Consider the following 71,184-nt stretch of genomic DNA (forward strand, 5'->3'; position numbering starts at 1 on the left):
GAAATTGAGATCGAAGGTCGAAGTAACTCAATTTGTTCTTTATGGAGCTACTCGAAAATCAAGGACAAATATTCCAGCAAACGTTTCTAAAGATGACCATAGATTATACTTAACATTCAAAGAAGAAGTATATATTGTATATACTCTATATTCAAAAGTAAGCCTTGTGCTATGTGGAAGTAGCTAGAGTTAATGTTGTTGTCCTTTGTTTTTTTTTTCCTCGCAGGACCTAGGTGAACCTAGTAAGATGGGAGAAACTTCTTCTTCAGCTAAAGACATGGAAGTAGAGATAGAATTGACCGCGAATGTTACAAGGGAAGATGAAAATGACATAAAAATGATATTGAATGTTCCCTGGGAAGAGTATAGAAAAAAATCAGATGAAATGCAGGTTGAACAAACCTCTATATAAAAAATGAAGGTTTCTGCATGTTTGAACCAAAATCCTTAGTTTGTTAGTTATTTACCTAAGTATTACTTTATCATGTAATCGTGTGATAGTTTTACATGTGTCGTTTTTATTTTCTTTTAGAAAAGAACTTATATTACAAGTAAAAACCATATATTATGAGTATAATTTGTTCTTGTAAAATACATTACAAGGAGTTACATGTACGCTAGATTGTGTGATTTTCTAAATGTACTAGTGAGTTTTTTCACAGGGTGTTTTAGACTACCATTTTCATTAATAAAATATCGTTAGTTTTAGTTAATTTCGAAAAAAGAAAAAGAAATGCACACATTAAGCATTAATAAATGATCAAAGTACTTCAATTGTAAATTTATTTAAGATTAGACATGCACAATATTATTATTGTTATTGTGGGTAACATTTAAAACACATCATCTTAGTATTGTCAGTCTATTATGAATAAAGTCTAAGCAAGTGGTGGAAGATATGAGAAGAGAGGAGTAAGAGGTAGAGAGAAACAAGACTCATAGAGAATGTTGTGGAATGAAAGTAGTCTGCTAGATGTAGCCTCTACTCATATATATACTATTAGGGCTTGAGGGGTAGTACAAAGTACAAGTGTAGTACAAAGATAATGGGTCTGGCCCATATGGTAATCCATTCATAACACTCCCCTGCATGACCATATCTTAATAATGTGTCTCGTTAAAACCTTCATCGGAAAAACTCTGTGGGAAAAAACCTAGTGAAGGAAAAAGAGTACAACATTTTAAAGTCTATCACCAAACATTGCCTCGTTAAAAACCTTACCTGGAAAAACCCAATGGGAAAAAAAACATGGCTAAGGAAAAAAGAGTGCAATGCAGTTTAGTTGAGGACTTTGAGCCTCTTTCGATATGGACTAAAGTGGATTTATTGGAGCTCAGAAAAAACACGGGATAAGTTCCATTAGGTGCAACGAGCCTAAGAACTAAGAAGAGAGCCAATCAGCTATCCCTTGTATTCTTGTTGTTCATATTGATCTTTGATAAAAGTTGCTACTTACTAAGGGATTTCAGGAGTTGGGATGTTAGCTATGCATTTGCATAATTTCATTTGCGGGTGTGAGAGTGTGGGATGGATTTGAGGGAACCCTATTCATGTGAAAGCATATCCCGCAGCAAAACTATGATTGTTCTTAGTTATGTCCAGGGTGTTTGCAAGAGGGTTAGCATAACAAATATGTTGCTTTCAACATGCAATGGAAGCGTGCATGCCTTCAACTTTGAGTAAATGGTTAAATTAGTGCCTTGAAAGTGTTGGGTGTCGGTGAGTTCATCCCTAAAAGAAGGAAATACCCTTCCTAGAAGAAGGAAATACTCTTTGTGGTTCTTGATTGTGCAAAGTGTCGGTCAAGTTAATACATGGATTTAACTCCACTTACTTTTTATCCGGACCATAGAAACTAACAAGACTGATAATGTACGGTCAGGAACCATAGGAGGTATTTCCTAGTTCCAGAGATAAAATTGTCAGAGCGCAACACTTTGAGGAACCAACTTCCTTTAGCTTTATAAACGAGGTAGAGATGAGTGGAGAGTGGAGACTACCGATTCCTGATTAGCAGAACCTTTATAAATATTTTTCTGCCAAACTGCGAGTTTTCAACTCACAAACAACAATCTATTGTTCTCGTAATGGTTATGTATGCTACCCATACACGTTTTGAGATGAATGGTATCATCATGTCTGTTGCACCATATTTTTAACCCCACGAACAGTGCAAATGCAACAGCGAAATTCTATTTTTTTTTTGAAATTCTTACTGCAAATATCATGAACTAAATGAGTGGGAGCCACCAGACTAGTACAATCTAATGGAGCCACCGGATTAAGATTACGCTTTCCTACATAGCTTAGTTAAGCGTTCATGGTAATAAACATTTATCATTTTCTTTGTGTAGTACTATTGAAACTAAAAGCAACAAACAACAAAGCAAAAACTAAATTAGACTCCTTCTATCTGAATTAAGCAGCGGTAGCAAATCTTGACCAGGTATGGGCCATTGAAGGAAATCACATTGGTTGTGTAAACTCAAAGCAATTAATCAATCAGTGCAAGAGTTTTACCTCACGACAAACATGCTTGAAGGAGACATTCCAGGGGCGAATAGCAACAGAGATAACCTCATCAAAGTTGTTATACAATGGAAAAGATATGGTAGGGGCCTTAAGCAAGCAAACAACACTCAAGTCATATATCATTCGACAATATCCTAATTCCAAAGCTATCAATAAACCATGCTTCAAAGTCAAAAGCTAAGTATGAGGAGGACAACTTCCATGAAAGGCAGCTGAAAAACTTGCCACCACTGGAAGAGGAGTTGCAAATGATTCCCATCAATACGCATCAAGTAGCTACTTTGGCGAAAGCAACTATTCATATTCAACTTTAGAAAAGAGCATAGAGGACTAGACCAAGCGAACAAGCTGATTCCAAGGAGGAACTTGGCTGCTATCTAGAAGAGTATTGCAATCCTTCACTGAGGAAGAAATATGGTGCAAAACAAGGGTTCATTCATGGGTTCGTTTAACGTACTCCACCCAATTAGGTGGTGTACGTGTCCTCCCCCAAAAAAACGTCGTTGGATTTAATTCAAAAAATTCAACGATCGAGATGCAGATTGTCACTGTATAAATACAACTGTTTGGTAAAGGTTTATTAAAAATTGCAAATATATTCGAATTAATTACTACATTGCATTTATTGCCATTAACGTACAGGCCTGCGAAAACGGGTGACCAGATGAAACCCTTGTTTTGTCAGTTTACGGAAGGTCTTAAATTGGCAAGATTAGAATGAAGCATAACATCTGAAATCCTGCATCTTAACAATTATATGAATGGCTTCCTGAGCACCCATTGATAACATCGCGTATTTGTACCAACAGAAAAGAACACGAAATGGGGAAAGAAGTAATTATTTGTTATTAAAAACCAGTTATTACCCTCAAATCCCACATCATACATGTACCCATTATCGCAGATCATACATCGCCCAAAAACCCCCAATTAATCAGTTACCCAAGAAAGAACCCCATAAAATTAGCCTAAGACCCAGAAGGTTTTCTCAACCCTATAAAATTAAGGGCTGAACATTACAACGAAACCACGACGATTAACTATTTTTCAGTCTACAAAACCCGTAAGACGAAATCGTGTCTTTCTAAATGCGTGCGTTAACCTGTGCTTCACTACCCTGAAATCAGATGCCAGAGATTGGATCTTCTAAACTGGATGGAGCAACGTACCAACACAAACAATCTAATCTAGATCCACCTCACAAGCATAGCCCACGACCATGGCCAACAATTATTGCATCCTGCATCACCACTCTTTCTCAATCTTCGATATAAGAGCATCTCCAATGCTAGTTCTTATTTCTTAGTTCTTAGCACTATTCATGTGGGCCCGTATTGCCACATCTGTTTAAGCAACTCTCAAGCAATTTTGCTCTAACCATGAGTTCTTAGTTCTTATTTCTTAGTTCTTACCACTATTCATTTGGTCCCACCAACCACATTATTTATACTTTTTATTTTCATAAAATAATAAAACAAAACTCATAAAGTACTAAAGTAATTTGGATGAGAGAGAAATAATTAATATTTTAAGTTAAGAACTCAAAAAGTAAAACTTCTTATATAAGAACTGAGTTCTTATTTTTAAGAACTAAGAGCTCCATGTCAGCACCTCCAATGGTAAAGTTCTTAGTTCTTAGTTCTTAATTCAAAAATAAGAACTAAGAACCTTGCATTGGAGATGCTCTAATATGTTCTAGAAAATGACCCAAATGCCAAAACCCATTTTCAACCCACTTCACTATGGACTACCATTTTACAATTATTAATATCTACTTACCCTCTGATAAAATACCCACGAGCCCTCCCCTTGCAAATATGAAAAACCACAATAAAACCGGGAAAATCCGTTGCACCAGGTATTTTTGGTGGAGGACGCGTACACCACCTAATTGGGTGGAGTACGTTAAACGAACCCTTCATTCATAAGTTTATTTTACAAGTGTAACCGAAAAAAAGGTTCATTTGAACCTAATTTAAATGGATGATGGAGCCTTCTTGTTTTGTTGTGAATATTTTTTCTCTATAAAACCAAATCAGATAATACTAAAATGTATAACGTGAATTTTTGGCACTGCTGAAATTATGACTTTTTACAAGATAAACGACAACTATTTAATAATTATCAATATCAATAGTAGATACTAGATAGTGACAGTTTGGTTAACTATCTTAAATACCTATCATCCTTTCTTGGAGTGTTGGCATCAAGTGTTGGAGTAAAGTCCCACATCGGAGAAGTCAAGGTGAGAGGGAGAATTTATAAGAGATGTGACCCATAAACCTAATGCCTTAAGGTTTTGGGTTAAGATGTGGTGTCCAAGATCTCCTTGGTGTCTCCCCATGCCTTGACTCATGGGTACTCGCCGTGACTCTCCCTACAAGTGGTATCAGAGCCGATGGTTCGTGGGACCATGGTAACGGCTGGACAACTTCTGCAGAGGGGCCGATGGTTAGTAACCATGGTAACGGTCGGGTAACTTATGCGGAGGGGCCGATGGTTAGTAACCACAGTGACGGCTGATATCTTCCGCTGCGAAGGGAGGTCAACAAGGATTGCAGAAGTCGTTGTGAGAGGAGAAACCGACGGATCTGAAAGACACGGAACAAGGTGGAGATCTGTCTACTTTCAAGAGGCGATGGCCACGCCAGGGAAGGAGAAGTGGATGGATGCCAAGGTCGAGGAGTGAAGCAACAGAGCGTTGAGCAAGGTGGAGTTCAATCCCAGAAATCAGAATCAGGAAACTAAAGCAGCAGATCTTCATAGGGGGGCGTTGAGCAAGGTGGAGTTCAATCCCAGAAATCAGAATCAGGAAACTAAAGCAGCAGATCTTCATAGGGGGAGTCCGGAATTCGCCAAGGTGGAGATTATTGAGATTTGTCTCATTACATTTTGGGCTAAAATCTTTAGTTTATTAGGATTTGATTTAATATGGATTGTAAAAGATTTTAAGGGATTGTTATAGGATTGATTAGGATTTTATTGTAAAATAGAGATCAATAGAATCCACTATAAATAGGATAACAATGTAACCCTAAAAGTTGTGTTTGGTACCACATGTTTCATGCCACAAGTAATATAAAGGAGCTATAGCTACTCTATAGCCGCAGAGGTAGGCAATTTGGCCGAACTGCGTGACCAAAGATGTTGTGTTCTTTATCTGTGATTTCTTGCTCTACTACTTCGTGCAATCGAGGTGCTTGAATCCCCTACACTTTTATCATTTTCAAGATATCCGAGTTCAAGGGACAGGGGCATACAGTTTCATTTACCTCGGTAACTATACTCGTAGAAAATTTCCATATGCATATGCTGACTCCTAGAAGTTATGGTAGAAGGATTAACGGTTACCATTTGTCAAAAGTAACCAATTATTCCAAAAGCTTACATTGTTGAATAAAAGTCACATGAATATTGTTATATTACTATTTCTAGCACATGAATGTTGTTGTATTACTATTTCTAGTACGTCTCTCACACAAGAGCCCGTTTTGAACTTAAAGCATGGAGAATATAATGCACAAATTCACCTACCATGGACTTTAATTCATTGGTGAGTTTGCATTCACCCTTGCTGCATGAATTAGCTATGCCTTTTTGCTTTAGCTGTCAAACAACCACACAACCTACAAACGTGCATCCTCAAGCAAAAACCCATAACAGGCCAACCACTACTTTAGGTTGAAAGTTAAAGAGTGTTCTTCCGACTCAAATATTAGATAATTCTTTATTGAAGAAAACCTGATCGCATATATATCATAGTCACAAACTTCCCCTATGCTTAAAATGAAATTTATAGACTTGATGAAGCCACGAATACCCTTATGAGCTATTACTACATAGATGAAATAAGATAATCGAGAATTCCTAAATAACAATAAATAATTCCAACAAAAAAAACCATAAATAAATAATACAACTATAAATTGCTTGATCCATATGAATTATGTTCTCGGTTTCTGGAGTAGAAGCAAATCAAGATGCATCTGTTTCCTGGTATCAGCATTGTACAATGAAACTATTGTTACATTGTTACATTCTGCCACTTGACAAGAAAACAACTTGAATGAATAGAGTTGGATGGACTATGATTTACATAATGTCCAGTGAATGCCCAAAATCAAATTAATAATTGATAGAGAACAATCCAACATTGTGGGAAAGAATCTTATACTAGTGTGGGAACAATCTATTTGTATTTAACTAGTTTCTATGTGGCACTTAAAATATTGCCAATTATCCATTCCAATCATGTAAGTTAACAAATATATGATATTATGGTCAACAACACTAGACATAGTTGATCTCACCAAACTTTTGTTTCAAATATTTGTAAACATCATAATTTTGCAATTATCCATCCCAATCATCGCAATTGAAGACAATTTTGCAACCTAATATATGATATCTTCTTTTTTTGAAATATGCTTTCATTAATCAAATGGGAGGCAAAGAAGCCAAAGCATCGGAAAGAACAAATCAAGCCAACCACCATGCCATAACTGATAATAATGTCTCAGATCAGCTATGACAGTCGTAAAAGAAACAACATTCCCAAAACTCCACACTAAGATATTAAACGTGTTGCCAAAAGGATCTTTCAATGTTACGGTATGACTTATCCTATTTCCAAACTCATCCATAAAAAATTGAGGAACCTGGACATCTCCCTGTGAAAGATGAAATAATTCGTTTTCATAAATGAAAATAAAATAACAATCACCATATTCATTGATATTAATTTCAAACTTTATCAATTTAAAGTGATCAGGAATGGAATGTTGACAACTTACACGATTGGGATGTAGGAAGACAAATATTTGTCTGTTACAATTGCTCCATTGTCCACATTGACTGCAATGCATGTTTAAAATTTCATCATCAAATTGAGAAAGCAAATATCTTATCAATATCAATTAGGGATCCTAGATATCATGATATAAAAAATGCCTTATTAAATCATGTTTAACAATATTTGATACATAAAACAGCTACATACAAACAATTTATATGAGAGTATGATGTAGAAGATAAAAATATTTTAGTTTAACCAAAACCGTTTTAATGGAATTATTAAGGAACATGATACAGCTTTCTCATGGATATGTAAAGATAGACCATCCCATCTCATAGGATAGAGCAAAACAAAACATACACAAAGAAATCTCCCAAGGCCTACTGCATTATGCCAACAGAACAGTATCTATATAAGAGCTACAAAGGCACAAGATACCCCCCCCCCCCCCCCATAATTACACAGACAGAGCTACATAGCGCAAAAATGCAGGAACCCCTAAAAGGTGACACACACGACAAAAACTAAGAGCCTGGAGCACCAAACAGTGGCAGCAAATAAGCTATTTCGAATGGAAACAGCACATAAACCGATTTGCATATTTGTTCACTAAACTTCCATTATTCAAGATTAAAACAAATGAAAGTTGATAAGGCTCATTTTTTTAATTTAAAAATTTGAAGAATAAATCATATCTCAAATAAATGAAATATTGTACAGGAGGATCCTCCATAATAGTGAAAGATTCTGTACGACATAAGCCAAATTTGCTAGCTTGTAGCAACACAATTCACTTCCCTCACAACAAAGCCACACAACACATGAGTGAACAAATAATCACAAATAATCCTCAAAATTACAGTAAGTTTTAACAATTCCTCGAACTGAATAGTTTACACTCCCAGGTGCTATTCCTATTATGCATATGATGGCTTCTATGCTACACATGCAAACCCTGAAAATTACAACTTCCGTTGACAATGCCCACAAGTGACCCCAGGACACATCAGTGCAACTAAGTAAATATCTAAAAGCAACATCCATAGCTTATTATTTACAAGCCAAAGAAAAGCATATTATTTTCCAGATGTACCTGTTAAAAGCATATCTGATATCTCTACGCCAAGCATAAACTGCAATGAGATGCTACAATTGCCTCCAACTTTTATTTAAGAAGCAAAATACTAATAAGGATTTGTGCAAGTTCAGTGCTCGAAGAACATGCTCTCTGCTTGTCTCTTCACATATTCAAAGAGCGCAGATGATAGACAACGCTCTCTAGAGCTGGGGAAAACCGCCTATTCAATTATACAATGAGCATGTTAGGTCTGGAATATGGTAAGTATATAAGTCTTCATGATATTGAACAGGATAAGCTCTAATAGTGACAATTATGCACTCCAAAAGATTGCTTCAAAGCAAATCAGATAAGTACCACTTTAACAAAGCTGCAGTACATACAACATGGATCATCAACAAAGGAAAACTTAAACAAGATTATACTCAAAGGAAGAGAGAGATTATGGTGCATTTCCAAACTAATAAGACTACACCACTAGCATTAAACATGTTAATGTCTAGAAATTATTCTTTTTTCTCAATCTAAAAATTACAGTTACTTAACAAGAAAAACTGCAGTTATACAATCAACTGAGTTTATGTGTAAAGAAAACAAATGAGATCTCAGATAGCTTCTGGCAGAAGCAACACATATCAAGATCAATGAGTTCAATAAGCAACGTCTCTAGAAAAAACTTCTCTTTATGTTAATGTGTAGAAAAATACAGGCAAAGGACCTTGGACACTAGAAGTACTTTCTTGGGATGGAAAGAGCAACGAGCAAGAAAGGCATTTTCATTTCACAAGAAGGAAATATACCCATGATCTTCTGAAAGTGAGAGGAAAAGTTTGGTGCAAGGCTGCTGGAAGAACTACAGTATGAAAAAAATCTAATTAACATTAGAAAAGGAAGAAGAGGAGAAGAAGGACAGTTATATCGAGACTGGAAAAATGGACTATTGGTATCATGACAATGTTAAAATGAACCCAGTAACATATGGCCTTTTATCATAGCTAAAGTAATAGTGAGTCCGTTGTGTAGTACATCTTCCTTTTTGTGTGTGTGCCTAGAACAATAAATAAATATAAGATAGTCATCATAGAAATTGAAAATAACATAATGTGTAACTAGAAAGCATCTTACCGAGTTTTACTTTTCCAATAGACCTCTCGCCATCATTTCACGCAGAAGCTTCTCTGCTTTATAATTGTCACCCTTTTCAAAGAGAGCACAGATGATTGTTTCAAAAGTTATAGCATCAGGAATACAACCTTTGTCTTCCATTTCTGACAGTAAGGCCAATGCTTCATCAAACAAACCCTCTTTACATAGCCCATTGATCATAATATTATATGTTCGGACAGTTACATGATAGCCTTTAATTACAAGATCCTGGAAAACCTCTTGTGCATTCTTAAGTCTTCCTTCTTTGCATAGTCCATCCATAAGTATATTGTATGTGACAACATCTGGCTGAATACCCTGATCTCTCATTTTCTTGGTTAAAGCAATTGCCTTGTCAACATGATGACTTTTGCATAAGACATCCAGTAAAGAATTGTAGGTGAACTTATCGGCTGGTTGACCTTTATTGTGCATCTCATCAACAAGCTCCCAAGCATGAGAGATTCTCCCTGATTTGCATAAACCGTCAATAAGAGAACTGTAAGTTATTGTATCAGGAATAATCTTTATGCATTCCATTTCTGCAAAGAGATTCAAAGCTTCATCCACCATTTTATTCTTACATAATCCGTGAATGATGATACTGTAGCTGTGAACATTAGGAGTCACTCCCCTTTGAGCCATGGAGTTCAATATGGCTATGGCCTTGTTTATTTCATTAACTAAGCAATATCCATCCATTAAAGAGTTATAAGTAAAAAGATCAGGCTTCACACCTTGTTTCATCATCACAGCTAACACATTTTTAGCTTCTTTCACATTTCCTTCTTTACCCAGAGCATCGACCAATGTATTAAAAGTAATAACATCTGGGCCGATGTTTTTCCTCGTCATTTCATCTAACAACTCAGTTGCTTCTTTCAACTGACCCACAATGCAAAAGCCATATAATAAAGAATTGTAAGTGACAACATCAGGAGAAACTTTCTTGACAACCATTTCCGAAAATAAATTGAACGCATCACTCACAAGTTTATCTTTGCACAAACTATCAATTATGGTGTTGTACATTACCACGTTAGGCTTAACCAAATGCCCTTCAACTTGTCTCAACAACTGCAGTGAAGCTCTTGTTTGTCCCATCCTACATAATCCCTTGATCAAGGTCCCGTAACTAACTTGATTCAACCGAAACCCCCGTGCTACCACATCGTCATGAAATTGCAGTGCTCTCCGAACCTCACCCTTAAGACAGAGACCTTTGATAAGTGTAGTCAAGGTGACGGCGTCCGGCCGATAACCCTTCTTGAGAATTTTACCGAGTACAGAAAAGGCGGAAGGTATTTGACCTAGGTGGCAGTAACAATTGATCAAGATGTTCATAGCAACAATGTTAGACATAATTCCCCTAGATTCCATTTTGTGAGAAAGGGAAATTGCAGTGCGGTGATGCTTCATCTTGACGAGGGAAGCTAAAATCTTACCGAATTCGATGATGGATGGGGTAGGACTAGTTCCGAGCAAGCGATTGAAGATGGAGATAGCATCATCAGCATTGTGAATGGAAGGAGACAGAGAGTGAGAATGAAAAGAGGGTTTTGAAACAACAGGGAAGTTGTTTAACCTTAAAAATGACGACATTGAAACACGAGGAGAGGATAGCATCATTCGAAGATAGAATTGGTGTTGTTTAAGGTTGCTACGGGGTTTGGTCTAAAGCACAATGAGGGTATCACACTGCAAACGGGAAGAACTGACCGCAACAGACTTTGCTTGCGTGTGACCAATGAAGAAGAGTAGAGTTGAGAAGGGTGAGGGTTTCTTGTTCGGGAAGAGCTAGTAATGATTCAAATATTTTATTAATTTATTAGGGTGAGGTTAAAAAATACAAACCACACCAACACTAGAACTAGAACTAGAACTTGAACTTGGAACGGACCCCACCTCAAAGCTAACAAGACCACATCTACTAACTTAAAATGCAAGGTTCAGTTGCACTGTTCATGTGCACATTTTTTTTTTTTTGTTTCTAAATGTTGCTATTTGGGCCTATTACTTTAAAGGGCTCCGTTCTTTCCAGGTCAGTCTATTGGTAAACTAGGTTTAGCAGCAAGGATTCCACACAACCTACCCCATAATTTCCGGTTACAGGCATCCTTCTTCTTCTTCTACCTATTCGTCGTCCTTCTGCAGCTACAGAGCCTCTATCTATGCACTTTGTTAGCCTTTGTTATCTTCTTCGACAGCTGTCATACGTTATGTTCTTATCTTTTGAGATGTTTTTTCTGCCATTGCTATGTCCTATTAAGCTATGGAGGATGACTATTATCTATTTCCCCTTCTCAATTTTCATTAACTATGGTACTTTTGACAACTATTGCTTTCACGGGCAGCTATGGCTATCTGATGCCCTAAGTCTATTATAGCTGAAATCATTTCAATTCGAAAATTTGGTTGTGGAACTGTGAGCTCCTTGCTATAAATTGGACCCTTATGGTCTGAGATGTCCATAAGTTGTTTCACTATGTTTTTCTTACTTCATTCTCCCGCTCCTATTTTGGTTTTAGGTGATCAATTTTCCCCAATTTTGATCGGAGACATGGGTGTTCATGTTAATCCAATCAAGAGTCTATGCCCTGGGAAAAATTTCTTCAAAATTAGGACTAGAGTTATCCGGATGTGGGAAGTATCCCCTGTGAATGATCCCTTGAGTCCCTTTGCCCTGCACATTGTTCTTATTGATGATGAGGTTTATTTATGACCTTCATCATCTGTAGTATGTCGTGGTATTTGAAAGAAATTTACTGTAAACATGTATTCTATTGACCAATATCAATGTATTGAATGTTTTTTCTTTTGGATTTCAGGGTAAAAAAATTGAAGCAATTGCGCGCAAGCCATTCATGTCTAAATTCAGGAACGAGCTATGCGAAGGCAAAGTTTACAGGATATGGTACTTCTCTGTTTTGTCCAACAGTGGCAATTTCATGGCTTCTGATCATGAGTACAAGCTTATTTTCAATGAAAGAACTAAGGTGGTGCTCGAAGAAGCCCCTGGCATACCATTGAATGTGTATTCCTTCAAGAATACAGATGAAATATTAGCTACTGGTGGTGATTATGATTTTCTGATTGGTATGAAAATATATTTCACATCAATGATATTTTTTAGACTTTAAATCATATGGTCAGTTGTGCATTATTTTGTTAAGAAAGTTGAAAACTGTTATTTAAGTGATTCTTTTTTTTCTTAGATGTGATTGGATTAGTCACCAATGTATCAAGGGAGAAGCAATATGCCAAGGCTGGGAAGGTTACTAGAATGATAGAGCTGGAGCTTACAGATGATAAGTATTTTCTTTCCTATACTGTTTTTTATTTTTATTTTTATCTATTTTCTGATCAAAGTAACAAAATTTTGTTGTTTACAAAGGCATTGAATTATATTATGTTTCTGTAGAGGGGCAAGATTAACTGTGCTTTATTTGGAAACTATGTTGATGTTGTAAAACATTATGTTGCTACCGATGGTCTGCGTATGCCTGTTGTGGTTCTTCAATTTGCGAAGATTAAGACATTCAAGGGTTTGTTAATCATGTTAATTTTTTCCTATCATGTCTCAACTATGAGTGAAGTTTTTATTGACCAATTCACATTAAGTAACTTAGGGCAATCTGTTAGTGGTAGTATATTTGTTATCATGCAGTATTTTGTTTGACATCACCCTTCATTCAAATTTTTTAGGTGATGTTGTAATTCAGAATGTTATGAATGCAACTATTCTACTCTGGAATCCAGATACAGCTGAGGCTGTTTGCTTCCGCGATGGGTGAGATTTAAGAACTTATTGACTACCATTTTAAATGCAGTCATGATTTATTTTTTGTTCATTACATAGATTTAGATTTACTCAATAGTATATTGCATAATTAAATGTTGATTCTCATGTTTGGTTTCTTTTGTCCATTCTCATTTAAGTTTGGCTCTTCATGGAATTGATGGTGATATGCCTCTAGCTGAAATTGATGATGATGATGATGAGGTACGAGTGATCACTCTAGAGGAAGAGTTTTTAAGGCTGTATCCTAGGAAAAACATCAGTGAACTTAATGACACTACTGAGGTATTCTTTAATCCATTTCATCCATACTCCTTTCTTCATAGATACTTGCAATTATTCACCATGTGACATTATATCTGTTGGTTAGGATGGAATTTTCATTGTGATGGCAAAAATCTGTGGTCTGGTTGAAGGGGACAAATGGTGGTATTCTGCATGTAGTTGTCACAAGGCAGTAACAGTTGAAGATGGATTGTTTCACTGTGCTGGCTGTTCCAAGTTTGTTCTAAGTGTGACTCCTAGGTAGTTGTTACCATAATTTGTACTACATTGCATTATTTGGTTATATTTGTTCTAATTATATTTTATGTTTATGTAGATTTAGAATCAAGTTAGAAGTTGGTGATGGTAGTGGTTCCGGTGTATTTGTTGTTTTTGACACTGATTGCCAAGAACTGCTGAACAAAACCTGCAAGGAACTCACCATGGCTTCCAAACTGAATGTAGTTAATCTAATTATGTGGTTAACCTTCTCTTACATCATTTAAAGTACAATGTATTTTAGTTTTTGTGGCTGTTGCTAAAATCATTCATTGCAGGGCAAGTCTTCAAATGATTATCCAAATGAGATCAAGTCTATCATTGGCAGACAGATGTTATTTAAAGTTCAAAAGTCAGGTGACCATGGCTCTACATTTGATGATTCATACAAAGTTAAGAAGATATGTACTGATATTGATGTGGTTGAGACTTTTAAAGATAATTCCAAAGTTCAAACTCCCACTAAGGTAAAAATTTCTGCCAAGGTCCATTCCTTTCATGTTATAGTCTACTCATATCTGTAGATTATAATTTAATTCCTCCTTTTTTTAGATGATCAGCAGCCCCAAATTCCCTAAAGTGTCTGGTGGTGACCCAAGCAACAGTGGAGATTATTCTGCAAACCAATCTGAAATTGGCCCCAATGTTGAGTCACTTGATGAAATTTCTCCAGGCGATGGATCCGGTATCTGTTCTTCTGTCCAGAGTGTTGGCAGTGATGGTAGTTTTAACAAACCTGCTAAGAGAATGAGGCTCAGATCTATCAAGTTGGAGAAAGATTATGAGCTTTAGTTTGGAGGAGCAGGACATTATGCTTAAAGGATTACAACAATGTGCTTAATTGGAGTCTTTTTGTAATATTTGCATTAGAGGATTATTGCCTTATTTGTACCCTTAATATCCTTTTAGTATGGATTTGTGTTAGTTAAGAACTTATATTGTGTTTTGGAAGGTTAATGGTTACATTCTCCTATGTTATTCTATCTGATGAATTATATTTAATATATTTTGGCTAAAGATCTCTGGTGCAAACAGTGTATATTTCATCAGCTTTTATCCATTTCGTTTTCTGCAACATTTCAATTACAGTTTAATGGGAAAACTTATTCCAATAGTAAGCTTCATCAATGTTTACATTCAATGCTTCGGTCAACAACCCAAGTTAATTAACTTTCATCTCATCTAACATTTGTCATAGCATTTAGTGTACCACCTTCAACATCATATAAAGCTATCAGTGTTCCCCTCCACTCTGTTCTAAACCCATTCTTCATCCAACAATATTCCTCCTCCTACCTTCCATTCCCTAAAGTCTTCTTATTACTTCCAGATTCCAGATGCATAGTGTTGTTTCAAATCTAGCCTGCATTGATTTAATATATTCACCAGTTGTCATCCAACTAATTGACTAAAATCGTCATCTTGGTTACCTCTGCAACTTCATAGGTTAGTTTGTTATCACCTCATAATAATTGTTAATATTTTATTTCATTTGCATTTTTGTATATCTGTATATAATTATCCTTTATCATAATTTAAAATTTCTTCATTGTATAGTTGGTCAATTTAAGTTGTTTGAGATTTGTTGCTGGAAGTGTAACCATGAAACTATTCTTTAATTTTTTAGAAAATAACCTACGGATGGATGGTTTTTTTTTTAAAAAGAGTTTTTATTCTTTATTTATTTTTTTAATCCAGATTTTGATTTGTTTTAGGTGGGTTACATATAAAATATGTATTATATGTATTCAAAGTTAATTACGGACGGATTTTTTAAAAAATAAAAATATTTTAATCTTTATTTGTTTTTTTTAATGCAGATTTTGATTAAAAAAAACAGATTTTAATCTTTATTTTTTTTAATCCAGATTTTGATTTTTTTTAGGTGGGTAGTAGGTTACATATTAAATATGTATTATATGTATTCAAAGTTAAAATTTGTATATTTTTTATTGGGATGATATGTGAGTGACACGTGTATATATATAGATTTAATTGACTTTCAAAATTTAGTTTTCTAATAATTTAACAACATATAATGTAGTATGCTATCTTAATACAATCCTTCATCGGAAGGAGTTATAATATTAATAATAATAATATACTGCCAGTGTGATTGGAAGTGTTATTAGACCACTAACTTGGTTAGATACATGTTCACCACAAAGTTCATATATTTTGATAACTATATTCCTCTTTTTAAGAAAAAAAAAACTATATTCCTGATTATTTAATTATTTTTGAAAATATGCTATTGCTATATTCTATTGATTCCTTTTTTTAAAATGATTTTCTAGATTGATTATCAATGTGAATTATTTGTTGAAAAAAATACCATATAAAAAAAAACGGCTTATATATATTGTGGCTAATAAAGAAATCTATGAAATATTAATATTTTATTTAGGGTCCAGCATGATGGTAATCAAATCCCTTTTTGATAGATTTATATTGTCTTTAAATCAGATAAAAATATTATATTATTGGTGATAACAAGCAATCCAAAGGCTAAGTCCAAATTATAAATGTTCAGAATTGTTTAAACATATATTGTGCTAAAATTTGTTATGTTATATTGTTTTATATCTTTTGGGAAGATTTTTGTACGTAATAATAGGAGCTATCCCGAAAATACATTCAACTTGGAAGTTTTTTTTGTTGTTGTTAAAAGGCATTCAACTTGGAAGTATTTGCTATTGAAATCAATAATAAGGGAAGTAAAAAGAAACAGTATTTCTTGTGGACTTTTGCATTTTTCTTTCTGAATACCCAATCAGTCATTCCTTTAATTTGCTATTAACTTTTTCCTAAAAGTCCTTTACATATATGGGCTCCTCTGCAATGTACTTTGTTGAATAAATTATTCTATCTTTTTCCTCAATTCGTGCTTGATTCTTATCATGACACCTTACCTCCCCTACTTGCTGACAGCTATTGAACAACTTTTATCTTCCATTGCCCCCTTTCGACGCCTGTTTTTGAGGATGAGATAGTACCTTCGTCCACATTCTTTTTACTTAAAAGTAGAATCAGTTGTTGTATTTTCATGTACTTCCTCTGGTTTCTTCGAATGTTGGAAGATCCTCATAATTTGGACTACAAATAGAAAGTTTCGTGACCATGATTCGGAAGAAGTTGTTATCAAAATGTAGCAGGTGATATCGAAAGCATTCACAGTTTCCGTATCCTTCTATGTTTTGCTTCATAGCACTAGGTCCTGGTGCTAAAGAATCATTACTCTTGGTCGAACTTTCCATGTTATGTCCTTTTTTTATTGTTTCCCCCTCATAATCTGGGTTCAGTAAGGGATTGAAGCCGATTGTGCACTGTTTTGGAAGATTTCCATGTCCTTTGTGATGTAAGAATCCCTTCCATAGTCGACAACTCAGTCCCCTCATCTCTTTATAGTACTGAACCAGCTAGAGGTTAATTCTTTTTTTAATTTAATCCTTAACTTAATGAAATTGTTACCCTCATCTGCTATAAATACATTACATTGTTTCCCATTGAATACACACTTGCCTGAGTTCTTGAATCTTCTTTCACATCAAATTTTCTTCTGTGTTAATTTTCCTGAACTTCCAATGGATACTCAGTTGTCAGCGATTGATCATGTGACTTCAATTCATCAACATGGATGGTCATGGAGCATCAGGGTCCGTGCTATTGCTGTGTGGAGAATACCATTTGACCACATTACACTGACACCCTCCTGCTTGGATATGATCATATCCTCTGATATATTAATGAAACACAAGTTGAAGAAGAATATTCATATTTTCAATCCTGTAGATGATAACAACCACTGTTTCTGTTTCTTCACAGAATACTTAAAATTCTAAATAAGTACCTACAATAGGTACTGATTATTTTATTGCACTAAGCATACATTTGACAAAACAAAAATATTTGTGATGATCAATCACTCATGATGGAGCTCAACAGTAAAAAAAAACTTCAAAACAGTGCAAAACAGAGTAGAATTCTGCATTGAATAGCATGGCAATAAATTTATTTAGTGTACACTTTTTGTATATTTTCATTTGATTTGATTTTTGCTAATCTATGTTGTTGTACAACAGGCCAAGTTCATGCCATGTTTCCCAAAGATGGGGAAGAAACCATCTGCTGATGAAAGTAGCTTGACCATGAGTGACAAGAGTCTTGGGTTATCTGAATCCACCAGTTTCGAAAGAGGTAATCGTCGCCTGCGAAGGAAGTTGATGATTGATTTTGAGTCAGAAGATGAGGATGTTAATGTTGTTGAGGAAGCTGCTGCTCAGATCAAAGGAAAGAAACATGTTGGTGATACTGAGATTGATCTGAATGATGAGCCAGAGGAGACAGATGCTGAAACTGAAACCAAAGATGTAGGTGGGACTGAATCTTTAGTTGAAGATGGAGGCAGAGTTGTTTCCATTGATGGTACTCCTAAGGCTGTTGAAACTGAGAAATTTAAATCTGGATTCACTTTAAGTGAAGCTGTTGCTGGGAAGAAGTTTATTGACTTTGCTGTGGAAGATGATGAACTTGATGGCATAGTGTCTGAAGATGAAAGCACTGAGGACAGTGATTCTTCTGAAGGAGAAGACATGGTGGATAATTTGGATGAGTGTGGCCTTAAATACAAGGTCAAGATTGAACCTGTTGATGATGACAATGACAAAGTGCTGAAGAAAGGTGTATATGGTGATGAGGTGATTGTGATCTCAGATGATGATGAGGTTGCTCCCTGAGCTTATCTCTACCTATTACTAGGAGGTTTAAGACTATATAGTCTGATGTGCTGAAAAAGATGCAGTTTGTCTTATCTGACAACAGCTCCAAAAACTTTTTGTTATAGTATTAGTAGGATTAGTATTGTTGTCAAGTTCAGTCCTCGCTTTTTGATGCATGAATTGGATTTGGTCACTGTACTCTGACCACAGTTACACACTCCAATTCAATGCCCTTATGTTTATGTTTTAATGTATCCTGTAGGAATCTCTGTCATGTAACTGACATATCCAGTATATGTACTGTGGACCTATCTATGTATGCAATGGTTTCTTTCATACATGTATGCTTTGATTGTGTATATTTTCTATTTTCTTTATATGCATTTATCTTTACTCGGTTTCTTTTATGTGACTGAGATGAGTTATTTTTTCTACCATTGGTTCATATACTATTTACAAAATGGCCAATAATTACTAAGCTTTTGTATTATGAGATCTACACCCCAGAGATAGTGAATCTTTTTAGTATACCTTACATATATTACATCTCAACCCTATTTAGCTAATTCTTAACTCTTAAAGTGCAGAATTAATTATGGAGTACATATGCCATACACAAAATACAAACAGAGGCACAACTCCTTTTAGTTGTTGCCTAATGAGGATAGGTGTAGAAAATTGGCACCTTAAAATCAAGTTGTACTAAGAACATAGTTATTTATGTTGTTTTCACTGTTTCACAAGTCAGTTTTGCAAGTAATAAGTGGTATGCTTATAAATAAGTTAAATAGTTATCAGAGAAAAATAGTGAGAAGTGTGTGGTGTATTCTATGTGTTATGCTGTTAATTGGTTCATTTTGGGTTTAAATTTAGTTTACTTGAAATTGTTTTCATAGATTTCCATGGCTAGGTAAGGACGAGTGGTTTAATGGATTAAGGTCCAACTATAGTAAACTTTTGATTTTCATCATCATTTACAATGACAAGATAAAATATAGTGTGTTTCTGATATGCATCATATTTACTTCCCTCAACTATATCATTACATTTTTTATTTTAAATCAAATATATAGATTAAGTTTTAGTCAAAACTCCTGTTTTCAAAATCAATAGTGTCTCTATTCTTGAATTTTGATTATAAATATATGGCAGCAGATATTACTTTCCTCCACAAAATCTGGTTTTTTCATATCTCCACATTGAATGCTTTGTACCATACCTATCTAACTACAGCTACATGAACACTAAAATATAATAATACTGACATCTCTAGGCTACCTCTATCCCTATTCGTTTGCTCATACACTTCAATATATATAGAGTTCTTATTCTTCCTCCTTTGCACCCTCATCCATCAAACTAAGTAGCAGGTTGTTTGTTCACCACTGCTGCTTCGACTTCTCTCTTTTCATCAGCCAGTTTTCTCATCATTACAAGAACCCATGCTATGTCTTCAATATTGAGTGGTATGTTGCGCTGACTTAGTTCAGATTATACTCATCAATTCATTCTGTAGATGTAGAATTCGTATACTTTGTTGTGCCTTAGTCTACCAGACATCAAATTTATTATGTTCTTTTGTATACAGATGTTACTAATCAATTAGATCACTCTTCAAGGCATTTATCGAGCAAGAAGCCAGGTGAGATTAAGCTGTGTGATAAATAGAAAATTTGTATATCTTTTTATATCCACTTTGTTATTATTTTCAGCAGGAAGAGGAACAAAGAGACCTCGAGTAAGACATCAATCATCGAACTCTGGTTCAGCTCGGTCACGTAGAAGAGTTGATTATAGTACGTTACCTTTTGCTTCGCTTACAAATAGACTTGTATGCTTTTCCAATAACTACATTTGTCTATTTAAATTGCAGTGGTACCATGGAATCTAACTGTGGAAAGCTCAACACTAACCGCACCTGAATCCATTCCAAATACATCGTCAGGTATTTTTCTAACACAGATTTCCATGATTAATCATATACTTAGGTGGCCCTTATTTACAGTTATTGTCTTTGATCAATATGTAGTGCTTGCTCTGTTCATCATTTTTATAATTTCGATGGATGTCTTAAGTGAAGTTCATTTGCAGCCTTACAATGAACAGATTTTAATTTTTTTGTCTACATAGTTTGCTGGATTCTGTTTCAGGAATTCAAATAGTATTATAATTTCAACTAATTATTTACAATTTATTGGTTGTATACTTAATATATTTTAGTGCATGTTTAGGTGGTTCTAATTTACATTTAGTTGCTTAATTCAATGACACAACTCATTTGCCTACTTATGGGAAAACAGATTATACTGATTTTGGTGAGATGAATCATGTTTGCCAATATTGTGGTGCTTATTTTTGGTATGCTGAAAGAGCTGGCAAATCTAGGAATGCGGCTGAACCAAAGTTCTCGGTTTGCTGCCTTAAGGGCAAGATATCCCTGCCTCATTTCCAAACACCCCCGGAATTACTGCAAGATCTATTTTCAGGTGTTGACGAACGGAGTTGTCATTTCCTTGATCATTTACGTACATACAATAGCATGTTTTCATTTACGTCACTTGGGGGGAAAATTGATGCGAATCTAAATGACGGTGGAGGTCCTCCGCAGTTTGTTATTAGTGGTCAAAATTATCACCGCATAGGTAGTTTGATTCCTAATGAAGGTGACAAACCTAAATTTGCCCAGCTATACATATATGATACGAAGAATGAAGTCGTTAATAGAATGGCTCCTTTCGGGTAACTTTTCACTTAACTAGATGAATTCTGAAATAAATTATATATTGTCCCAAATATTTCCACAATTAGGTCTAATCTTTTTTAATCTTTGTGTCCTCTTAGTGATAAAGCTGGTTCATGTAGCATTGATCCAACCTTAGTTAGTGATCTGATAAAGATGGTTGATGAGTCGAATAAATTGGCTAAATCTTTTAGAAGAGTCCGAGATCACATTGAAGAAGGCGGTGGTGAAAATGTTTCTCTACGGCTATTTAGAAACCGTAAGCAAAATCCAAACACATATAATCTCCCAAGTGTGGATGAGGTTGCAGCTTTGATCGTTGGAGATTTTGATAGTTCAGATTGCGGTCGTGTCATTATCATACGCACACAAAGTGGCTTCTTGCAGCGAATCCCTGAATATCATGCAGCGTTTCTACCGCTCCAATACCCTATTCTTTTTCCATATGGCACAAATGGGTATGCTGATGGCATTAAATTTTCCCGAAATCCTGATAATGTTCGTGGATGGAAACGCAAACGTATATCTCTAAGGGAATGGGTTGCTTATAGGCTGCAAGAGAGGGAAAGCGAGTTTAATGGATTATTGTTGAGTAGAAGACTATTCCAACAATTTGTAGTTGATTGTTATTCTATGATTGAATCAGCTAGGTTGCTATATGTTCGTAGAAATCAGCACATTATCCGTAAAGAAATCCTATCTGGTATTCAAGAGGCTGTTGATCGTGGAGACACAAATTCGTCTACTGTTGGTTCGAGGATTGTTCTACCTTCTTCATTCACAGGTGGTAGGCGTTACATGTTCAATAACTGTCAGGATGCAATGGCTATTTGTAGAAGTTTTGGTTATCCAGATTTGTTTGTTACAATGACGTGTAATCCGAAGTGGCCTGAGATTGTTCGCCAAGCAGCCAAACATGGGTTGTTAGCCTACGATCGACCAGATGTTGCTTGCAGAGTTTTTCGAGCGAAGCTTAATCAGCTTATGTCTGATTTCAAAAAGGGAGAATTTTTTGGAAAAGTAATTGCAGGTACTATCACTGACTATTGATGATTTTTTTTTTGTGTCTAATTGGATTTAATCTTAATGTTATAATTACTAAACAGTGTCACATTTCCATTAATTGTAGCGATGTACACAATTGAGTTTCAAAAGAGGGGTCTTCCACATGCACATATTCTTCTTTGGCTCCATGCAAGTTGTAAACTCATAACTCCTGATATGATTGATGCTGTAATATGTGCTGAACTTCCAAATCCTGAGAGCGATCCTATACTTTTCCAGGCAGTTTCTAACTACATGGTTCATGGTCCATGTGGATTAAGTAACAAGCAATCGCCTTGCATGAAGGATGGACATTGTTCCAAATACTTTCCCAAAGAATTCACAGATCATACATCATTTGATAGTGATGGATTTCCGATTTATAGAAGGAGAAATTCTGGGATCACAACAACTAGAAGAGATGTGCCTTTGCATAATGGGTATGTTGTTCCATATAATCCGAAGTTGTTGTTGAAATATCAAGCACACATTAACATTGAATATTGCAACAAGTCAAACTCGATCAAGTATTTGTTTAAATACATTAATAAGGGTGTCGATCGGGTTACAATGTCAATGTCTGTGGGTGAAAATGTCAATGAGGTTGATGAGATCAAACAATATTATGATTGTAGATATATTTCACCGTGTGAAGCTGTGTGGAGAATTTTTAAGTTTGAGATACACCATAAATGGCCACCTGTTAAGAGATTGCGATTTCACTTGCCCAACAAACAGGTTGTTATCTTTAAAAATGATGTTGCAGTGAATGGTGTACTAAAGCGGTCAAGAGAAAAACTTACAATGTTCATGGCATGGATGGTAGCAAATGCAAAATATGACATTGGTAAGGATTTAACCTATGCTGACTTCCCTTCTATGTTTGTTTATGATCGTTCTAAGTGCGAGTGGAGACCTCGGAAGCAAGGTTTCTCAATTGGACGAATGAACTTCATGCCTCCGGGAACTTGTGAGTTATTCTATATGAGGCTATTGCTTAATGTGCAACGTGGATGTAGCAGCTTTGAAGAGTTGAGGACTGTGAAAAATCACACACATGATACATTTCAAGAAGCTTGTGATGCATTGGGTTTGTTGACCGATGATCAACAGTTTATTGATGCCATACATGAGGCTTCTGAGCTAGGATCCGGTTTTTACCTTAGATCATTGTTTGTTAGATTGTTGTTATCCAATACAATGGCAAATCCTCGGAACGTGTGGGAAAAATCATTTATTCATCTAGCTGATGGAATAGTTCACGAACGACGAAGGTTACTCAACAAACCAGGTGACATTCTACAAATTATTACTAAATCAAGTTGTATCATCAAATTATTTACTAAACATTGTCTTAATCATTGCTGTGTGTATTGCATATTTTGGTAACTAAAATGCAGGGCTTACAATGGATGAGGAAAGTTTACAGAAACTTTGTTTGTTAGAGATTGAGAAAATTTTGTTGGTTAATGGAAGATCATTGAAAGACTTCAATGGCATGCCCTGTGTTGATCCGAACTTACTTGCGGAGTATGGAAACTTGCTAATGTTTAATGAAATGAATTATGATACTAATGAGATGAGTCGTTTGCACATAGAATGCATGCAGAAGTTGAACTCAGGTCAAATGAATTTGTTTCTTGAGATAATGTCAGCAGTTTGTAGTGATAAGGGAGGATTCTTCTTTGTCTATGGTTACGGTGGTACTGGGAAGACATTTCTCTGGAAAACATTAACGTACAAACTTCGAGCTGAGAAAAAAATAGTCTTGAACGTTGCATCTAGCGGTATAGCATCTTTGTTACTACCTGGAGGCAGGACTGCTCACTCGCTTTTTTCCATCCCTTTAAATTTGGATGAGGATTCATGTTGTTGTATATCACAACGTAGCCCAAAAGCAGAATTACTTCAAGCTGCAAGTCTAATCATTTGGGATGAGGCCCCAATGGTTAGTAAATATGCATTTGAGGCACTTGACAGAACATTAAGAGATATTATGAAGGTGAAGGACAAGGATAGCATGGACAAACCATTTGGTGGCAAAACTGTTGTATTGGGCGGAGACTTTAGACAAATATTGCCTGTTATTCCGAAGGGTAGTAGGGCAGATATTGTTATGGCCACTATTAATTCATCCCGTTTGTGGAGACATTGCAAGGTTCTTACATTATCGGAAAATATGCGGCTGTTGACTAACTCGTCCTTGGAAGAGATTGATGAAGTTCGATCATTTGCCAAATGGGTACTTGACCTTGGGGATGGTAAATTAGGTGTTTCAAATGATGGTGAAAGTGAAATCTGTATTCCAGATGATTTGTTGATTCAAGCTTCTTCTGATCCCATTTCTGATATTGTTAAATTCACCTACAACAACATTAGGGAAGACATGGTAAATGTGGATTATTACAAAGACAAAGCAATTCTTGCTCCAACATTGGATGCAGTCGAGTCTATTAATCAGTATGTGTTGTCCCTTATTCATGGTGAAGAAGTGACATATTCAAGTTCTGACACGATGTGGAGGGTGGATGAACAAGTTGGTATCATGGCTGATTGGATTACAACAGAATTTCTAAATGATATCAAGTGCTTAGGTATACCTGATCACAAATTGGTGTTGAAGAATGGTGCTCCAATCATGTTGATGCGTAACCTTGATATATCATCAGGTTTGTGTAATGGCACTAGATTAATTGTGGAGCATTTATGTCCAAATGTCATCGGTGCTATTATTATTACTGGTACACACATAGGCAAAAAGACTTTTATTTCTAAAATGGATTTGATACCTTCAGATCCTAATCTTCCAATCAAGTTTATGCGGCGCCAGTTTCCTGTGTGCTTATCATTTGCCATGACCATAAACAAGAGTCAAGGCCAGAGTTTATCACATGTAGGTGTATATCTACCTAAGCCGGTTTTCTCTCATGGTCAACTCTATGTTGCTGTCTCAAGGGTGAAGTCAAGATCTGGGTTAAAAATCCTCATTTCTGATGATGATATAGGGAGACGTCGGGCCACGAAGAATATTGTATACAAAGAGATTTTCCAAAAAATATATAATTAATTTGTACGAGTTTATCTAAAAAATTAATAATTTTAGCATTTACCACTTCAATTTGTGTAAGAATATTTGAATATTATATAAATATGTCACATATAAAAATGCTCCAACATTTTGTAGTAATACATAGTACAGTGATGGTATTTTTTTTAATATGCTATCTATATACATTAATTGTTTATGTAAGAACAAACCATTTAAATGTATAAAATTAACAGGGTCGATTTTTTTATACACTTGATCTAAAAAAAATGCGAACAAAGGAATAAAATCAATAAAATCAGGCGCCGTGCATCGCACGGGTATAATCCTAGTACATAACAAAACCAAGACAAAGAAAACTACAGGCAAGACAGTCATGGAACAAGATTGAAGACCCCAAGACCTTCAACGAGCCTACATCACTAGTGTTCCAAAATTAGATTAAGTAGCATCCAATGCCCACTCCCCATCGAAAGACCAGCACCCAATACCAATTTAAACCCCAACACAGCTACAAAGTCTGCAAGCAAAGCACAGGTTGCATGGACCATTCAAATAACGAGTTGCTAAACCCCGGAGATTTACTCTTAATCCAGTGCCACGACCTCCATTTAATTACCTCCATAATTGAAGAAAAATCCAGCTCCCCTTGTCTGAAAATAATGTCATTCCTCACCAACCAAATGAACCACGCCACTGCCAACCAAATTGAATCTGCACCTCTCTAGAATTTCTGACCCTTGCCAAAATCAAATTGTAATAAATGATCTCTTGGCAGCACGGGCAGCGCTGTATAGAAGCCCATTCACCGGTAACATTCTCGCCAAATATCCGATATCCGCGGACAAGAGAACAAGAGATGAGCACTTGTTTCCACCTCCAATCCGCAAACCTTACAAATTGCTTCTTCACTAGTCTGTAACACCTTGCGTTTCCACAAGTTCAAGAGGGAAGGAATTCGGTCAAGAAGAAGCCTCCATGAAAAGGCCTTAACATTTGATGGGGTTGTTGACTTCCATATCCGGTTAAAAACCGGATCAGGGGGTAGCAACACCGGTGCCTGCAAAAAAGAATAACTGTAAAACCTCCATCTATGCTGGGGAGCCAGCACCACTTGTCAGGGACTCCTTCAGAGATAGGGATTCTCTTTACTTCATCTAACATCCAAGCAAGCCAGTGTACCTCCCTTCCCACCAATGGCCTTCTCCACTTCAAATTCCAGTACCAAACTCCTTGATTCCACACACCACAATTTTGAATAAAATCATATTTGAGTTTGGATAGATTGTAAAGCCTATGATACTTATCACATAACCTCCCATTACCCACCCAATCCTCAAGCCAAAATTTTGTCTCATTCCCCTCCCGTACAGACTTCTGTGCTCCCAGATCAAACCAATCACCATCCTCATCACAACAGGAAGCCTTCACATCCCGCCACCACAAAGACTCTTGCATAGTGGTATTTCCGCTATATTTAGCCTTAATGACCCGACACCAAAAGCTATCAGGTTCATTCAAAAACCTCCATCTCCACTTGCCCAGCAAAGATTTGTTAAAGATAGACAAATCCTTTATACCAAGACCACCAACCTCTTTAGGCTTGCACATCGATGTCCAACTCACCCAAGCAATCTTCCTCGCAACTCCCCCACCACCCCACAGAAAATTCCTCATGATACTATTGCAAATGTTTACAACTCCTAGCGGCATCCTGAAAAACGAGAGATAGAATAGTGCTAGTGAAGATAACACACTCTGAATCAGGCACATCCTACCACCAAATGAGATTGACTTCATCTTCCAAGCAGACAATTTAGCCTTAAACTTCTCGATAACGGGCTCCCAAGTTTTATGTCGCTGTGGACAACCCCCAACCGGGAGTCCCAGATAGGTAAAAGGTACTTCCATCAGTTTACAATGCAGAATTGATGCAAACTGATGAAGCTCACTAGGCCCCAACGAAACAGCAGCCAGCTTGCTTTTATGAAAATTCACCTTCAACCCATAAATTAGTTCAAAACAGCGCAAGACACACTTAATTACCACGGTATTCCGCAAACTGGCTTCTCCAAGGAAAATAGCATCATCAGCAAACTGTAACAAAGACACCTCAACAGAGTCCTTCCCACCAACCTTGAAACCAGTAAATTTTCCAAACTTGACCGCATTCATGAATAAGCCATTCAACCCTTCAGCAACAATAAGAAAAAGAAACGGAGCAAGTGAGTCACCTTGTCGCAAGCCCTTCTCCATTTTAAACTCACTACAAGGACTACCATTAACCAACACTGACACAGAAGCAGATTCCAGACAACTTTTAATCCACCCAATCCATCTCGCCTCAAAGTTCATTCTCTGCATCATATAAAACAGGAAATCCCGCTGAACCGAATCATAAGCTTTTTCATAATCAACCTTAAAAATAATGGTTGGCTTTTTACGAATTTTTGCTTCATGAACCACCTCATTTGCCACCACAACACTATCCAACATATTCCTTCCCCCAAGAAAAGAAAATTGTCGATCATCAATCACCTTCCCAAGAGCAAGTTTAAGGCAAGCAGCCAGCAACTTAGAAACCACTTTATAAATGCAACCAATCAAAGAAATCGGACGAAATTCACCTAAGCTTTGTGGAGACGACACCTTCGGGATAAGGACAATGAACGATGCATTAGTCCCCTTAGGCCACGCACCCTTAGACTAGAATTCAAGCACAGTTCGAACAAAATCACCTTCATAACCTCCCAAAATTGTTGAATAAATCTGAAATTATAATCATCTGGTCCCGGGCTCTTATCTCCGCCACACGCCCACATCGCCTCCGTAATTTCCTCCTCTGAAAAATGAGACACCAGCATAGCATTGTCAATGTCAGAAAGTACCCTGAACTGAACCTCATCCAAAGCTGGTCGGTCCCAAGAATCAGATTTAAATTTCGTCTCAAAGAAAGACAAAGCCGCCTTCTTTAAAAGCTCTGGGTTCTCCTCCCAGACCCCATCAACCTGCAGGCCTATTATAGAATTCGCACGTCTCTTCCAATTAATCGAAGCATGGAAAAAACCAGTGTTTTGATCACCCTCTGCAATCCACTTAGACCTGGCCTTTTGACACAAGAGTGATTCATGAAATTTTAAAACAGACCAGAATTCATTGAGAAGTTCCTTTCGAGCGAAGGAAAAGAAAAGGCAATGGACACCAGACTCTGTAGCTTGTTTTTTTTGTGAATGGGTAAAATAAACATGGAAACTATAAGGCTAACACATTTCGGGACAGAAGGGGAATATCAAAATAAGTAAAATCACATTGTTGAGTAGCACCATAACTCGCCAAGCAATCCGTCGGCAGATTGGCTTCACGGGGAATGTAATGAAGCCTAATATCTCATTGACGAGACTGTCCATGAACATACTAACATACTCATGTAAGCGGTAGCACTCCTTAGTAAGAAGATCAACAACCTCCTTACAATCAGACTGACAATACGCCTTACAAATATTCTTTCTCCAAACCAGATGAAGACCCATACGAAGATCTGTGAGCTCCGCAACTAAAGATCACCCTCAGACTCTGTAGCTTGTTTAATATATTTATTTTATTTTTTAATATTATAAATAAAATAAATTTGATGTAAATACTAAATAAATTCTTAAATTGACTAAAATTTAATATTTTTTTAGTATATATGAAAGATAAATTAAACCTTTCAGTGATCGATCTCTGGACCTTTCCCCTCTCCAATTCTTATGCCCAGCTCTTATCACTTGAGTTACTATTCAGGAACATAAAATTTAATATTTTATTATAATAATAACTTTAGCTTACCTCTTAATCTTACAAATTAATTATATTGCCTCTGTACAAGAGAACGAGTAGAAGGAGAATAAAATTGTAATTAAAAAATCTCAATATATAACGTAATTTCGTGCTTTCCTTTGTAAGTCCGGGATCATCATGGTGTGGTGTTTGTTGCTGTTGTTTCATAGGATAGAATTAACCTGGGAGTGGGGATTATGTGGAGGTTGTGGCTATGAGTAAAGGTTTAAGGTTGGCTATTGACCGGGAATTGTGTCTCATATGTGTGTGGACTCTGATTGTCTCGGGGAGATTCGTGGGATTAACAAGATGGACATACACAATTCATATATGTCTCTAATAATTTGTGATTAAGTACTCACATTAGCTTCTATTTCTTCTGTTTCATTTCATCATGCTTATAAGGAAGCTAACTCTCTAGCTCGTAGTTTAGCTAAGTTTGCAGTCTTCCATTCAAACAATGTTTTGTATGACGATTTTAGTTTGTTTCCATGTGCTTCTTCACTCACACTTGAGCTTACCATTCTTAATGAAGGTCTATTTTTCCGTATAAAAAAAATTTTAAAAGCAAAAAATTGTTGTCAAGAGATTAAAAGTTTTGGGTACATCCTTCCCATATAAAACTTTTATCCAGGTTTGAGCATAAATCAAAGAAAAAAAAAGGTTCCAGGTAAGGAGACCCCTTAGCACCTGCAGATTTACCATGGTTGCAACACGTTTTCGTTGCACTTGCTACATAAACAAACCCCACTTTGTTGGCAACATATTTTTATGAGTTTTTTTCCTGACCTATGTTGTCTCTTGAAACTAGCTGTCATCATCAACTCGAGCGCATAGCCCTTTAAGGAGCAATGGCATGTGATTGAGAGGTTTTAAATTGCAATTGTGGTTGCGGTTACAGCTGCGATTGTGACCATTGTCATTACAGACACTGCGATGAAGTTTGCAGCCATTTTGATGTGAATTTATTTTACCTTCGCATAATATATGCACAAAAAATAAAAAATTATTGTAATAATTGTTAGAGAAAAAACCTATGATTTTGTATAGATTTTTATTTACTTTTAAACTTTGTATCATTATAATACTTTGACCTCACTAGTGGGGTAAAGTTTTTGTTTGTATCTTTTTGTTTTAAATTGATCATGTCGTAAATCAAACCAAAGGCACATAGGCCGCCAAATCATTATTTACAAAAGATAAAACGCTCGAGGAACACCCTCCACCCAAACACAAGTCAAAACCATTCGCATTACGTGTAAGAAAGTCTGCGCACTAACGAACAAAAATATATATCAAAGTTCATCCTTAAAATAAAACAAAAAATATCAATAAGTTGTTGGTATAGTAAGAGAGTCCGCTACTGTTAAGGTGAAGTTGCGAGATTAAATCCCAAGAAAATTATTTGTTAGGAGAACTGTTACTATATTCCAAATATGTTAACACCTAGCTACAAGGATAAAAATATTATATAAAATAAGATATTTTTTCCAGCAAGAAACACTGTAATTACCATATTCTTTGTTTTCATTTTATAATACGTTAATTAAAAGTTATTATTTATCAACACTTTTATAAATCGTTAAAAAGTTTCAATTAATTAATATTGACAAAATTAATCATAAAATTTTAACATATTAAATCCATAAAAAGTTACTTCGTCTAGCAAATACTCATGGTCTTATAGTAATAGCCTAATATATAGGATAGCCTAATTACAGGCAAATAACGAACAAGCCGTCGGGGTCAAGTAACAGGAAAGTAGGTCCGCTGAAAATGCTACACAGGCCAATCATACTTTGTTGAGCTTCGTTTCCAGTCACCATGGAAGGCAATGTTTACCTCAACCTAGCCAAATCAAAGAGAACAAAACTAAAATTAAAGTCAATTACTTATCTCGTACGCCATGTTAATTTTGGCCTTTGTTCGATTCTTGTCCACTCCTTCCCCTTCTCCTTCGACATATGCCACATCATCAGGAACTGAATCACTCACAAGTCACATACTCACATCACACTTCATTGGATTAAGTACAATAGAGTTAAAACAAAAATATGATGGGGTAAATGGCCACATTGGTCCCTGGATGTTCGCACCGACTTCAGAATCGTCCATGGATGAATTTTATTAGGCTCGCGGTCCCCAGATGTGGCAAAAAATAGTCATATTAGTCCCTGACGTTAAAATCTCCTAACGTTCGTTAACCCAATTAATAAAAGTCAACATTTTCTTTCTAATTTTCTTTCACTTTGGTCCCTTTCTTCTTTCTTCCACCCTCTTCACCCCCTCCTTCCATCATTTTCACCAAAACCCACCCCCCATCATGCTTCAGAAACCCAGAACGTAAACCCACAATCTTCACCTCCTTCATCTTCATCTTGTTCATCTTCACTTTATTCATCTTCATCCCCTTCTTCCATCATCTTCACCAAAAACTCCTCCCCTTCTTCATCAACCCATTCCCTTTTTTTTTTCTTTTTTTCCATATCATCATCATCAACACTCTTCTTCTTCTCCTTCTTCAACCAACCATGCCCAAACCTTCTCTCCCAGATTTAACACAAATCCAACTCAGATTTAACACCAAATTTACCTTCAGATTGGGAAATATTTTTCTTTCTTTCAAAGAAAAAGAAAATGCAGGAAATTGAGAGAAAAGAAAAAGAGAGGAAGAAAGAAGAGACCGTGGGGAAGGTGTTGCTGGTGTAGGAAATTAGCAAGCAGGTTTTGCCAACAGCTCCATCCCCAACAGTGACGCACTTGATGAACCTCGAAGCGCTCATCTTTCTTCAACAAAACAAAACAAAACAAAACAAAACGGAAAAAGCCTCAGATCTTCTTCAACCTGAGGACCCAATTACACGCCCTCTTCCTCCTCCTCCTCTTCTTCCTCCTCCACCTCCTCTAGCTTCTGCTTCTGCTTCAATTACACATCTGCACCCAACAAAAAAATCCCAAATCGAGAAACAAACAAAAACAGAAACTTTCAGGAACGAGAAAACCAAAAAGATGAATGGCGAACCTTAATTGCGAAAATGCAGAAAGAGATTGCGAGGGAAAAACGGGGAATTGTGATTTGGGGAAATGAGGGAAACCCTAATTCTTTGGGACAGACAGAGATGAAAGAAAGGGGTAAATGGTCTGAAAAAAAAAAAGAAAAAAAAAAAGGGAATGGGTTGATGAAGAAGGAGAGGAGTTTTTGGTGAAGATGATGGAAGAAGGGGATGAAGATGAATAAAGTGAAGATGAACAAGATGAAGATGAAGGAGGTGAAGGTTGTGGGTTTACGTTCTGGGTTTCTGAAGCATGATGGGGGTGGGTTTTGGTGAAAATGATGGAAGGAGGGGGTGAAGAGGGTGGAAGAAAGAAGAAAGGGACCAAAGTGAAAGAAAATTAGAAAGAAAATGTTGACTTTTATTAATTGGGTTAACGGACGTTAGGAGATTTTAACGTCAGGGACTAATATGATTATTTTTTGCCACATCTGGGGACCGCGAGCCTAATAAAATTCATCCAGAGACGATTCTGAAGTCGATGCGAACATCCAGGGACCAATGTGACCATTTACCCAAAATTAAATTTCAAAAGATAAACAGATGTGAAAATATTGTAATCAAATTGGTCAAATTTTTTTTTAGGGTTAAGGGTTAAGTTAGTCTTGAATTTTGTAAGCGATTTTAATTTTAATCATTCGACGGAAAAATAATATTTAGTGACGGTCAAAATTAAAACATCTAGTTCAACTATAAAATGACTGCCACTAAATATCATTTCTCCGTTCAGGGTGATGTTTGGCCTAAAAGAAGGAGATTATTTAAATTACGGGGAATCATCCACATTGGCTAAAGAGCAAACGCAAGTAAGTTGAACACCGCATATTTCACCAAAAACCGTAAGTCATTAGGTGTATGTGTTCTCTCACTTATAAGCAGCTCAAAGTTATCATCTTGTTCTAATATGAGACTTACTCACATTTTATATCACAACAATCTCTTCCTTAAGAGTGAGTCAATCTCAAATGAAAGTGGAAGCCTCCAAATACTTACACTACAATTGGGCTGATCGACAGGTGCTCGCCGCTTAGTCAAAACATTGCCAGGAAGACTTTTGACACAAGGAGTCGGTCACCATGATCAAACAACCGTAGACATTAAGTTTATAATCTTGTATTTGTTCAAAAATATATTTTTATGGATATTTAACTTTTATTTTTATTTTATTTTTAAATTAGCATCTCCCATTTTTTTAAAGAAATGTTGATTTCGATATTTATATATATAATTTTTTTTGAAATATTATATATATATATATAATTTGAAACAATAATTATTGTAATAGAATATTAATATAGAAAAGTAGTTAATAAAATTTAATGAAATAATAAAAAAATGTTGTAAGAAATTATTTTATCAAATATGTTTTTAACCCCAAAGGGGTTGGTCTAATTGAGTGTGATATGGTCTCATACCCAAGGACGGATCTACGTTAGTCCATGGTTAAGGGGGCAAGTGCCCCACTAAATTATCCTAATTTGCACTAAAAATACACATAAGAGTAGGATTTAAAATATATATAATGATATTGACTTCATTTATAAAATAATAGATATATATGATATTATATTATTAACTAGTTGAATTCCCGTGCACTACACGGGTTACTTTGTCATTAAATTTGTGTAATATTATCTTTTTTTAAGTTTTGTAATTTTAATTGCACAAATATTTTTTAAAGAACTTTTTAATTGCATAAATTTATAAATGTTTGTTAGAAATATATATTTAATGAATTAAACCGTAAAAAAGAATTTAGTTTGTTTATGAATTTATATATTAATATTTTCTTAAAAATAATAGACGTTAATGTTAATTTGGAAAGATCTTTAGGATGATAATTTTACGTATGATATTTCAATTTAATATCATAATAATAAAAGAAATAAAATTAAGGGGTTAGAATGATAAACTTGCTTGGTAATATTTTCATAATTATCAATATATAAAATTGGTGTGACCTGCATTTATTCATAAGATGAGTCCGTTTTGTCGTTTGCTGACCACGTTAAGTTCCGTAGATGACGAACATGGGCTTTGATCTGCGTGTGTGAACATCTTTTAAAAATATATATACATTTCTTTTGTTGAATTTATAGTATTTTTTGTACATCGGAAAGATAAATTACACTTGTGAGAGATTGATCCCGGAACCTTTTTAGCACTTACCACTTAAGCTAACATAATATGATGAAAAAATAAAATAAAATAAATTAAATTAAAAATTAAGTTGTTTTCTTAATTTAATTTTCTAGTATAAAGTTTATTTTCGAAAATGAAATATATATATATATATATATATATATATTATGTTGAGAAACAACCCCTCTTAACATGGGTAAAGTAACCAAGTCAACAGAAAGCCAACCAAAAATCCAGCTACTACAACAAAATCCTCCACCACTAAAAAACCCACAAGCACACAACCATGCTTTAACACCCAAATCAACAACCCCTAATGTCAACGTCTACACCTCTAGGAGAGTCCTCATTTGAAATCGTAAACCGCGACAGATTCAACCGGATGGGATCCTATCAAACCACACGACACCTGCAAAATAGATCTAACCCAGCTATGCATACCAAACAACCCAAGATTCTAGGTTACTTGACTATTTCTAAAATAAGGTAAAGCTTATTGTATAAGATTACTTTTTGGCAAAGAAAATAATTATAGAACTTCAAATTCGAATTTTTAATAAAATTTTTTAATAATAACATTTGTTGTTTTTTTAAAGGTAACATTTGTTGTTAAAAGTGTTAAAAACATTATAATTTTTATGTTCTTCATAAGTTTTTTCAATATCGTTTTAGATTAATTTTTATAAATTTTATTTAAAATATAGTATATAAGAGTTTTTTTTGAAATGAATAGTATATAAGAGTTTAAATATGTCTTTAATTGTATGACCTTCCATGTTTCTTTCTAATGGACATAAATAAATTTTATTAGGGTAAAGTAAGACTTCTTTAATCAGAAAATAAATCGGAGGACCCTCCTCAACCCATGCATGAACATAATTACATAAAGCTAACTTTGATATACAGTTTGCCACCACATTAGCGAACAATTTCACATGAACCAAACTGTAGGAGGCAAAAACTCAACTAATGTCCAAAAAATCCTCCACAATCATCCGCGAGTAGGAGCGTGATGCCACTGGTGACTTCTGCCCATCCTTCAATAAAAGACTACCTGTTTCAAAAACCAGAGATGAAAACCCCGATGGATAGCAAATATGAATATTCCATTTCAAGAACAGGCTCTCAGCTAGCGTAGGATCCAGCGTAAGTCATATCACGCTAAAGTCATGATCTAACTCTAATAATTGATTATAATTAGGCAGAAATCAGCAAAATACATGATATATTTTGTCTAATATTAACACTTGAATCTATTTTTTTTAATAATTGTTGAAGAATTGAATTAAGTAATCTCATATACTTTTTCATTTATAAAAAAATTGATAGTATATTTAAATCATTTCATATAATTTTTAAGTGTTATTTAACAAATACCAAAAACTCAAAAACATAGAATTTTTAAAGTGAATGATTATGATGTTAGTATGAGACATAGATCACATCTATAAATTAAATTAAATTCTAAAGTATAATATTATAATCTTGAAATCGTTCATGGTATTGGAATTGAAAAAAAATTGTATATGGAGAAATAATAGACCTTGGAGACAAATGTTTAAAAGATTAGTTTAAAAGATAAAACACACTATCTCATGGGTAAGAGAAGAAAATAAATATGTGTTGAGTGTTGTCATTCGCTAAAAGGCGAATAAGCAGAAGTGGAGAAAAAATATGTGTATAGGAGAAAAGGATGTGAAAGTCTCTATCTCATCAACTTTTAAAATAGGATATCAAGTCAAATCTAGTAATTCTGATCATATTGATGATGATTTATTTAGTCTGTTAATTTAAATTTTGAATTTTAGAGAATCTTTGGATTTAATTAAAATATTTTCTAATTTACTAATGAATACTTGTTACGTTGAGAAAAAATAAATGAATACTTGTGTTTTAAACTTGAGTATTTTTTTACCAAAACAAATTTGAATCTTTTTCAAATTCGAATTACATTAAGTTATAACATTCCTTTTATAGCTTTCATATTTATTAGTTATTATATTTTAAGCGTAAATAAAAATAAAATATTAATTATGTTTTAAATATAGATATTCATTAATTAAGGGCATTCATGTAAAAAATTAAGTTAACAAACAAATTAGAATTTACAGTCTAACTATAAAAAATATGAAAAATTTTTATGACTCATGAACCAAGACTCGTTTAAGGAGAGAGTTATAAACCTATCTATTTTATTATCAAGATGAACATTCATAATATAATAAGTCATCCCTGTTTTATAGAGGTGTCTAACCCTAGATACACGGATTTAGAATTGCTCATACAAACATAATCCGCCCATAAAAGTGGGTGGGTCAACTAAGCTTGTAAAAACATATATCGCTATTATGAGATAAATAATACATGGATCGCTAACATGACGTAAGAAATACATAAATAGTGTGAGACCACCCATATATGAAATAGGGTGATTGAGTCATGATTAATGGTTCGCCACATGTGAGATGACTCGCGTGATAAGGATTTGCTTGCCAAGTAACCGGGGTTACACGCCAGGTAGTAAGACCGCTCGCCTGGTAGTGCTAGAGTCGCCTAATTAACAAAAAAAATGTAAATGTGAATTTCATTGTTCATATAAATTAAAGAAAATCTAGGAAGTATGAATTAAGAAAGAGATAATTCAGTTATAGTTATTTGGTGAAAATATTGAAAAACATGTTGCATGTTCCATGTGCTAATGAACATCTAAAACAACACAAACCAACAAAAGATCAAAATTTTACAAAGAGAAAACAACAATACTCATAATAGTGAAAAAGGAAGATGAAGATTTCGGATGTGAAATGCGAAAGTAAAATATAAAGAGAACACATAACCTTTTTTCTGCAAAGAAATTCACCTCTCCATCCATCTCACAAATGCATTCTTTCCAACCTTGCCTCTCAATGTATCAGACCTTTCATTGAAAGCGTCAAAACATCCCTCAAACTCTCCTGCCATCAATTTTTAAAATAAGTTGAGAAAACATTAGTCTGAATAAAAATAAAGAGAGTTAAGAAGGGATTAGAACAATTGATAAACTTACTCATGCAATATATAACACCAGAAGAAGACAAAGATGAAGTTGGATGAGCCTTTCAAACCGACAACATAAAGGAGGTTGAAGAAACAAACTGAGAGATTAACGTATTTGTAAAGATAAAAAGAGAGGAAATATTTTATTTTTGGCACGGATATGTTTTTACAAATAAAATATAAATAAAACATTCACAAATATTGCACTTTTTATATATGATGGACATATTCAAAGTTAAGAAAAAATAAAAAATTTACGGATGGATGAGGTGGATATATATTTTTTAATGCAGATTTAATATTGAATATGTATTCATAGTTAAGAGAAAACAAAATCTTATAGATTTAATATTGAATCAATATCAATATCAATATATATTAGAAAAGAAGAACTTCCATAGTGACGTATCAGCACCAGATTAATTATTAGTGACGTGTCAGCACCAGATTAATTCTCATGAAAATTATTCCACGTGTCAATTTGTTAGAGGATATAATTTTCAATTGATATATGTTTTAATTTTATATATTCTAACCTAATTAATTGATATTATTTTAGAAGATATAATTTTCAATTGATATATGTTTTAATTTTGTATATTCTAAAATAATTGATTGATATTATTTTAAAAGATAAGATTTGGTCTTTTAATTTATTTTAAATTTATTTTTAGAATATATTGATGAATTTTTATTGAATTTTCGAATTTTTTATTAATTCGAGATTTTATGAGTTTTTATTGTGATTTACTAGATTTTGTTAGTTTTTATCTATCTTTATTTAATATCATTTTTAATATTAGATTTGATTGGGATTTAGGTTGTTTATTTCTTAATTTTATTTTAATTTATCTTATTATTTATTTTATTTTAAATCCCATAAATTAATTAATTCCATTATAATTTTAATAACCAATAAAAAAAGCAATAACCGACTCAAAATATATCAAAATACACACTCAACCAAGATACATGGACAATTGAACATGTACACGAAGCATGAGTTTTCCAGAAACATGGACTCAAATACAACTAGATTCTTAAACAAATATGACTAACAATGTATTATAGCCATTATTGGAGAAGGATTTTGATGTTGGATGCAAACAGATTGGATATGAATGTAGTTTGTGGTGATTTAGGCATTTGATGTTGGATACATTCTTCAACTATATTCTTTGGATTGGAGGATGCATCTTGCTTGCTCCCAGCAAGGTCCTAAAAGGTGTGTGTGGATTCTTTGTTTCAGCACGATTAGAAGAGGAATAGATGATTGGATGATTTTTAAAGGCTCTAACAACTATGTTTGTACCTAAGGTATGTTATTTCAAACCGATTTTTTGCACTTTTTTTATGGGATGGCGAGAAATAATGATCATCCAAGTTTATTTTGGTTTTATTTTTTAAATTCTATCTCTCACGATCAATAACTGTTAGTTAATTTAATTTTAACAAGTGACTATGCTACCTTTGTCAGTTTGATAATTGTACCATTGTTGATTATGCATCTGATTTCCTATACAAAGGTATGTTCTTTTCATATAAAACCTTCTATTGTTGTATTTGGAGTACTATTTTTGTGTAATTGAAGGAGTGATCGCATTCAGAAATTATGCACCTTTTGAAGAAATTTTCTTTTCCACTCTTAAGATGGGAAAACAATTTGATGTTTAGTATTTTGGTCAAGTTTCTGGAACTCTATTCCCTGATTAACCATTGTTTCAATGGAGGTTTGGGAATTAGATTTCCCGTTTAAGAAATAAGTTATTAGAAGCAACTTGAGAGGTAATTCTTGAATGGTTAAAATTAAAACCATACATGCTCGCAATTGATGTCAAGTTTGTGTTCCGTCCTGATTCAAGTCTACTTCTTTTTCAGGGTATGGTTACATTGTTTTTCTCCTTTTCTAAGAAGGTAGTTTAGGGCAGCAGAGATTCATTTTTACTGCTTTTATGTTAGTTGTGTGTCACTTTGAGGCTAACCTTCTCATCAAGCATTTTACTTTGAGGCTAACCTAGCTTTTAGCCACTGTTTATGGTATGCCCTTTATTAACTTTTAGAAGAATCAGTCAAATTTATGTTTAAGATAAAATCAAATCACCGAATCATGTATTTGATCCCAATATAATATATAGATGATTGGGTCTCTTTTTAGGTGCTTTCTGTAGGTCTTTTTAGGTTTTTTCTCTCTTGTTGTCTTGGGTGTTTTGCCTTTGGGTTTTGGCCGGGCTCGGTGGTCCTTGGAGGTGCTTATGGGTGTTTTTGGTTTTCTTTTTGTTGATGCCGAGCTCGTTTATTCTGTAATCTCTGCCTGAGAGTTTTGCTCTCAAGCCTTTTGCCAATATACTTTTAGCTTTCTAAAAAAATAATATATAGATGATTTGAACTGATTGATTATTTCTATTGTCTTAGGACTTAGGAGCAAAGCTCCAATTGTGGAAGTGAGGCTCAAGAATTTGACTATTAAGGTTGATTCCTATGTTGTTAGCAGAGCTTTGCCAAATATACCAAGCTCTGCATTGAACATTGTAGTAATACTTCTTGGTACCTGTGGGATAAGTACTGCTATGAGAACAAAGCTTTACTAAGGTTGATCCTTTGTTTCTCATATAGAAGCGCTTTTACGCGTTCAAAAAAGCATCTCATGCAGTAGCACTTCAAGGGGATCAAAGAAGTAGGTGAAATGTGAATTTTTAGATGGTATGATGTCATATCCAATTAGTACTTATGGAATATATTTGATGATTCACTAATGAAGTGTCGAATATTAATGAGTGAGTTTTAGAGCTTGGAGTCATCCAATACTATTAGAGGGAAGAGGTGGAAGAAGAAGAATAGTTAAAAGTTAAACCGTTCAGATTAGGTAAAGAAAAGTTAAGAGTAATTATATTTATATATGTATATAACTATAATAATTTGATAGTAAGAATAGTATGAGGAATAAAAAATATTAATACATATGTACTATAAATTTATTAGTCCTAACATATTTGAGTTACGAGATCTCACGGGAAGGAACATTTTACATGAAAAATGAAAATTTGTACGAGTGAAAAAAAAATTATATAACTTAAGTGTACTTTTAATAATGTAAACAATAATTATATATTTATGTATTGTTACATATCTAAAACACAAAAGCAATATCTTTTATGTAACACGGGTATACATCTTCGCAAACAAAATTCAGTTATACCTCATATATGCAAAACTTTACAAAACACTAGAATTGAGTGTATGAATTTATGCTATTTAAATATCTACATCTTTATTATGATTATTCTTACTTTCTTAGTATCTTAAAATTTTTATAATTTAAAATATCGATCGATTTATCAAATACAATAGACAAATTCCCCGTGCAACGCGCGGGTAAAAAACACTAGTATGTATTCAAAGTGCGACCCAAGCTGCTAAGAACGATGCTGAAATAAGTCGTAGATTGAAGGGTTCTTACAGATGAAAATTCCAAAGGTCATCGCTACTGTGGATACAGAGAAAAAAAGTGCATTAAAAAGTATAGATATAGATATGTTTAGTGTAATCACACGGATATATTTTAGAATGTTTTTTGACTATGGGATATTTTTTTTTTTACTAAATATTTTTTTATAAAAAGTGTGATCACACACGGATGTTTATGGTCCATTTTGTTTGTATTTTGACTATGGGATCGGATATGTTTTTTTAATAATTTTTTTTTAAAAAAAGTGTGATCACACACGGATATGTTTTTGGTCCAATGTTTTTTAATATAGCACTTTTTTATATATTATTATTCAAAGTTAAGAAAAAATAAAAAATTTACGGATGGATGGGGTGGATATATATTTTTAATGCATATTTAATATTTGAATATGCATTCAAAGTTAAGAGAAAACAAAATGTTGCAGATTTAATATTGAATATGTATTCAAAGTTAAGAAAAAAATAAAATCTTGTAGATTTAATATTGAACAACAAAATTTATATATTTTTTATTGGGATAATATGGGGGTGACACGTGACAAAACCTTCTAGAAAAAAACCTTCATTTTTTAATATTGAATATGTATTCAAAGTTAAGAAAAAAAAATAAAATCTTGTAGATTTAATATTAAATAACAAAATTTGTATATTTTTTATTGGGATGATATGGAGGTGACACGTTGTAAAATCTTCTAGAAAAAAACCTTCCTTTAGTATATTATATAGATAGATTAAATGAATGGTCCAATTACATCATATTAAAATTTTATAATTAGTCTAAAAAAATAAACTTATATTTAATTAAATAATTAATTTATCAATTATACATAAATTTTGATGTGAAATTTATTTAATGGTAGAAAAATCACAATTGACTTTTGTTAATATTCTAATATCATTAATAATCATTAAATGTCATATTAATACCATAGTTATCTTAAAATATATGGAATTGTTGAATATTTAAATTACTGAAAAATCAGAAAATACAAATATGATATTATCTACCTACTAATATTAGTATAATGGATAAAACTACTCATGAAGGGTAAAGCATGAGGAAGTGAGTCAGAGTTCCCAATTTTTTATTTCAAAAATAATATATATAGTATAAAATATGATAAATATAATTTTCAATAAAGAATTAATTCTATACCACCAAGGCAACAATTATTGTTAATCTTATCCGTTTGTCGCTTTCTGGCGAATACATACACTAGAGTACCGTTTCTGGGTTTCTAGAAGTTTGTATTTATTATTTCCATTTGTATTTAAGACGCACGAGTTATGGATAATTTAAGACTTTTAATTTTAATTTTTATTCTTTTTCCACGTGTGCTTCTTTCCTTTCTTGCGCTCAAAGCTCGTAACGTGGTACCCAAAAAAACAAGTTCGTAACGTACAAGACTACAAGGCTCACCCTTATTTATATGAGGATCAAGAGTTGTGAATTATTAGAGTGGTTGAGAGTAAAGCAACAACACACCCAAATAATCATGGAGACATGGTTCCTGTTCATAGTCACTCTCTGCATTGCCGCACTCATTAGAGCGATCTTCACCACCATCACCACCATTGTCGCCACCAAAACTCCTCCGGGCCCACCCCACATCCCAATAATCACAAGCATCTTGTGGTTGAGAAAATCATTTTCCCAGCTTGAACCAATCCTCAGAAACCTCCACGCCAAACATGGCCCAATTGTCACCCTCCGCATCGGCTCCCGCCCCGCCATCTTCATCTCCGACCGCTCCCTCGCCCACCGTACCCTCGTTCAAAACTCCGCCATATTCTCCGACCGCCCTAAGCCCATCGCCACCGGCAAAGTCCTCTCCGCCAACCAGCACAACATCAGCTCTGCCTCTTATGGCGCAACCTGGCGTGCCCTCCGACGCAACCTCGCCGGCGAGATGCTCCACCCCTCCCGTGTGAAGTCCTTCTCACAAACCCGGAAATGGGTCCTCGACACGCTCCTCCACCGCCTGAAATCCGCTTCCTCCCAATCAGATTCTAACCCCTCCGCCGCTGTCACTGTCGTCAGCCACCTCCGCTACGCCATGTTCTGCCTGCTAGTTTTCATGTGCTTCGGGGAGAGACTCGACGACGCGATAATCAACGACGTGGAGCGCGTGCAGAGGAACCTGCTCTTAAACGCTAGCAAATTCAGCATCCTGAATTTCTGGCCGAAAATCACTGGATTTCTGCTACGAAATCGTTGGAATGAGCTTTTACAACTCATGAAAGATCAAGAAGACGTTCTGGTTCCACTCATCAGAGCAAGAAAGCTAGCTAAAGAGGGGAAACCAGTCAACGACGTCGTTTCCTATGTCGATACGCTTCTCGAATTGGAGTTGCCGGAAGAGAAACGCAAGCTGAATGAGAGTGAAATGGTGACTCTGTGCTCGGAGTTTCTTAACGCCGGTACCGACACAACGTCGACGGCGTTGGAGTGGGTGCTGGCGAATCTGGTTAAATACCCACGCGTGCAGAAGAATATTGTAGATGAAATTAGTGATGTGATGAAGGGAAGAGAAGACAAGGAGGTGAAGAAGGAAGATTTGGTGAAACTGCCTTATTTGAAGGCGGTGATACTGGAAGGTTTACGGCGGCATCCGCCGGGGCATTTTGTGCTGCCGCATGCCGTGACGGAGGACACGGTGTTGGATGGTTACTTGGTGCCGAAGGACGGGACGGTGAATTTCATGGTGGCGGAAATGGGGTGGGACCCGCAGGTGTGGGAGGAACCGATGGAGTTTAAGCCTGAGAGGTTTTTGAACAATGAGGGGAAGGAGGTTGAAGGTTTTGATATTACTGGGAGTAAAGAGATTAAGATGATGCCATTTGGTGCAGGGAGGAGGATTTGTCCTGGTTATAATTTGGCTTTGATGCATTTGGAGTATTTTGTGGCTAATTTGGTTTGGAGTTTTGAGTGGAAGGTTCCTGAAGGTGGGAGTGTTGATTTGTCAGAGAAGCAGGAGTTTACTATGGTCATGAAGTATCCATTGCAGGCTCATCTTACTCCTAGGATTTAGTGTTGAACTCTGCTGTCTGCTGCAAGCATTGTCCCATTATTATTATAGTCTAATAAATCATCTGTATAAACATGATGTTTTAGATGGAGTTTATGATGTTTTAGATGGAGTTTATCTGCCAATTTGAGTGAATTGCCAAGATTCATTTTAAGAGAATCGTCCATAGCATCATGGCGAGAGATTTTTGTGTTTGCTTTGAATTAGATGTTCTGTCCAGTGTGTTTAGAAATGTCCTCAATTTCATGGTTGGGGAACAAGTAGCATAAATTGAAAGATATTTTATTATTGTACTTTCTCTTTTGTTTCGTTTGATTTCTACCTCTTGTTTTTTCTGGATATTTCTAATATGTACACACCACATCACTCACTACAAATCTCAATTACGGGGTACACTTGAGAGAATCCTGGCTCTCAATTATGTGTGATTAAGTCATTATCTATTCATAAGTGTGAGCAAGTCATCTTCATTAGATTGTGGGTAAGTGTGAACAAATCATTTTCTATTAATAAGTGTAAATACGTGTGAACACGTCATTTCCATTAAATTATGGATAAGTGTGAACAAATATTTCATTATTCATAATGTTTTTTATTTGTCCTTTCACAAAGAATGTTTTATGTTTTTTTTTATACATTGGAAAAGCAAAAATGTTTTATATTTGAGATAAGTAATATATCAAATAATTTAAATGCTAATAATTAGGGAGATTATATATCATTAATTTCATTAATAGTCCTTTAATAATTTTAAGTAAATGTTTTGTCATAGGATAATTATTTGTCCACACCTCATCTTTGAGGTGGAAAGAGTTGGAGGATGAGAGAGATAAGAATAAAAGAAAAAGTATAAAATATGATAGATGATAAGAGAAGAGATATAGAAATAAAAATAGGTGAAAATGAAGTATATAACATATGAAGTATTGAGGTGTGTATATATCATTGTTGTTTATCATGCCAACAAGAAATCATCGAGTTGATATGATTGGTTAATGAACACTTAGATGGGTCGACAACTTTTCTGATGAATTAATGAATTAACTTATAATTTATATTTTTTTTTACATCAAGAATAAATTTCCGCTCCGCCACTACTTCTTACCTCAAGACCAGGGCCGGCCCTAGGCCTGTGCAAGCAGGCCACAACCCAGGGCCTCCAAAAAGAAGGGCCCCGAAAAAAAATTCACATTAAATTTTCCCCTAAAATAAAATTTAGTTATAATAATTAATGTTCAAGATGTCATTAATGACTTGAGCTGGTCTAGTGGTTAGTAATTGTGTATGTTACTTTTATGTACCGGATTCGAATCCCACTTTTTGGCTTTAGACATGTTATTTGTTAATTAATTTGAATTGAAAGAATTCAAAAATTAAAGCAAAAGGTCGCGTTGCTTGGATTCAAACACGCGACCCTGGCGAGTTGCAAGAAGCCATTTGTCAAACAAACCAACATAATGGTTCTGATGAAATTTCGAACCTAAAAATTATAAGGGGTCCATTTATATTATTGACCCCGGGCCTCTAAAATGTCGGGACCGACCCTGCTCAAGACGATACCCATGCTATTCAAACTTGCTTCTGAGTTCGATTGTTTTTTATTATAGGTTTCATATTTATTTTTTTGATTATGGGTTGCGTGAAAGTTTTGTTTGCACTCCCAATGTAATGTTTTCCCTTTTTCTCTGTTTTCTGAGAAAGACATCGTGGCCCCTAAATAAGGTGGTTATTAGAGCATCTCCAATGGAGACCTTATTTTGGGACCTTAAAATAAGATCTGGATCTTATTAGATCTCACTATTGGAGTTATCCTACATGGCATGAGATCTTAGCAAAAGCTAAGATCCGTGTCTTAGCTCAGGTACTCTCAAATGTGGGATCTTAAATAAAATAATATTTTTTCTCTCTCCTTCAATACCATAACCAAAGTGAAAATTAGGGAGGGAAATAAATAATATAAATATATTGGATATTGTGGGTCCAGTCAAAAGTAAAATAAGATCCCAACCACTAGAGTGAAATATGCATGAAGACCTTATGGGTGTCTTAAATCCTATGTGGCAATTTGGGTCCACAAAAATTGAGTTAAGTCCCAAAATAAGTTTCTACCATTGGAGATGCTCTTAGGGTGCAAGTGCACTCTAGGTCTTGCACCATATAAGAGCAAAAATTACCCACAATAGTAGGTTAGATGACCTGTTGATAGAAAAAAAAAAAAAACAAGATTACAATAATATCCTTTATTTTCTTTTATTATCTCTCTGTTCTCCCCACACGGTGACCATCTTCTCCAAGTCTTGCAACTCCTATTGGCCAGGGAAGATCTGCATCTTATCTTCTAACCTCTTTACCTTTAACAGCAATGATCTGAAATTTAAAAAACACATGAAAAATAAAACTAAAATTGGATCTAAAGCCTATCTAAAATGAAATAGATAAAATATTCAAAATTACAAGAGGAGATAGATTTACAAAACGGAGACATCGTGGCGCTGGACCTCTTGCCGGAGCTTCTGCAACGAGATCTGGTTTTTCAGACGCGAAATTGGAACTAGATCTGCTTTTCTTCCTTCTTCGATCTTCCCTTGAAATCCCCAATTTTAACACAGTTCTATGCATAAACAACCACAAACAAATACCATCACGCAGAGATACATGGAGAAGACCCACCCTGTGTGCCATGGACGCCGCTGCAGTCGGAATCTAAAGCTCACAAGGACACCATCGATGTTTCTCCTCTGTGATTTCGACATCTATTCGAAAATCGACCGAACCCTTTATTCAATTACCATGATTTCAAACCCACCATGACATGCAAGGATTAGCTCTCATGTTAGAGTTCACGAAGGTTAGGGCTCTTCGTGTTCAACATCGTCTAGTGCGCCCAGATCATGTCGTCTTCGTCTTTCTCACACCGATATGTCTTCCGGCGCAACCGCGGACCACCACGCTGAAACTCTGCGACCGCCGCAGCCGCGGTGGTTGGCCGGATATGGCCTTGGTGGTGAGGTTTACCAGAAAAAACCAAGTGCAGGGCCTCCTTTTTTGTTACGGTAGGAAAATAAAAAGGCAGGGGCTTTTTTGTCATGTACATATTGTATATCAAATATATTTAAAATACCTATTAACCCGATCAACCGGTTTCCAATTCTCACATTGACAGTTGGTGCCACCTCATTGGCTCTAACATGTGTGGCATGGGTGCAAGACCCACACACTATTGCACCTTAGACAACACCCCTAAATAATTCAACAACTAATTGGTTTCTTTGTTTTCCGCCGTTGATGATTGCAAAAAGAAAGAAATGAACTTGACCAGTGACCACCACGAATGAGGTGGATTCAGAAAAGCCGAAAAGGATTTTAGTACAAAAGTAGTGTTGAAAAATATAAGAAGCAGAATAATTTGAAAACATAGTAACTAACTTTTATCAACAATAATATATACACACCTCATTTTCAAAACACTTCATTTCCAACAATTTTCATTTGTATCTCTTTTCTCTTATCATCTATCACATCTTATACTTTGGGCCTGTTTGATAACAGTTTTAGTTTTCAGTTTTTAAAACAGTTTTCAGAAACAATTCTTAAAAACAGTTTTCAGAAGAAGAAAACAGTTTTTTTTTTTTGTCACTAAGAAGAAAACAATTTGAATGACATGTTTTTGAACATTTAGAAAACTGATATCTGAAAACTAAAAACTGAAACTGAAAACATCTTTTACCTGTTTTGGTTTTTTAGTTTTAAAAACTGAAAATGAGAACTGTTTTCAAAAACTGTTTTTGAAAACAGGTATTACCAAACAAGTTTTCAGTTTTTAAAAACTGAAAACTGTTTTGGAAACAGTTATCAAACAGGCCCTTTATCTCTCTTACTTTTCTTTTTTTTCCTATCTTTCTCTTCTTCCACTTCTTTCCACCTTCAAAAGAAGTGTGGATATAACATTATTCAACTTTTATTTTTGACCATCGATTTGTTATAAAAATAAATGAATAACTAAGATTTTTTCACATGACACAGTCAAGTGAAAATGCACATAAGAGCATCTCATCCATATATTTACATTATTTAATAATTCATTTCTAATCTAATTGCCTCCAATTCTTAATGATACTTATAACTTTTTTGTTGCATCGGAATAAAACAATACAGAAATGACCCTGAAGGATAGCTCAATTGGCAAGAGGTAGGGTCATAAGGGTTGGGTGGGATGAAGAGGTGAAGGGACTCTGAGTATTACTAATTAATTTACTAACATTACTAACAATTGACATTTACCTATTAAAAAAAACAATACATAAACAAAACTAGCTAACACGTAAGGTATCCCTCAAAAGAAGATGCTGAACCTCCGACGGTGGCGTGTCCAGAACCCGAATCTTAGCCGGAGGACTACGAGAACCCAAGAATGATACTTATAGCTGAGAAAACCCTTTTAATTACTACAATAGTCACTATAGTGTTAAAAATAACTCTATAATTAACCAAATGTTTTTTTTAATTTTATATTGATAATTAAATAGTAATTATGTCAAAATAAAAATAATGAGTATCTAGCGTTTTTATAAATATAAAAAGGGTGGACTGGGCGGGACATAAAAAAAGATTATGTCCCGCCCAAAATGAACAATAAACCATTGAAGATAGCCATGGCGGGAAGTGCGACACAACGAGCTTCATTGCCCTCCCTTAGATGATGGACCCACAAGCCAGTTGGAAGATTCATTTGGATTTGTCTTATATGTACAGGGATTTGGGCCCTGATTGTCAGGCCCAAATATAGGAAAGGTCCATATCATGACCACCCCCTCTATAAAAGGGGAGGTCATCCACTTGTACGAAACCAACTTTTTCAGCATTAATGAGAATATTCCTTTTATGGTAGTTTTGCTATTTTAGTGCTCTGCTAGGGTTTACTTTCTGTCATTCTTTTGCGTAAGCTTGCCCTAGTACAGAACATTGGCGCCGTCTGTGGCTCTGACTTAACTCTTCCGGTGACAGAAGGAGGAATTACGAGCCATGGAGACTCGTTCATGCGGCGTGGGTCGACGCGATCATCGCCGGCGCGGTGGTGGTCGACACGGCGGTCGCGGCGGCGGACGGAACACCAACCGTCCCGTACTGGACGAGCAAGAGCAGGAAGCTTCCTCGGAGGGGGTCCACTCAGTGGCGCCGTCGCCAGCGTCATTGGTGAATGCAGCTCCGGGAAGACCTTCAGATCTGATCGCTAAATCAGATCCAGGTGTGCGGCGGCGTTCAACGCCGCCTAACTACGTGAATTTGGAAGATCTTAAAACCACTGCTCCACGGAGAGCGCAAGAGGCAGTGACAGGTATCACGCCTGCGGCTTTGCAACAAATGTTAGATACCTTGCAGAAGGTGCAGTCCCAAAACGAGCAGTTGCAAGCCCAAGTTGAGTATCTTACTCAGCGGCAGGATTTTAAGCAAGAACAACGCCTGGAGGCGGAGGATGTAGTTGAATTTCAACCTTTTGTTCCAGCCATCACTAGGGTGGACATTCCAAAGCACCTGCAAACCATGGCATTAGACGCCTTTTCGGGCGAATCTGATCCCATGGAGCACCTTAGATATTTCAATACCCAAATGGTGATCGGCGGGGCGACGGATGCGGTAAAATGTCGATTCTTGCCCTCCACGTTCAAAGGCATGGCGATGCAGTGGTTCATTCGACAACCGCCCTTCTCCATTGATAATTTCACTGATCTGTCCACGAAATTTCTGACTCAATTCTCCGCCAATAAAACCACAAAGGCAACAATGTTTGATCTTATCAGTATACATCAGCAACCAGGTGAGAAATTAAAAACCTACATGGCACGCTTCAGCAAGATGGCGGTGCAATTGGAGGAGGAAAATCCGGATGTCTGCTTGGCGTCATTCAAAAATGGCCTTCGGGCGGGAGATTTGAATATAGACTTAACAAGGCGACCGGCGAAGGATATGATGGATCTTCGCGCTCGTGTTCAAGAGTTCATATTGATCGAGCAAGATGATCAGAAGAAACAAGAAAGAGAGGAAGGACGCAAACAGTCTCAGACTGGCGGTGTTTCACAGGAAAAATCCAAGGCGGGGAAGGAAACCAGGGTAGCGCAAACCCCCCGTGTACCAAGACCGGGACCATACCAAAACTCTAAACCTGGTTTTCAAAATACATGGCACAGAAATTCACAAGGTCCCACTGCAGCCATAACTGGTCAGCAGGGTGCTTCGCCCACACCAGTTCCACTTACTAAGTTGAATGCACCCTTAAGTACCATTTTAAGGGCAGTTGGGCAGACCAACGTTGTGCAGTATCCACCACCACCACGGCGGCCGCCAGCTAACGTGGACACCAATAGGTGGTGCGAGTACCACAAGGCGTTGGGGCATACGACAGATAATTGTTGGAATTTAAGGCGGGAAATTGATCGCTTGATTAAAGCTGGCCATTTGGCAAACTTTGTTAAAGACACAGCAGCGCCGGAGGTAGCTAAGATCACTCAAGGGGACAAAGGCAAAGGTAAAGAGATAGTTGAAGAGTTGGGCGATCCTGTTGGGGAATGCTCATCTATTGCAGGAGGATTTGGCGGGGGTGCAATTTCAAGTAAGGCTAGAAAACGCTACGTGGCGGCAGTACACTCAGTACAGGAGTCGAACGAAGGCGAGTGTTGGGTGAATCATTCCCCTATTATATTTACCCCTCAGGATTTCGCGCATGTAATTCCTCATGACAACGATCCAATTGTGGTGACAATCAGGGTTAACAATTATGTGACAAAGAAAGTATTCTTAGACCAGGGATCTTCGGCGGATATCATCTATGGAGACGCCTTTGATCGCCTGGGACTAAAGGAATCAGATTTGAAACCATACAAGGGAACTTTGGTGGGATTCACAGGGGACCGTGTCAGTGTGCGGGGATACGTCGAAATTCCGACTGCCTTTGGAGAAGGAGAGTTTGTCAAGAAATTTCAAGTAAAGTACTTAGTATTGGCGTGTAGAGCCAATTACAATGTACTCTTGGGGCAAGACACCCTCAACAAGGTCTGCGCGGTCATCTCAACCGTTCATTTAACTGTTAAATATCCCGCCTGCAACGGGAAGGTCGGGATATTGCGTGTAGACCAGAATGCAGCAAGGGAATGCTATTTGAGAAGCGTGGCGCTCTATGGGCGAAAGGCCGCCAAGGAGAGCCATCGAATTACAGAAATCTTCCCACAAGAAGGATTTAGCTTGGACCCAAGAGACGATGCTGATGATTTTCGCCCACAACCTCTGGAAGAAACCAAGCAGGTGCAAGTCAAGGACAAGCTTCTAAAGATTGGCAGTAGTTTGACAGCAGAACAAGAGGAAAGACTAATCACCCTTCTGGGTGATAATCTAGATCTCTTCGCATGGACCATCAATGATGTACCAGGGATTGATCCCAAGGTGATCACTCACAAACTAGCCATACGACCAGGGGCGACCCCAGTCATCCAACCAAGGCGAAGAATGAGTGAAGAAAAGAACAAGGCTGTACAATTAGAGACTGAAAAATTGATCAAGGCCCGCTTCATCCGTGAGGTACAGTACCCAACGTGGCTCGCCAATGTTGTAATGGTCAAGAAGGCCAATGGGAAATGGCGAATGTGCACGGACTACACAAGCCTGAACAAAGTGTGTCCCAAAGATTCGTACCCACTTCCCAATGTTGATAAGCTTGTGGATGGAGCTTCATGGAATGAACTTTTAAGTCTCATGGACGCTTATTCGGGCTATAATCAGATTATGATGCACCCCTCGGATGAAGAAAGTGCAGCATTTATGACCAATCAGGCGAACTATTGTTACAAGACAATGCCTTTTGGTTTGAAGAATGCAGGAGCTACGTACCAACGGCTTATGGATAAAAATTTTTCAAAACAAGTAGGCAGGAATATGGAGGTGTATGTGGACGACATGATCGTAAAGTCCGCCAGGGCTAGTGATCATGGGGGTGATCTCAAAGAAGCGTTTGCTCAGTTAAGAACATATCAAATGAAGTTGAATCCTGAGAAGTGTTCTTTTGGGATCCAGGGAGGAAAGTTCTTGGGATTTATGTTAACATCAAGAGGAATAGAAGTGAACCCTGATAAGGGAAGGGCGATCTTGGAGATGAAAAGCCCAACAAGTGTAAAGGAGGTTCAGCGTTTGACAGGGCGAATGGCCGCCTTGTCACGTTTCTTGCCAATGGCGGGTGACAAAGCGGCCCCGTTCTTCACATGTTTAAAAAAGAATTCAAAGTTTCAGTGGACAGAGGAATGCGAACAAGCTTTTACCAAATTGAAAGAAACATTGGCCACATTACCAGTACTCTCCAAGCCAACACCAGGCGTTCCATTAGTGCTCTATTTAGCGGTTACTGACAAGGTGGTAAGTACGGTGTTGCTCCAGGAAGACGGAAAAAAGCAGAAAGTTATATATTTCGTGAGCCATACTTTATAGGGGGCAGAATTGCGGTACCAAAAAATTGAAAAGGCGGCTTTGGCGATTCTGAAAACTGCAAGGCGCCTCAGACCTTACTTCCAAAGTTTCCAAGTCAAAGTTAAAACTGATGTTCCCTTAAGGCAAGTACTTCAGAAGCCTGATTTATCAGGGCGATTGGTTAGCTGGTCAGTTGAGCTATCAGAATATGACATACAATATGAGCCAAGGGGCCAAGTCACAGTCCAGAGTTTAATTGACTTCGTGGCGGAATTAACACCCACTGAAGGAGAGAAGACTCAAGGAGAATGGGTCCTGTCTGTGGATGGATCCTCTAATAACACTGGAAGTGGGGCGGGAATAACAATTGAAAGTCCAGATAAAATGATCATTGAACAGTCTCTCAAGTTCGAGTTCAAGGCGAGCAATAATCAATCTGAGTACGAGGCTCTGATTGCCGGCTTAAGGTTGGCCATTGAGTTGGGAGTCCAGAAGTTATTTATCAAAGGAGATTCGCAGTTAGTGGTTAAACAAGTGAAAGGCGAGTACCAGGTGAAGGATCCGCAACTGTCCAAATATTTGGAAGTGGTGCGCAGATTGATGATGGAGGTCAAAGAAATCAAAATAGAACATGTCCCGAGGGGACAAAATGAGAGGGCTGATGTGTTGGCGAAGTTGGCAAGCACAGGGAGATTGGGCAACTACCAAACAGTCATTCAAGAAACCCTGCCTCGCCCGAGCATTGATTTGGTAGAAATAAAGTTGAAAGCTGTAAAGTCAGTCAGTGAGGGCGAGCTACCTTGGATGGAATCAATTAAGACCTTCTTAGAGAACCCACCAAAGGAGGATGATTTGAACACGAGAACAAAACGCAGGGAAGCCAGTTTCTACACACTGGTGGATGGTGAGTTGTATCGGCGGGGAATCATGTCTCCTATGCTCAAATGTGTCGATACCAAGGACGCTCTCGGAGTAATGGCGGAAGTCCACGAAGGTGTGTGTTCTAGTCATATAGGCGGGCGATCCTTGGCAGTAAAAGTGATAAGAGCAGGATTCTATTGGCCAACAATGAAGAAGGATTGTTTGGAGTATGTTAAGAAATGTGAAAAATGTCAAGTCTTTTCTGACTTACACAAGGCTCCACCGGAAGAATTAACAACCATGATGGCGCCTTGGCCATTCGCCATGTGGGGGACTGATATCTTAGGACCATTCCCTGTAGCGAAGGCACAAATGAAATATATCATCGTGGCGGTTGATTACTTCACTAAGTGGATAGAAGCCGAGGCAGTGGCAACTATCACAGCTGCCAAGGTCAGGAACTTCCTGTGGCGAAGGATCGTTTGTAGATTTGGGGTCCCCATGGCGTTAGTAATGGATAATGGAACCCAATTCACAAGTAGTGTTACCCGGGAATTCTGTGCAGAAATGGGAATCGAGATGCGATTTGCCTCTGTAGAACATCCACAAACCAATGGGCAGGCTGAGTCGGCTAACAAGGTTATCCTGAAAGGGTTAAAGAAGAAACTGGATGAAGCAAAAGGGCTTTGGGCGGAGGAACTGCCAGGCGTTCTTTGGGCATACAACACCACTGAACAGTCAAGCACAAAGGAAACCCCGTATCGTCTAACTTATGGGACTGACGCCATGCTCCCGGTAGAAATAGAAAACCAAAGTTGGCGAGTGGCTCGGTTTAATGAGAATGACAACGGGGAATGTAACACCCCGATTTCGGTGGCGTCACTTTAGTAACCAAAAGAAAACACTTTAAGCGGAAAAACGTAAATTATTTTTTTTCGACAATATAACTAAAGACAGAAAGCAATAAAACTCCCCAACAAAAGATAAAAGGAACTACTATACAACTATATATACATGCCTCGCTAAACACTACCACGTCACGAGTAACCTCCAGTGACGGGTGACAGAAAAGAGTAACGCCCGAAGGCAATATGTACAGTCCAAGATAAAGATACTGTGTCCGCAACACTAAACTACAAAATCTGAGAGCAAGTTGGCCCAGCGGCCTAAGAAAAGACCCCCTAAATCCAACCAGCTCTCTGTGATCTCCATAGGAAACCACACAAAAGCTACCGGTAGGAAAACTACCCTGTCCCCAAAAACGGAAGCATGACGGTCAGAGCATCGACACTACTCCTACACTATCCCTACCCGAGGAGCCCACACTAGCACTCGATCCTACACGCTAGCGCGGTCGTCATCCGAATCTGCATCCAGGACGACTAGGTCGACGTACTCAACACTGCCCTCTCTGTCCACCCTAATGCGCTCCTGCACTGGACTCTCGGGCTCGGGGCCCGGAACGAGATCCGCGACGACAGCAGCAGCAGTAGACGGACTAGACTCCGTCGAAGCCCCACCTACTGGCACCTCCTCAGAAGGGTCCTCATCATCTGAAGGGGATGGTGGCGGTGGAGGTACTCCCAAGCCGGGTCCACAGTGTACTCCTGGAGGCAGGTTGAAGCTCACGATGTGCCTCCTCATCACTCCCTCCGTCAAGCGTCCAAATCGGTCGACACGGTCCTCCATGATCCGACCGGTGTAGGTCGCACGGTGGCCCTCGGAATCGACCACCCATGCACCTGGGTCGTCTTGGTCAAGCATCTCGTACCTGGTCCCCCCCGACGGGCTGACCATGGTAAACCAATCCCCCATACTCATCTGACAAATGGCGTAGTCCGCCCAAACACACACAGCAGACGCGAGGGTCAACTCCAAAGAATTATATAATTAATAAAACCAGATATATTTATAGGATAATAAATGCTCGCCTCTCAGGCTTATAAGTTTTGGGATAGCTTCCTAGGGTTGCATGTATCACAATGAATATAAAGAGCCATAAAAACAAGTAGCATGCCTCAAAAATAGGATAAACAGTTACCAATCACACTCAGCAACTAAGTCAGCATGTATGTTGCATGAAATGCAATGCTGGGTAACAAAATGCATTCCGGAAGAAGGATGGACATCAACGAGGCGGCCCTAACACCAGCCACGGTGGGTACCTTCCTGCTCGCGTGTCTCTTACACCACACAAAAGTAGTCAGATCAGCAGTGAACCCGTAGGTCTGCCATTCCGTCTGCTACTGAGGACCACCGTAGTGTCCTAAATATGGAAATCCGGGTCTTATGACCATTTTGGAATCCACCGAGGTCCGGTATCACGCCGTGTATTAACCTCAAAATGAGTGCATGAATGCAAGTGATTAGCCAAACAACGTCTCCGACCTCACCCGACACGTCGCCACGTGTTCTAGATAACTTAAAGTCTCTAAAAGAATACCCTAAGGTAAATGTCGATTCTGCGACAAAATACAATTAATCATAAACAAAAGAGTGCAACCACTCACGACAACTCTTCGAGTCATCAATGCTCTCACGAAGTCTCTCGCTTCTGTGGAGTCTCACACATTCACAAAGTCTCACGCTTCAGTGAAGTTTTATGCTTTCACAAGGTCTCACGCCTCAGTGAATTTACACACTTGCACGAAGTCTCACGCTTCAATGAAGTTTCATGCTGTTCACGAGGTCTCACGCCTCAGTGAAGATCCATGCTTTCCACAAGGTCTCACGCCTCAGTGGAGTATCACGCATTCACAAGGTCTCACACCTCCGTGAAGCTTCTCGGCTCATCCCTTGGATGGCTAAACAAACTGCTCCCAGAGCGAATGAGTATCAACATACCCAGAACTCGAAATCTTCTCAACACTTGGATCCGACGACACTTCTCGTTTTCCAACACTAAACTTCAATCCAAAGCTTGCATCCGAGATTGTTATCTTTATTTAAAGGTTTAGAGGTTGTTTAATATCTTATGAATTTTCTTTATAAAAATAGCTCTTTTTTAGTCTTATCGTATTCCCTATGAGTTTCAAAGTTCCCATAAACCCAAGTAATTCCCTGAGAAGGTCTCGATCCATTGGAGCATGACAAGGTCCGAACTCCGTTCGTCCTTTTAAAACTCTCTCAAAATCTCATAAAAATTCGGCATGACCTGCCCGTAAACCTCACTCTTCAGAATCTCAGGTACAAGTGGAATAGCATAAATAAAACAGCTCAGTCAAAAGCATAAACAGCATATTCCAACACATCCTAAGTTAACCATGTAGCACATAGCATGTGAATCATTTAGCACACAATATCATGGCCTCAAGTACTCAACAAGGTCGGCCGAAGCCTCAGAGAACAATTCAGACATTTAGCAATTAAGTGCATAACACATAGATCAAGTCGAACTTGTCGACACCTAAAGCATTATCTAGTAATTCAGAGAGTAGCCCTCACCGGTGGGTCTTCCAGCTTCTTCCTCAAGATGTTCTCCAAACTCTTCTCCTTGATTTCTTGGAATCTCCTCAAACGAACCTTAAGCAAAAATCACAGAAATCAACACCAAGAGTCAGAAACTCAGCAATCAAAGAGTCCTAAGGTTACACAGTACACTACTACCTCCTTGGTACGACAATCTAACGCGTTAAGACAAGTTTTCGAAAAATCGGATTCTCCTCCCCCCTTGATATAGCTCTCGGCCACTTTCCTTAATTGGGAGGGTCGATTTTTCTTCGATCAAACTTGGTTCCTAGGTTAACATAAGCCGTAACTAAGACGGTTCTAGGCTCGGAAAAATTTTCGGATCGAAAACTGATATAGGGGCAGTTTGGTCATTATTTTTAGCTCAGAATTTCAAAATTGGATTTTTGAAAAACAAATTGGATGGGGACGTCCACAACGACGTTTATGACGACAAATCCTACTAGCACTAAGCCAAGTCGATAGATTAGAGCGTAAAGGTTGCGACTTTGCCGAAAAATGGGTATTTAGGGTAGAAATTGATCCCGGCGGCATTTCGTCGACATTTGACAAAATCTAATCCGCAGAACACGCTCAGGAGCATGCAGGGAAGAAGTTTAGACGCTGAAATCAGCTGATTTGAACAGTTTTTCAAAAACCTCAAAATTTTGAACTCAGAAAGTCGCAGGAGAAATGGACAGAAACGACGATTCGAAGGAGAGTATAGATTACCTACCTCGAGGTCTTCGATTAGTGACGAACGGTGAAGCAAACGGGCAAGAAACGACGAAGATCCGGATCTCTCTCTCTCTCTAGGAACTCGCGGTTTTGGGGGTGGGGGAAAATGGGTTTTTTCTCAAAAATCTAATTTTTCAGGCTATTTATAGGTTTTGGAAAAAACGGAAAAATGATTTTTTTGCGATTCCGATTTTTCCTGCGCGTTCCTCTGCGCATTCTAAGATAGGTTCTGGCGACAGAATTCCAGAACTCAAAATAGAATTCTTGGAATTAAACCAAAAGATCCAAAATCGGCATAAGTCGGTGTAAGTCGGTTTATCCCGAAAAACTACTTTTTGCAGTGATCGTCGGATGAGAAAACTTCCTTCTGAAGAAAGATTAGGAATGATGAGTGAAGTAGAAGAACGCGGGTGGAATCTTCATTTGAGTTTCCGGATAGAGAAAGTCTTCATCGTCTGTCGATCTTAGGTTTTTCGAACTATCAGGGATTCCGTTTCGGCAAACTTCCGAGAATTGGAATTTGACGTTCGTACTTTCCAGGATTTCGCATCGAAATGGTTGTTTAAGGACGGAAAAGAGAAGTTCTAACATTTCTCTGAGGATTTTTTTTTTGGAATTAGTTTCCATCGTGTCCTAAAGCGTAAATTAACTATTCACTAATACCTTCGACCTAGGATTAAGCGTATGTTAGTCGTGCTATAACTCTTTCGGTTTTCCGATACATTCTTGGACTTTTCCTGAACCTCTTTCCTTCCCAAATTTATCTTAATCAAATAACTTTTTTTATTTTATTCACTTATCCAAAGCGTTAAAACTTGGGCCTTACAGGGAAAATCTGATAGCAAATCTAATTATGTTGCCAGAGGAACAACGGGAGGCACACATAAGGAATGAGGCGGGAAAAGTGAAGGTTGCAAGAAAATTCTCAACAAAAGTCGTGCCAAGAAAAATGAGGGTGGGAGACTTAGTGCTCCGGAAAAACACAATACCTGACAAGCACAACAAGCTTTCGCCCAATTGGGGCGGGCCTTACAGGATTATAGGCGACGTTGGAGGAGGAGCTTATAAGTTGGAACAACTAAGCGGTCAAAAGGTTCCACGAACATGGAACGCCTCTCATCTAAAGCAGTATTTTAGTTAATAGAAACAACAAATGTAAATGAAGTCGCACTCTTTTTCCCTTTCTTTGGAAAGGTTTTTAATGAGGCGACATTTGTAATGAAGGGACAATTGTTCCCATACGAAAGAAAATTAATGAAAAGATCATTTCAACAGAATCGCATATATTTTTTAATTTATATTACGAGTTCATGCAATGCAAATCGTATCAAGGTATGCAATACCGTGAGTAAACCTTTCGGAATAAGAGAGTATCGCCTTCAAAAGTTAAAAGCCTTGGCAATTCTAGTGGCCACTAGAAACCAAGCCTCGTCGAAAAATCGGCTAAGGTATGTAAACCAAAGTAACAACGAAAGTTGGAAACAACTAAAACAACGAATGAACTTAAGATGATATCCATTTAAAGTAGGGAAAAGGGGGCGACGCCCATACATGATTGGGAATGAAAATAAAAGACAGGGCAATGCCCAAAGAAAAATTTCAACTTCATAAAATAAAAACAAATTCAAGCCAGGTTCTCGTTGTTGGCGTTGTTGCCCTGGCTTGTCCCATCTTGAGGATCTTCCTTCTCTTGATCCTCATTCCTGTGCTGCTCATTCCCATCTTCGCCATCTTCTTCAGGCTCACTCTCATCATCGAATTGGGGAAGGAGGTCGAGGCTAATGTCATCATCACCAACTACTTGACCATCCTTGATCTCCTTCTGCCACCCAATGCGGGAAAGATCAAAGCCCGGCTCAACCACACTGATCTGCTCTTTGGCCGCCAGAAAGCCTTGAGCATATTGAAGAGAAGCACGCCCTATGATGGAAGCATTCAGGCGATCATGTTTCTTCTCCAACTTTTGATATTTGGCTTGAATGGCAGTGTGCTTGTCATTTATGGCTTCTTTAAGAGACTTGGTCTTTTGAAGAAGCAGGTCCGAAGCAGCCAAGTCTTCAGTTAACTTAGCACACTTCTCCTCAGCAGATTTCAGCTTTTTGTTGGCAGTCTCAGCATCAGTTTTAGCCCGCTCATAGGCTGTCTTATAATCAGCCGCCTTCTTTTCATAACGGTTCTTGGCCGATATCAACTCCTTCACGCACTGAGCCATTCCCGCCACAGTACTGGCGGCAGAGAGCGCGTGATGAATCGCCACGGAAGCAATGTTGGGGGGGCCTTGACCGGAAATGTCCTTGTGAATCCGGTTGTCAAAAGTACGGGTCATGAATTCAAGCCCATTGAAGTGAGGATCCGACAAGTTCAGCAAGGGGGGAGGAGCCTCGCCACCAATGGCTGAGCTAGGGCCAGCTTGGTTAAATGGAGTTGGTGGGCGGTTGATTAGCGCGCTTGAATCTTGTTGAGGGGGCGGGACATTGTCATGTCCCTTCTTTTTCTCAGCCGGATGACTTTTTGGATCGAGAGTCGATTGGTGAAGAGGCTTACCACCAGCAGCACCTGAAGTTTTTTGACGTTTAGGGTCCCTGACGTTGTCAGAACCCGAAGTACCTTCATTCTTCTTCTTTTGCTCAGTTTCGGCGGCCCTCTTCTTCGCCGCCGCAGCAGACTGGGCGAGGTATTCCTTCATCTTGATTGGGTTCGCGTCAACCTTGCTTTTTCCCATCGTAGCTGTATGGAAAACACCAACTAGACGAGATACATGAACAAAAAGAAAAACAAGTTACGTGCAAAGATTATAAACTTACTAAAAAATTGGTTTAAAGTGCCGGATTTCGACGCCTCAATCAAGTCGTGACCAGAAATTACTGGTAGTGTGCGGAGGTAATCGGCGACGCCTTGTTCAGATTCATCCAAGGCGTCGTATGAAACAGATATTTTTCGGCGAGGGTTCTTTGTCCAGTAAAAAGGGAAGAGAGGGTTATTGTCGGAATCTCGGAATAAGTTCTTTATTTCGGGCGACTCCATAACTTTAAAGTATTTTTTCTGCCATACTTTGTAATGGCTTTTAAGGGCGGTGAACCGACTCATGTTCTTACGGGCTAAAAGTGGAACCCATTTCACAGAAGTAGGTTTAGTGGTGACTGATTTATAGAAAAGGAAGAACAAAGGATAGGTTGGGGTGAAACTCAAGTGTTCACAAAGAATTTCAAAGCAGCGGAGAAAACCCCAGGCGTTGGGCTGGAGTTGGCAAGGCGCCACATTCAGAAAAGAAAGAACGTGACATATAAACGGCGAGAAAGGAAGTTTGATGTTCAAGTCTAAGAAGAAATAGCCATAAACAAAGAAGAAATCGGGCGATTCATCGGCTGGTTCTTTACGCAACAGAACACAGTCATCTTCGCCACATGGGAGGACATTCAACAGATGATCTTCATTATTCGAGGTGGCGGGATTTATCTTCGTGAACCCTTGAGCAGATATTCGAAGCGAATTAATGCTCCCAACGCTGCTCCAGATAGAACGCAACAGACATTTATCTTCAACTAAATGCACGTCAGAGCGCCATTCAGGTGAAGACAAATCTCCATTAGAGGAGAGAATTGAGTCTACAGATCCGGCGGGACCGGAATCATCATGGGTAGAAGGCGAGGAGTGAATTTCAATTATAGAGGGGGCGACAACTTCCTCCTCCGTGGAGGGTGAAGAAAGTTCTAGGGAAGAAAGGCTAGCGTTTGGTAAAGACATGCAAGGCAGTTTCATAAAAAGAAAAAAGAAGATGAACAAACAAAAAGAAGAAAGAAGATGAACAGAGTCAGAGAAAAAAGAAGTAAACGAAGAATCTCAAGAAAGAGAAAAACTAACCAGGGGAAGAACTGTGGATTTGAGAAAGGAGAACGTCGGCAATAGGGGAGCACCGCGCAATGACGACGGCCGGAGGAAGAAAAGGTTTACCGGAGTTCAAAGAAGAGAATGAAAGCTGCGGTGAAAAGATTTTCAGAACAAAAGTTTTGAGAAAGTGAAAAATGAAAAGTGAAAAGGGGTTTTTATAGAGAGAAAGGAGGAGAGAGAATGAGTGGGGGAAGATCGTGGGATTGTGGGATTTGAAATTCGAAAAGGTAGGAAGCGAAAAGACATTACTCCTCGAGACGCACAACTGAAAATTGCATTTATAACAAATGATGACGAAATCCCGGAAAACAAGGATACGTGCGTCAGTTGAAAAGACGTGATTGACGGTTATGATTAGAGGCGACATATCTTTGAAACGGCAACAAAGGTGGCGAAGCGTGAAAATGGCGATGTAACAACAAAAGTAAAATGGCGATAAACGAATAAACAATAGAGGCGAACTACTAGGTAACGATGAAGACATTTCGACTCATTACTCGAGTCTCATGTCTTGGGGGCATGTGGACTGGGCGGGACATAAAAAAAGATTATGTCCCGCCCAAAATGAACAATAAACCATTGAAGATAGCCATGGCGGGAAGTGCGACACAACGAGCTTCATTGCCCTCCCTTAGATGATGGACCCACAAGCCAGTTGGAAGATTCCTTTGGATTTGTCTTATATGTACAGGGATTTGGGCCCTGATTGTCAGGCCCAAATATATGAAAGGTCCATATCATGACCACCCCCTCTATAAAAGGGGAGGTCATCCACTTGTACGAAACCAACTTTTTCAGCATTAATGAGAATATTCCTTTTATGGTAGTTTTGCTATTTTAGTGCTCTGCTAGGGTTTACTTTCTGTCATTCTTTTGCGTAAGCTTGCCCTAGTACAGAACAAAGGGTAATAACAAATTTTTTATTAAAATGATAAAGACAAAAATGAGAATAATTTCCATAAGCTTTAAGCTTTAAACTGTAAGCTACCTCAGGCAGCTTATTAAAAAAGCTCATTTGCCAAACATTTTTAAATAACTTTTAAGTTAGTCAAATAAATTTTAAACTGATCAGATAAACTATAAGTAAGCTAAAATGACATATTAAATATAACCTAATGATATATTACCCTTATTCGTGTGTCGCTTTTGGGCGAATAAATACACTCCAGTCGTCCCTACACACACAAATACTCCTAGAGTTATAACCTTCTAGAAGTATCTTTTTCAATTTATTTCATCTTCCTATATTTATTTCAATTCCCTTATTTCTTTATTTCTCTCGTCAGGGTGAGGTGGATTTTGGAGTCAACCCGTCTTTATCTAGAACTAATGTGATGACTCGTGCAATGTCCGTAAAAATATTTAATATAATATTAAATAGGTAGGGATGAATTGCATATTTTCCCCAAAATATATTAATATATAAACATTAAAGGATGTTAATTGACTTTCCAATAGCGTCAAGAAAAAAATATAATTCACTTTCCAGAGATTCAATAATATATCATCTCAAATAAAAAGTAAATCCTAAATCTAGAAAATTAAAATCATACTTTTTTTTTTCTTTTTATGCTAATTCTCATACGTTGAAACAAAACTTTGAACAAACATACAGTTCAACCTATTATTTCTCCTATTTTTCTCTACAATCTCACTCTCCACAAATCCACTTACCATTTTGCTCTTATCAGAAACCTCTAAAAAACAACTATTGCAAGCCCGTTAAAATTGAAGCTCAACCCAAACGCATATCTGCCATAGAAACAATGACACCTTATTCTATTCTTTCACTCCTTTTGCTCAACCTCTATTGCATCATCGCTCTTACTCATTCTCTAAACAATGGCTTCAGTGTGGAACTCATCCACCGTGACTCTTTAAAATCTCCATTCTACAATGTCTCACAAACCCAATTTCAGAGAGTCGCCAATGCTGTGCGTCGTTCCATCAACCGTCCCTATCATTTTAACAAAGCTTATGATCAAGCAAACACAATTAACCCAACTATAATTCCAAACGGCTTTAATAGTGGTGAGTTTCTTATGAGTTATTCAGTTGGCACCCCACCATTCAAGCTTTATGGGGTTTTAGATACAGGTAGTAGCATTATTTGGTTTCAGTGCATACCTTGTGAAAATTGTTACTATCAAACCTCTCCCATATTTGATCCTTCAAAATCCCTAACATACAGAAACCTTCCTTGCTCTTCGTCTATATGTCAATCTATTCCTAGTGGTAGTTATTGCTATTGAGATGATAAGCAAACTTGTGAATATGTTGCAACCTATGATGATGGGTCATATACACGAGGAGATCTTAGTGTAGACACTCTAACATTGGAGTCAACAAACGGTTATCCCATCTCATTTCCTGGATTTGTAATTGGATGTGGACACAACAATATTGGAACATATCAGGGACAAAGCTCTGGAATAGTTGGCCTTGGAAATGGACTTTTGTCCCTTAGAAATCAATTGGGTACTTTAGTTGGTAGCAAGTTCTCATATTGTTTGGTGCCAATATTTTTAGATCCTAACATCTCAAGCAAACTCAACTTTGGGGATAATGTTGTGGTTTCAGGATATGGGACTGTCTCAACTCCTTTAGTCCAAAGAAGTGGAAAAGTTTCTTATTACTTAACTTTAGAAGCATTTAGTGTGGGAAACAATAGAGTAGAGTTTCGAAGCACCTCTTTTGGATCTAGCGAAGAGGGAAATATCATAATTGACTCTGGCACAACACTAACTCGTTTGCCAAATGATGTTTACTTCAGGGTTGAATCAACAGTGATAGAAGTGGTTAATCATGAACGTACTGAAGATCCTTTTAAATTATCAAGGCTTTGCTACATAACTACATCAAGACAACTTGAGGTGCCTATAATCACAGCACATTTTATGGGTGCAGATATCCAGTTGAATCCTCTCAACACTTATGTTCAAGTTGACGATGATGTTGCATGCTTCGATTTCCTCCCAACTCAAGGCTATCCCATTTTCGGGAACCTAGCGCAACAAAATTTCTTAATTGGCTATGACTTCCAGAATAATGTGATCTCGTTTAAACCTACAGATTGTACGAAGTACTGATGGTGTAGTTATTCACCTTATCATTGCTAATTACATTATTATAACAACTTTGAAGTTGTGTATGAAATACAATTTCGCATGCATTATTAGCATGCTCATTGTCAATCAAAAGATAAGATTTAGTATGGTTGCGCAATGCATGCGAGCTTCAATTTTATTACATTTTGGTCAGAAAATCAATTTCTTTTCATCTATAACTGCTAGAAATAGTGACTAAGTTCCCCTTTTATATTGGTTCTCATTATAAAAGGTATGCAACGGTTCTAAATGGCGCAACCGCTATAAAAGGTCTTGTTTATAGCGGTTCTTAATTATAATTGAGAAGAAGAATGTAGGATATGGATCTAAATTAGCAATTGTTCCACATAAGCCGCTTTTAATTAATCTAGACATTTTTGAACAAGGCGTGCTTATTGGAGACTTTGTTGTTTGCAAGGAGTCAATCTCAATGGAGGAATATTTTGTGAAACCTCTACCAAAGCCTCCAGACAAAGAGTTGATTGTTGAATGTACTAATTTTTCATTTACTCTTGTTTCGGGTGGTACACATGCTCGAAAAAAGGTTTTACTTAAATTGAACATTGTCATGAGTCATGCTAAAGGAGCTAGGAAACAGTTTGAGTCTGTTAAGATTGTTGCAGATGAGATCCCTCAAAAGCCACCTGACTTGTGGATTGTTGCTGTTGTGCCTCAAGACTATGAGCTTCCGCTTAATGCGAGGCCTCCACCGGATCCAAGTGAAAGCTTATTCATAGCATTACGAGGTTTCATGCCTTGCCAGTTCCTCCCTTGATCCCTGGTTTCTCCTATCACTTCTCTTTTATTACACTTGTCTAAATTATTTGATGATTTGTGCCTTACATTGAGGACAATGTGTGATTTAAGTGGGGGGGTGAAAATCTTAGTTAGGAGTAGTAGAACCTCAGTTATGATAGTTTGCAATTTCAATTTATTTGCTATGATTTTTTTGTATTCAATAAAATAGTTCACACTTTTTCAATGAGTTTTAGGGATGATGAGTTTATGAGCAATATAACCACTTTTCTGTTAAGATTCATGTCTCTTTTGGATGAAGTTGCTTGCATTTTGAGTTCATCATGATTTGCATTGAGAGTTAATTTGTTGGATTCATTGTGTTATATGCTTTCCATGTGAGATTACCTTGTGAGATTTTGGACCAAACACTTGAATGGTAATATCTTTTCCATGATTCTCTTCTTTCTTGTGTGATTTCCTCATGTTTATATGCACTACAGAACTTGACTTGATTCTGACTGAAATTGTTGTTCATGTGCATACATTGAAGTGATAAGGCATTTTTTTCAATAAGCTATTGGCCTAAAAAGTTGACCTTGCATGTGTTTAACCTTTGTTTTAGCCCCTTTGAGCCCAATACCTCCATTCTTTTGTAGCTCATTACAAGCCTAAGTGAAAAACAATGATGATACCTTACCTTAGGGAATATAAGAGCTTTGAAATTGTTTTGGGAATGAGTATTCAACAAGTGTGGGGGTGAATTATTTGAATGCATGGTCTTTGTAATCTCTAAAAAAAAGATACCTTCTTTGTTGTTATCAAAAGAAAAAAAGTAAAGAAGTCATGAAAAGAATGACGACAAAGTTGAAAAAATAAAGAAGAAGAAAAGAAGAAGTTACAAAGTGAAGGAAGGTACCCATTGCAAAAGAAAAAAAAAGGAAGTGAAAGTTGTAAAAAAGGAGTTGTGAAAAGGAAGAATGTGCTAATTCTTGGGGTTATGAGTAAGTTTAATTTGAATTATTTTCCCATTGCTCTTATTTTTCCTAAGGTTTTAACTCTGAATATCTTTCTTAAATCCTTCCTTGACCTTGGCCTCATTACAATCTTGGAAAGTCCTTTGATCTTTGTGTGCATTCGTTCAATTTAATTGATGTGTTAGAATCTTGTTAAGCCTATGATAGTTGCATGTTTTCATGAGATGATGAGAGTTTCTTAGGCATGATTAAACACAAGCCAAAACACTTGAGAGTAGAGAATATAACACTTGCATCCAACTTTGGTATACAATTTGCAATTCTTGTTGGCTTGGAATGTAGGTGATGGAGTTCTTGTTTACCTAATCTCTGTGGAAAAGTGAAGTGGTTGTTCTCTTGCTCATAAATCTGAATTTCTACTTCTCAAAGATTAGTGTGTGCTGAGTTTTTATGTTTTAGGAAGTACTTGTTATCAAGAATGATTTTCTGATTCTTCTTTGAATTTAAGTTTTGCCCGGGAGTGCAAAAAGCTAAGTGGGGGGGGGGGGGGGAATTTGATAAGCGCATAATTGATGCACATTATGTGTGTCTTTCTAAGCTTCATTATATACATCTTTGTGCTTAATTGTTATGTCTTAGTCATGTTTTGACTATTAGTGTTGATTTGGATTATTCATAGAAATGTGCTTAATTCTATACTTTTAGTTTCTGTGCTTGTTTTTCTAGAACAGGTTGAATATGGAGTTAGAGTGATCCGAATGAGGCGTGTAATATGTAGTTGGAAAGATAATTTGAATATTCCCTTAGATTATCTTGGGCTATAATTCTATACTCGGTTATAATTCCCTTACAAAGTTTCTGTCGCTAATCTTGCGAGTCTGGAATAGTCTGCACTTAAATGATCATATCTTGGGCTAAAAAACTCCGAATTAGGATCCGCTTGAAGGATCGCAAAGCTGATTTAAAGGGCTACAACTCTTATGTTTATCTTAATTGAAGATTCAGCCTTATTGTGGGTCCTTCGAACGCCTGAGTCTTCAGCAGCTTACTCTTCTCTTGGACCCGATTTTGTGAATATTTAGAAAAGATTTAGGAGAGATTTAGATAACATGGATTGTTACTTGATGGACAAGTTTATTTATTAGTATAAATAGGCTAGTTGAGGCTTTTGTTAGGATCGAACCTCATCTCTCCCTCTTTTCTAGTATGAGTTACTAAATTTCTTAGTTAGTCTTAGGATTTTTAATATTCTTGTGTTTGCAAACTTGAGGTTCAGTTCTTAATAAATTTCTTCTTTTTATTCAAGTTGATTTATGTTTTTTAATTCTTGCTTTGAATATTATTTTGGATTCAAGTAATATTCTGTTTTAATTGTTATTAACCAAGCGAGTTGACTCAGTTAGATGATTCTTTAACTGATGATGAGACGATGAAGCGATCGTGAATTCGTTCTTTAAGAACGTAGATCTCTAACGCCGATCGGTTGTTAACTTTGAGGATTCCGTGGGCATAGATAGTTCTTGTACTTTGAAGTGGCGATCGCCAAGCTTCTTAACTTGAACGAATCATATTCTGAACGATTGTTCAGTGGAGAATCAGGGTTCCATCTCACGATTGTAAGGTTGGATTCAACTCAGAGGCTTGTTGAAAGGTTGAATTAATCTTTTATGATCAATGAAGGTTTGTTGCACTTGAATGTTATAATCCGTGGGCTAAAATTTTATTTTATCTGATAATTCAATCTTTTATTTCCCTACTTGATAATCAACCAAACCCGTCTTTTTATTTGCTTTTGTTATACTCTAATCTCAATTAATACTTCATCAGTCCTCGTGAAATCGATCCTGGTGTTCAACACCTTGTACAACATTCAAAGCAGAAATACTTTGATACGCACCCACGACAGTGCGTTCGTCAGGGACACAACAATTAAATAAAGCAAACGGAACAAAAACTCTAAAAAAACATGCCTTATGAGCAAACTATACAACTAGCCCTAAAAAGGAAAACAACTCGATCCCATAGCCCATATCAACCACTACCAAAAGACCAATGAGGGGACGATCAACGCATCTAACAAGAAAACCTCTAAAGAATCAACTCGAAAAATCCATAATCCGACCAAAAAGAAGCCAACAAACCACCAGCTCTAAAGAGGTTTCCTCACTACAATTCAAAGTAATTTTGGCTATTTTAAAAGACTAATTTGTAAATTTTAAAACATTTATTACGGAAAAAGCATAATTAAAAAAATATGAAATTCTTCACTTTTAATGGAATACCAAAGAAATTGTCCGTATTTAATTTAATCTTTACAATAACACATAATGATCGGTAGATGTTAGATTACGGGAATTGAGTTTGGTGCCCCACCCCTTAGGCTTTGCACCCCACTTTATTAAATACGGAATTTAAAGTTCCGTATCAATACGGAAAATAAAATTCCGTATCTATTTTAGTATATAATGAGTGGTTGAAAATGTGACACGCATGCTTAAATACAGTACGGAATTTTAAGTTCCGTATTCAATAGGGAGAATACAGAATTTTAAATTCCGTATTTGATAAAGTGGGGTGCCAAGCCCCATAGGTGGGATGTCAAACCCAACTCCCTTAGATTACTTGTCTCCAAATCGAAGTTCATACATCATAATCATCATTCATCATCCTTCATTTTCCCCCATCTTGCGTTCATAGCTCATTGACATACAACACAATTGAATTTGCTTCATCCATGCCATACATACATACTTCGCAATGTGCCTAAGCTTTGAATTCTGAAGATGCCGTACCCAAAGAGCATGAACAACGAAGAAGGCACAACAACAAACAAAGCCAAGAGCAGAAAACCCAAACCCAGTTTTGTCTCTCGATTTTCCATCACCACCCAAACACTGTTTTCCTCCATGACTCGCAAACCCCTTCTCAAACAAACCCTAGCCACCTTCTTCCTCATCCTCATCCTCTACGCGCTTTTCAACGCCTTCTTCCACACCGCCGATTCCTCCGCCGCCTTCGACACCACCGCCTTCTCTTCCTCCGTCCTCCTCGCCGGCAGCCCCCCCAAACCTCCCGCTGTCAAAGTCTACCTCTACGATCTCCCTCGCAGGTTCACCCACGGGGTTATCTACCACCACTCCCTCGCGCGTGGCACACGCGCCGGTGTCGATGAGAACGATATGGCGTCGCTCAAGTACCCCGGCCACCAGCACATGGCGGAGTGGTATCTCTTCTCCGATCTCTCCCGACCTGAATCGAAGCGCGCCGGTTCCCCGGCGGTTAGGGTTCTGGATCCTGACGATGCGGATTTGTTCTTCGTGCCGTTCTTCTCATCGCTGAGCTTGATCGTGAACCCGGCCCGGCCTGCTGGTTCGGGTTCCGGTGCGGAGAAGCCGGTTTACAGCGACGAGGAGAATCAGGAGGCGTTGGTGGAGTGGCTGGAGAGGCAGGAGTATTGGAAGAGGAGCAATGGGAGGGACCATGTGATTGTGGCCTCGGATCCGAATGCAATGTACCGGGTTATCGATCAGGTTAAGAACTGTGTGCTGCTCGTGTCGGATTTCGGGCGGGTGAGACCTGACCAGGGGTCTCTGGTGAAGGATGTGGTGGTGCCTTACTCGCACCGTATCAGAACCTATGAGGGTGACGTCGGTGTCGATAATCGCAACACCTTGTTGTTTTTCATGGGCAATCGGTACCGCAAAGAGGTAGCGATTTCTATTCTGTTCTGTTTGGTATATTGATCATAGCATGTTGTGTTAATTTTGGTAATTAGATGCCATATTTGCATTTCAGACTAGTTTTTATGGATTGTTATGTTTTATTAAAGGGAATGGAAGTCTTCCAAGTAATTGTGATTTGATACTTGTTCTGCATGGATTGAGAGGAAAAAAACTAGTGTAGCTGCTATCAAAATGTTAGTGAAAGGTCAATAAATTTTATCTATAGCTGTGTGCAACCCCGCATATCAGGATGGAAGACCATATTCTGAGCTTTTGAAAACTTCTATTACCTATGAATTTACTTGTAAGAAGCAAACTGAAAAATGATACATCCAATGCAACTTAAATAATATAGGGAACTACCATAGAGCGTCCTCTCTAGGCTCTAGAGATCTTTTTTACATGGTTTATGGTATCTATTTATGTTTATTCCTCTCTAGGCATTAAAATTTCTTTGCTGTCTGCCGGCAAAACCAGACTTTTTAATTCATCTGTTACATAAGAAGGTATGAATTATTAACTTTGTAATTAAATGTATGCATCGTTGCCCTTCTGTGTCCTTGCCTATAAGTGTCCTTTGTTTTAACAATATACTCCTTGTACGGGTATATATTCTTTACTTGGGCAGCATACTAGATGCTGGTCATCATGTGTAGTATCACTTTGTTCTATAGTCAGTTTCATCATTGGATTCTTGGTTAAAATTTCAAGTCTGTGTATCATACTTTGTTGGTGGAGTGTTCTCTGTATATGCTTAATTAACTAAACCATTGCCTATGGCTCAAATATTTCATTTCTACATGTGGCCTTCTTGTTACACTCATTCATCAATCATCATTATATCCTCACCTTCTTTGCAGGGAGGGAAAATTCGTGATATACTCTTTCAAATTCTAGAACAAGAAGAGGATGTTGTAATAAAACATGGGGCACAATCGAGAGAGAGTCGGAGGGCAGCTTCACAAGGAATGCATACATCAAAATTCTGTTTACATCCTGCAGGAGATACTCCATCAGCCTGCCGTCTGTTTGATGCTATAGTTAGCTTGTGCATTCCGGTGATTGTCAGCGATAATATTGAGTTGCCTTTTGAGGATACCATAGACTATCGAAGGATTGCTGTATTTGTTGAAACTTCTGCTGCTATAAAGCCAGGATATTTGGTGTCAATTTTGAGAGCCATAACACCAGATAGAATCTTGGAATATCAAAAAGAAATTAAAGAGGTTTGTACTACTGGCATAATTCATTTTTGCGATAGAATCTATGATC

General features: G+C 37.2%; 7 protein-coding genes and 1 long non-coding RNA gene across 18 annotated transcripts in view; 6 read left to right on the forward strand and 2 right to left on the reverse strand.

The window, feature by feature from the left end:
- Positions 1–6,270: 6,270 nt before the first annotated feature.
- Positions 6,271–11,356, reverse strand: LOC130715197 (pentatricopeptide repeat-containing protein At1g62590-like). Of its 5 annotated transcripts, none has more exons than XM_057565271.1 (5): positions 9,532–11,356; positions 9,207–9,259; positions 8,422–8,626; positions 7,327–7,387; positions 6,713–7,203 (listed from the first exon to the last, which is right to left on the reverse strand). In XM_057565271.1, the coding sequence occupies exon 1, from the start codon at positions 11,179–11,181 to the stop codon at positions 9,538–9,540; it is 1,644 nt and encodes a 547-aa protein (XP_057421254.1). In that variant the 5' UTR covers positions 11,182–11,356; the 3' UTR covers positions 6,713–7,203; positions 7,327–7,387; positions 8,422–8,626; positions 9,207–9,259; positions 9,532–9,537. The 5 variants fall into 5 exon arrangements, with proteins under 5 accessions (XP_057421255.1, XP_057421254.1, XP_057421257.1 ...); XM_057565274.1 differs by lacking the exon at positions 9,207–9,259 and having other exon boundaries at positions 9,532–10,862; positions 10,998–11,355; XM_057565272.1 differs by lacking the exons at positions 6,713–7,203; positions 9,207–9,259 and adding an exon at positions 6,271–6,526 and having other exon boundaries at positions 9,532–11,355.
- Positions 11,357–11,618: 262 nt separating this feature from the next.
- LOC130715174 (uncharacterized) lies at positions 11,619–14,911 on the forward strand. Of its 4 annotated transcripts, none has more exons than XM_057565246.1 (10): positions 11,623–12,262; positions 12,381–12,648; positions 12,768–12,864; positions 12,974–13,097; positions 13,258–13,342; positions 13,492–13,636; positions 13,722–13,876; positions 13,953–14,076; positions 14,173–14,361; positions 14,447–14,911. In XM_057565246.1, the coding sequence occupies exons 4-10, from the start codon at positions 13,052–13,054 to the stop codon at positions 14,684–14,686; spliced, it is 984 nt and encodes a 327-aa protein (XP_057421229.1). In that variant the 5' UTR covers positions 11,623–12,262; positions 12,381–12,648; positions 12,768–12,864; positions 12,974–13,051; the 3' UTR covers positions 14,687–14,911. The 4 variants fall into 4 exon arrangements, with proteins under 4 accessions (XP_057421228.1, XP_057421229.1, XP_057421227.1 ...); XM_057565244.1 differs by having other exon boundaries at positions 11,623–11,874; positions 12,081–12,262; positions 12,768–13,097; XM_057565245.1 differs by having other exon boundaries at positions 11,619–11,768; positions 12,768–13,097.
- A 1,936-nt stretch (positions 14,912–16,847) lies between these two features.
- On the forward strand, positions 16,848–18,971 carry LOC130716267 (uncharacterized). 4 transcript variants are annotated; one of them, XM_057566475.1, is made up of 3 exons: positions 16,849–17,076; positions 17,491–17,753; positions 17,977–18,971. In XM_057566475.1, exon 3 carries the CDS (start codon positions 17,986–17,988, stop codon positions 18,628–18,630), a length of 645 nt encoding a protein of 214 aa, XP_057422458.1. In that variant the 5' UTR covers positions 16,849–17,076; positions 17,491–17,753; positions 17,977–17,985; the 3' UTR covers positions 18,631–18,971. The 4 variants fall into 4 exon arrangements, with proteins under 4 accessions (XP_057422459.1, XP_057422458.1, XP_057422456.1 ...); XM_057566476.1 differs by lacking the exon at positions 17,491–17,753 and having other exon boundaries at positions 16,848–17,049; XM_057566473.1 differs by lacking the exon at positions 17,491–17,753 and having other exon boundaries at positions 16,849–17,319.
- A 1,088-nt stretch (positions 18,972–20,059) lies between these two features.
- On the forward strand, positions 20,060–25,463 carry LOC130712276 (uncharacterized). The gene is made up of 7 exons (XM_057562109.1): positions 20,060–20,078; positions 20,201–20,254; positions 20,486–20,557; positions 20,913–21,351; positions 21,454–22,382; positions 22,482–23,687; positions 23,797–25,463. Exons 1-7 carry the CDS (start codon positions 20,060–20,062, stop codon positions 25,461–25,463), a joined length of 4,386 nt encoding a protein of 1,461 aa, XP_057418092.1.
- Positions 25,464–42,400: 16,937 nt separating this feature from the next.
- On the forward strand, positions 42,401–44,282 carry LOC130711184 (cytochrome P450 89A2-like). Its single transcript, XM_057560691.1, has one exon. It carries the CDS (start codon positions 42,457–42,459, stop codon positions 43,990–43,992), a length of 1,536 nt encoding a protein of 511 aa, XP_057416674.1. The 5' UTR covers positions 42,401–42,456; the 3' UTR covers positions 43,993–44,282.
- A 1,694-nt stretch (positions 44,283–45,976) lies between these two features.
- On the reverse strand, positions 45,977–47,299 carry LOC130712091 (uncharacterized). Its single transcript, XR_009010854.1, has 2 exons — positions 46,462–47,299; positions 45,977–46,356 (listed from the first exon to the last, which is right to left on the reverse strand). It is a non-coding gene; the product is annotated as an uncharacterized LOC130712091 (long non-coding RNA).
- A 15,838-nt stretch (positions 47,300–63,137) lies between these two features.
- On the forward strand, positions 63,138–64,460 carry LOC130712277 (aspartic proteinase CDR1-like). Its single transcript, XM_057562110.1, has 2 exons — positions 63,138–63,609; positions 63,685–64,460. The coding sequence occupies exons 1-2, from the start codon at positions 63,138–63,140 to the stop codon at positions 64,458–64,460; spliced, it is 1,248 nt and encodes a 415-aa protein (XP_057418093.1).
- Positions 64,461–68,824: 4,364 nt separating this feature from the next.
- Positions 68,825–71,184, forward strand: part of LOC130711923 (probable arabinosyltransferase ARAD1) — a 3,763-nt gene continuing 1,403 nt past the window's right edge. The window contains exons 1-2 of the mRNA XM_057561707.1: positions 68,825–69,897; positions 70,773–71,138. Coding sequence (XP_057417690.1) covers positions 68,974–69,897; positions 70,773–71,138 — 1,290 coding nt within the window. The 5' untranslated portion in view covers positions 68,825–68,973. The remainder of the gene's footprint in view (positions 69,898–70,772; positions 71,139–71,184) is intronic.

This window comes from Lotus japonicus, chromosome 4 (genome assembly GCF_012489685.1).
Source record: "Lotus japonicus ecotype B-129 chromosome 4, LjGifu_v1.2".
In the NCBI taxonomy this organism is placed as follows: domain Eukaryota; kingdom Viridiplantae; phylum Streptophyta; class Magnoliopsida; order Fabales; family Fabaceae; genus Lotus; species Lotus japonicus.

Bases quoted from the DNA above. Each gene is read 5' to 3' on its own strand.
- LOC130715174 (XM_057565245.1), top strand. From the start codon at position 13,052: ATGCCTGTTGTGGTTCTTCAATTTGCGAAGATTAAGACATTCAAGG. The intron at 13,098-13,257 runs GTTTGTTAATCA...CAAATTTTTTAG, and splicing joins GAAGATTAAGACATTCAAGG to GTGATGTTGTAATTCAGAAT. The intron at 14,077-14,172 runs GTAGTTAATCTA...CATTCATTGCAG, and splicing joins CCATGGCTTCCAAACTGAAT to GGCAAGTCTTCAAATGATTA.
- LOC130712276 (XM_057562109.1), top strand. The intron at 20,558-20,912 runs GTATTTTTCTAA...ATGGGAAAACAG, and splicing joins CATTCCAAATACATCGTCAG to ATTATACTGATTTTGGTGAG. The intron at 21,352-21,453 runs GTAACTTTTCAC...GTGTCCTCTTAG, and splicing joins AATAGAATGGCTCCTTTCGG to TGATAAAGCTGGTTCATGTA.
- LOC130715197 (XM_057565272.1), bottom strand. From the start codon at position 11,181: ATGATGCTATCCTCTCCTCGTGTTTCAATGTCGTCATTTTTAAGGTTA.
- LOC130711184 (XM_057560691.1), top strand. From the start codon at position 42,457: ATGGAGACATGGTTCCTGTTCATAGTCACTCTCTGCATTGCCGCACTC.
- LOC130716267 (XM_057566476.1), top strand. From the start codon at position 17,986: ATGCCATGTTTCCCAAAGATGGGGAAGAAACCATCTGCTGATGAAAGT.
- LOC130712277 (XM_057562110.1), top strand. From the start codon at position 63,138: ATGACACCTTATTCTATTCTTTCACTCCTTTTGCTCAACCTCTATTGC. The intron at 63,610-63,684 runs GTTATTGCTATT...ATACACGAGGAG, and splicing joins TCAATCTATTCCTAGTGGTA to ATCTTAGTGTAGACACTCTA.